This window comes from Argopecten irradians, unplaced genomic scaffold (genome assembly GCF_041381155.1).
Source record: "Argopecten irradians isolate NY unplaced genomic scaffold, Ai_NY scaffold_0169, whole genome shotgun sequence".
In the NCBI taxonomy this organism is placed as follows: Eukaryota; Metazoa; Mollusca; class Bivalvia; order Pectinida; family Pectinidae; genus Argopecten; species Argopecten irradians.
The window spans coordinates 1-70,383 of record NW_027187636.1 but is presented as its reverse complement, the minus strand read 5'-3'; the positions used below and the strand labels follow the sequence as shown (position 1 = coordinate 70,383).

The 70,383-nt window shown below is 37.8% G+C and overlaps 1 pseudogene; it reads right to left on the bottom strand.

Moving 5' to 3' along the window:
• Positions 1-26,596: 26,596 nt before the first annotated feature.
• Positions 26,597-47,194, bottom strand: LOC138311974 (uncharacterized; annotated as a pseudogene).
• Between the last annotated feature and the right edge of the window lie 23,189 nt (positions 47,195-70,383).

The window sequence follows — 70,383 nt, the reverse complement described above, 5'->3', positions numbered from 1 at the left end:
CCAAAATTAAATATCTACAGTTATGTGTAAAATCGACATCATGAGTTTTCTTCACGAAGCTTAAGATTACGAACGTCACTGTTCAGCTTATCAGCTGTCTTGTCTTGTTCTATTTCAAATCCTGGGTCTTAAATTATGTCAAACTAAAAACACACAAGAAAAAATCTTGATGATAATAATTCATAAAGTAATTTTTTGGAATAAAGTGAAATATAAAACACAATGTAGGCTTACCCTGAAATAATATTATTTTTCCATCAATTCTACTAGATGAAAGATATTTATGATTTGTATTTTTTAATGATAGTCACCGTTGAAAGGTAATAAATAGTTTCTTAAAATGAAATGAAAAAACGTAGTTTATTTTATTAATTTATTCCGTTTACATCTGAGAAATCATGATTTTTTTTATTTAGGATTGAGTATATAAAGTCACTGTTTAATATTTTTCAAAATATTACTGGAGAAGTGCAACTATTTAACAGCCATTTAAAAAAAAATCATGAAGAGAAAGATATACCTTTCATGTGGATACTAATACAGTGTTTATTAATAAACATTATTTACACGTATATATATTTACCAATTAAATGACTTTGTGTTGATTTTGATAATATTAACAATAATGAATAAACTTATACCTAAATGCTCACATAGCCAAATACTTTCAACTGACCCGTCTTGTCATTAGTGCAGCATGATCTTATACATTATTAGAACTGCAAAATTTAATAAAAATATGGTGTCTTTAAGGTATGTCCAAAAATTGAATCAATTGCATTGACCGTTTACTCAAAGTCACGGGATTCCAAATAAGCTATTTTGTTTTGTAACAAATTCCCTGTCAATATTATAGCTAAGAGGACTGATATTAAACCTGTGTTATGTGTGTATTTTTATGTGAATCCAAATTTGGTCCTTATATGTGACCTTGTATGGATTTTAGAAAAAAAACTAGTACAATGTACTTTTATATTTAAGACCTTTTTAAACAGTATATTGACCATTGTCCTTTGGATCTTATACTCAGATGATAGCATTAATAGATCGAGAAATACCAGGTAGCAAGTGACCAATGCGTTCTATTGAACCCTTGTATTTTTTTCATCACAATTAATCTTTGTAATGTATACATAAAAATAACAAAGGTATAGAAACATCCAAGGGGTTTAACGAAAGACTTACAAGGGCATGAATATAAGGACAGATGGCAGAAAAGGTCAGTCTATATATGTCTGGTGAAGTACTGTATTTCAAGTGTAAAACAACCGACGGGAAAGCTTAGTTCAGTACATGTATTAGGAAAAGGCCGACTGTTGCTGATGGAGATATTTTGTTATGAAATTTAATTTCAAAGATACGCCATAGAAAATATACAGCATGACAGTTAACTTAAGAATCCTGATGTAATGTTTGCCATAATTTGCAGCATTTAACACTTCCTTTGGGATAAGATCATTGGAGAATACCGGTATGTGCATGGACTTTGAGGAAGCTGTTCTGTCCTTTATCTTATTTAACAAAATACCATATAGTTTTGAAATTGGGACAATTACATGTCTGATAATAGTTGCAATAAATCCAATCTTTCAGATACATGTACAGTACTTAATTAAAACTCTGTTATACGATATTATGTTTTTTCTTAGGCAAGACCTTTTTATGCATCACTAGAAGTCCTATGAATCGAATTTCTCACAAGCTGGCATGTAAAGTCCAGTTACTAGGTGTCCAAAGTGAGCATCAAAAGCCGGCCGCTGGGTCTCAGCGAGTGTGTATTGATTACATATTCAGCTCCAGTCAAACCAATCCAATAGATGGTAAATTGAAAAATAGATATGCCCCTATTTCAAAGAAGGTTTAAACTAGTAACGTAATAACCTTATTTTAAGAAGGCAAACAATATGCAAATCGGCGCGATTAGACAAAAGTGACAGTTCAACTGTATTTTTATGTTCAAAAATAAGACTGTTCAAGCCAGTTCAATCCTTTTTAAAGCTCGCCTATTCGAAGAGCTAATGTTTGTCACCCCGGCGTTGGCGTCCCATTTCACGTTTTGAGCAAGTTTCTGTTTCGTCAATTGTTTAAGCTTAAGTCATCATAAATGTTTATGATTTTATTTTCCTAATGTGTATGGATGCTGAACGTGATAATACAACCAATTTGGGGCCCTTTAGGGTTTCTTTGAGTCTGTCAACCGTCACTGCGTCAATTGCGGTGGGTGACCATACTGCGTCTGCTCGCTCCTGTCCTGCCTGGACTCGGGAGAGGGAGATATTACGGGTCAAATTACCCGAGTGTCTCCTTCCCTGAAGCTAGGAGGAAAGTCGAGTGTTCAGACTTGAATGTGGCAACCTATGCCACGAGATCACCCGCGCAAAGACGCCTGTTGACAGTGTCACCGTCAAACATGCGTCGGTCCAGGCCTTGGTTGACAAGCCTAACTGGGCCAATGATGTCCCAGATATGGCTGATGCTAAGGCCTGCAAAGTAATCATGGGGGACCCGAACAGGTTCAAGTCAGGTCCATCTAAACCACAACAAAAACCACCTGCTGGGCCACCTAGAGCTAAAACGCCAATCCCACCGGCGTCTCCAGAGGGGCACTTACACAACACCAAATTCAAACACAGAACATAGAAAACAAGTTACTGCCGCTCGTCATCAGACCCCTGCTTTAGCTTCACCGTCTATTGACGTTAAAAAACACTCCCTAAATAAAGCCAAGCGACCAGCTAATACACACCACCGCAGGAGCAACGCCAGACCAAAACCACCAAGGTAAAGCTGGCGAGGCTCCTTGCACTAAACAACCCAACCCAGTCAAGGGATCAGATGACCCTATCCTTGGACGGAACATCTATGATGTTGCTATCGGACGACAGCGAGTTTGGTGACAAACACTATTTATCGCCACCAAACAACCTACTTCAAGTAGTCCTGTCGGTCCGACAAACACTATCCTCAGGGACCAACATAGAGACAAACACTATCATACAATGGAACATACGCGGATTTAAAGCGAACATAGAAGAATTAAAACATCTTATACAAACAAAAAAAACCATCCATATTCTGCCTTCAAGAAATAATGCTGAAAGACACCATCAACCTCAGGACAATTTACACTATATACAAAAACTCCAACAACAGGTGGCCGCCGCGCATCAGTGGTGTGGCGGTGGCGGTGGCTAAAACCGCCCCTCACAGACACATTCAGCTAAAATACCCGAAAAAATAAACAGTCTGTTCTATATATTTACCTCCCAATACTCCATTTAGTTTGTGATTGAACTGAGTAACATCGTATCACAACTACCAGTGCCATATATTATAATGGGTGACTTTAACAGTCATAATAGCATCTGGGGCTCCCCACCCCTGGCACTGACGATAGAGGAAGACGTATCGAAGAGTTGATTGATAAAAACAGCTTATGTCTTTATAACACCAATGCCCCAACATATTTTACACCCTGCCTCTGGCTCGCTTACCCCACATTGATCTATCGTGTTATGCCATCCATCAATTCTTCTGGATTATGATTGGAGGGTCAACGATGATACTTTGTGGGAAGCGATCACTTTCCAATTATATTTAAAAAAATATAGGGTTTTTCAAAACTATGAGGAGCCTATTCCTTTTGGAATTTACATAAGCGCGGATTGGGCTCTGTTAAAAGAGCGTTAGCGCCGAACAGTGAGCTCAAACAAAATCACAAAAGTTTATAAGATAATAATGACAATCTGTAGTTATACAATAAAAGTTACGAACAACAATCTATAGCGTAAACCTATATTGTTATAAGGAGACCAGAGATTAAAGATACAACCAGAGAATAATAATGTACATGGGGAAAAATTAGTATATATAGCTTGGCATGAGAAGTTTAGGATGAAGGCTGCTGAAGATTATGATTACAAGTTTGATAAGAAATTATTGAACACTTTTATAAACTTTACAACTGATAATTAAAATGTAAAAAAGGTATAAGTCAGATTAACCAAACAAGTTATAATTACTTTATAATTTAAAGTTTGAAATATAATTATATTAACTTGATGTACAATACTGTTTAGAAACATTGTTTGTAAATATTCCTAATTAGGCCATGGGCTAGGAGGGTCCCACATGCACCCCCCCCCCCAAACCTCCGAACCAATATTTTTCTGAACCCTTATGACCCACTGATCACAAATCCAAATGTTAACATTGCATAAGTTGGGATGAACTTCCGGTTATGACGTCATCAAGATGGCCGCCATCTCGAATTTCACTAAAAATTGAAAAATAGTCATAACATTAACATTTTTTCAAACCGAAGTAGACAAATGAGGTACCAAAATGACCACAATAGAACAACAAATACATATCAGGAACAAAAAATCCAATATATGTAGTGATTTCTACGCAGGAAATGAAAAAATCGGATTTAAAAGCTCAAAAATGGTGATTTTTCAGCAAATTTTTCATATTTTGTTTGACGTAGCAAAAATGTTTCCCAACAGCAATCTATTATTTCTAAGAAGTTTTTTTGACCATATGTCAATCAGTTTTAAGCAACAAAAACAACATTTGGATTTGTGATTAATTACATGATTTGATGGTCATTTTGGAGATTTCCTTTAGATATGTAAATGAGATAACCCTAAGGACTGTAGAGGCATGCGCAGAACTACGCGTGGGTTCGGACCCTGAAGTGTCTATAATGCAGGTAATCCCTTACGTGAAGGGTATTATATACTTAATGACATTAGGACGTAAAAATTAACTTGAATACAAAGGCTGGTGTCACTCGGTAGCCGGAGGTAAACCTTTAAAGAGAGTATAGGTAAATAATAAATCTCTCAGAACGGAAATACGAAATGTATGTACAAAGCAATGTTTGTTCATTAATCTTGTTTGATAGAAAAATTGACAGCGTCTGTCTAATCAGCTGATATCTTTTACTCAAATATTACAACAGGAAGGTAGAATTCAAAGGACCGTCTTTCTAAACAATTGTTTATTCATATACATGTTTTCTCAATAACTTATTTACAAAAATATTGCACTATAAAGACGAAAACTAGAATAGTTAAATTTGACCAAATTGTTTCCTAATATAAATAGGGAATTAAAGATTCAAATTCAAATTTTAAAAATAAAATAAAACTCAAATTTCTCTTATGATACATATATGATGGTGATGTTTCTCTCCTTAAACGTCCACTTTAAGGCTGTGAGAGTATAATCTGAAGGATGAATTTTTACTGAGCGGTAGGCACTTTTTAAATCCACTTTTGCTAAGAAATCACCTGGTTTAATGATAGAAATAGCACTTTTTAAATCCATATAAGAACAATCTGTATCCGAGGTATAAGAATTTAAGCATGCATGTATACGCCGACTAGCATCATGAATTAAACGAACATCCCGTTAGCTTTAGGGACAGCTCCAAGCGAACTAATTATTGTCGGTTTTGTATCTGTTATTACGTAATTTTTTAGCGATAACTCTGTGAGTATCTGATCTTCAACTTTTTCATTATATAAAGCAGCTGAGGCATAATTGTCTCTTACGACTTCTTGGTATGGACCAAATTTTGGAGTAAGCTTAAATCTTACATCATGTATACCAACTAAAAGTTCCTCCCTATCCTCACAGTCATTGGGGAGAAGTTCTTCCCACGCCCCATGTTTTAAACAGTTTGTACAGTCTACTGCTGAGCTGGCCCGTTTTTTGGAGTCCCTATGACAGTGGGGTAAGATTTGGAAGTGTCTTGGGAGTGGTTAACGGCCGAATGAACACTTGAAAGGCAAATGGCACAATTATGTGCCATCCTACATGTAGGTGGCGTACACATGTTACTGTTGAAGCTACGACAGATTTCTTTCCCGTTAGGCAGGAAGGGACCCTTCATACGTCGATACCGGTGCACTGTTGTGATATGGGGTTTGAATGCCAGCCTCTTGAAATGCCCTAGACGTGGCATTAGAGGATTTATGAACTAGGTTGAATTCCCGTAGATCTTGTCGGTATGTCCCCCACTCAAAATGCTCCCTGGCTTGTTGTTCTCGTTATTCCCTTATCATAAAGGAGCACGGAAAACCAAACATACTTAGACGCGAGCCGGAAAATGTCAGCTGTATACTTGAAGTATGGCGCAGAATTGGGAGGGCGTTAGAATTGTACCTGCTGCCCCTATTGCATGATCGTAAAAGGCGACTAAATTTAGGATCTTATCTTTTCTCTTCTTCCTAACTGACTTTATCTTTCCTAATGCCGCCCTTGGCATCGCCTCACTTTTGGCCTTGAGTTGAGCGTTCGCCCCTGTGAGGAAGGCTCTGGGTTCTGTCCCCTGGCCGAGACACACCAAAGTCTTTAAAAGTGGTAGTTTCTGCTCCTGCTTAGCGCTCAGCATACAGGGAGTGGGACGACTGGTTCGCCCGTTGTCAGTATGTGACTGGGTGGGGGTGTGTGGTGCTTGGTGTCTTCGGCAGCATGCTTCAGTGATATAGCACTATAAAAAGGGCAACAGTTCCATTATACAAGACACGACATGAATATACCGCAGTCTCCCAAAACACGCACCTCGCTCAACATACACGCGGACAAGTGTGGACAAGGACCATATACTGACACATCCAACATGTTGTTGCTTGGTCTTCTTGCCAAACAATTTTCACCCTCTCCAGATTTAAGAACTGCTATATTGTGCATGTCATCTCCAAGATTTCATAGATTTGTGATTTTGATCAGTATCATCCTTAGAATTGGTGTATTTCATCAATGTTTCATATATAGGATAGGGAGTATGGGTTCTTTTTAACTCATGGGAGGCCGTCCTTACATGACCAAAGCTGTTAATAGGACGTTAATAAATCAAACAAACAAACAAAAGCTTCAGTGATATAGCACTATAAAAAGGGCAACAGTTCCACTATACAAGAAGACACAACATGAATATACCGCAGTCTCCCATAACATTCACCTCGCACAACATACACGCAAGACACTGCATACATGGAAGACCGTCCTTACATGACAATAGCTGTTAATAGGACCTTAATTAATCAAACAAAATCCACGTATTCCACTTCCTCGTGTCATCATGTACCACTTCCATTTCCCGAAATGGCAAAAAATGACTTAAAAAAAAAAATTAAATCAAAGGGCCATAACTCTGCTAAATAAGGTCCCTTGCCAAAAGCGATCGAACTTGGCCGAGGCCTTTAGACATTAAACTTAGTTACTAAGTTTGTAGAAATATTTATTACAGTTGTTGTACGGAAGTGGCAGAAAAATGACTTTGTGATCAAACTTGGCTAAGGCCTTAAGGCATTTAACTTTGTTACCGAGTTTTAACAATATTCCCGGTAGTTAATTAACATTTGTTAGTTATTAATGAAGTTTTCCTTGAACACATATTTGCTTTGGATATTCTGTGTTGGGTCTCCATGAAAACTGGGTGCACTGGTCTCTTGCGGATGCACACCACTTTTGGGGGTGTGATGTGCGTCCGCGTGATATCAGTGTAGCTGAAGGCTTTCACAGTAGCTCCAATTTGAGCCAACCTGTTTGCCGTGGGTTGCATCTCGTATCCGGGGGAAGAAGGTCCTGGTGGTTGAATAGGTTTTGCTCTTTTTTCTTCCTTTTTTTACTAATTTTACTTTTTTTTTACCCACCCCTCCTGCCCCCGGGGGACTAGAGCCAAAATTTATACAAATTCTCTTCCCCTTCCCCAAAGGATGTTGATGGCCAAATTTGGTTACATTCCATTCAGAACTCTATGACAAGTAGCGATTTAAAGGATTTACCTCTATTACCCCTATTGGGCCCCGCCCCTCCTGCCCCCGGGGGACCAGAGCCAAAATTTATACAAGTTCTGTTCCCCTTCCCCCAAGGATGTTTGTGGCCAAATTTGGTTACAATTCATGTAGAGCTCTAGGACAAGTAGAGATTTAAAGGATTTACCTCTATTTCCCCTATTGGGCCCCGCCCCTTCTGCCCCCGGGGGGTCAGAGCCAAAATTTATACAAGGTCTGTTCCCCCTCCCCCAAGGATGTTTGTGGCCAAATTTGGTTACATTCCATTCAGAACTCTATGACTAGTAGCGATTTAAAGGATTTACCTCTATTACCCCTATTGGGCCCCGCCCCTCCTGCCCCCGGGGGACCAGAGCCAAAATTTATACAAGTTCTGTTCCCCTTCCCCCAAGGATGTTTGTGGCTAATTTTGGTTACAATCCATGCAGAACTCTAGGACGAGTAGCGATTTAAAGGATTTACCTCTATTTCCCCTATTGGGCCCCGCCCCTCCTGCCCCTGGGGGACCAGAGCCAAAATTTATACAAGTTCTGTTTCCCCTCCCCCAAGGATGTTTGTGGTCAAATTTGGTTACAATTCATGTAGAACTCTATGACTAGTAGCGATTTAAAGGATTTACCTCTATTTCCCCTATTGGGCCCCGCCCCTCCTGCCCCCGGGGGACCAGGGCCAAAATTTATACAAGTTCTGTTTCCCCTCCCCCAAGGATGTTTGTGGTCAAATTTGGTTACAATCCTCAAATTTGGTTACAATCCATGCAGAACTCTAGGACAAGTAGCGATTTATAGGATTTACCTCTATTACCCCTATTGGGCCCCGCCCCTTCTGCCCCCGGGGGGTCAGAGCCAAAATTTATACAAGGTCTGTTCCCCCTCCCCCAAGGATGTTTGTGGCCAAATTTGGTTACATTCCATTCAGAACTCTATGACTAGTAGCGATTTAAAGGATTTACCTCTATTACCCCTATTGGGCCCCGCCCCTCCTGCCCCCGGGGGACCAGAGCCAAAATTTATACAAGTTCTGTTCCCCTTCCCCCAAGGATGTTTGTAGCTAATTTTGGTTACAATCCATGCAGAACTCTAGGACGAGTAGCGATTTAAAGGATTTACCTCTATTTCCCCTATTGGGCCCCGCCCCTCCTGCCCCTGGGGGACCAGAGCCAAAATTTATACAAGTTCTGTTTCCCCTCCCCCAAGGATGTTTGTGGTCAAATTTGGTTACAATTCATGTAGAACTCTATGACTAGTAGCGATTTAAAGGATTTACCTCTATTTCCCCTATTGGGCCCCGCCCCTCCTGCCCCCGGGGGACCAGGGCCAAAATTTATACAAGTTCTGTTCCCCCTCCCCCAAGGATGTTTGTGGCCAAATTTGGTTACAATCCATGCAGAACTCTATGACTAGTAGCGATTTAAAGGAAATGTTGACGGACGGACGGACGGACGGACGGACGGACGGACGACGGACGCCGCGCCATGACATAAGCTCACCGGCCCTTCGGGCCAGGTGAGCTAAAAACCCATCCATATTCTGCCTTCAAGAAATAATATACTGAAAGACACCATCAATCTCAGACAATTTACACTATACACCAAAACTCCAACAACAGGCGGCCGGGCATCAGGTGGTGTGGCGGTGGCGGTGCATAAAAACGTCCCCCACAGACACATCCAGCTCAATACCACCCTACAAGCTGTTGCCGTAAGTGCAACTCTTCACCGAAAAATAACAATCTGTTCTATATATTTACCTCCAAATACTCCATTTAGTTGTGATGAACTGAGTAACATCGTATCACAACTACCAGTGCCATATATTATCATGGGTGACTTTAACGGTCATAATAGCCTCTGGGGCTCCCCAGGTACTGATGATAGAGGTAGACGTATCGAAGAGTTTATTGATAAAAACAGCTTATGTCTTTATAACACCAATGCCCCAACATATTTACACCCTGCCTCTGGCTCGCTTACCCACATTGATCTATCGTTGTGCCATCCATCAATTCTTCTGGATATGATTGGATGGTCAACGATGAATCTTTGTTACAATCTGTGTTTTAATCTTTACTCTCGGCTCCGAACTGGACACACATATTTTACACATTCCTATCTATTGAGAGGGGAGGATCCTCCCACATGCCATGCATGTGATTCTCTTCTCACAGTGGAGCATATTTTAGTGCACTGTATTGATTTTAAGCACATACGAGATAAGCACTACGTTGTCTCCGACATTGTACACCTTTGTTTCATGCCCGTTGTAGACAATAATCGTATTTTGAATTATCTCAAAGAAATCGGGTATTTTAGTATAAATCTTGAACAGTTTTTCTTATCATATCAACTCAACATTCATCGGTATCAGACTCAACATTCCATCGTTTTCATCAACTTTTTGTGCATGAGTTCTTCCTACGGTGTGTTTTAGGCCGTAAACTTTTTTATCCCATGCAAACCTTTTTTATATCTAAATTTAAAGTTTTACAATCTGTGATTTTTAATCTTTACTTGCCTATTCTTTACCACGTCTCACCTTTTAATCCTGATATTAATGCCTGACTTGTAGTTGCGCGTCTCCTTAAATGACCATTAGTTGTCGATTGGGACCGTCTAAAAACAACAAACAAACCAAATTTATAACAAAATGCTTTGTGGGAGCGATCACTTTCCAATTATACTTAAAAACATAGGGTCACCAAAACTTGAGGAGCCTATTCCTCGTTGGAATCTACATAAGGCGGACTGGGTTCAATTTAAACATTTGTGCGCAGAGGAGCTCATCGAGGATAATTTTTTGAACCTCGATGACCCCATTAAAATTTTCACAGAAGCGCTCACTTCTATTGCTACAAAAACCATACCAAAATCCGTGCCAAAACCTACAAAGTTTCGTCTCTCAAATGATTCATTTATGAATAGATCTGGTAGAAATTCCGCTCTGAGGCGGTACTTGGCTTCGCCAACCGTCTCAAACTATAACAATTTTTAAAATTTGGAGAGCAAAAGCTCGAAGGTCTATCAAATCCGACAAGAAAAGTACTTGGAAAGAGTACGTCTCAAAAATTAATTCCAATACATCTTCGAAGAAGGTTTGGGAAATGATTGGTAAAATCAGTGGGAAAAGAAAAGCATCACCATCCTCCCACCTCATTAACAAAAAATAAAATATTTTCTTCAAAATCCGAAATAGCTGACGCCTTTGCCAAAAATTTTTGCTAAAAAATTCATCCGTCAAAAATCATTCCAAAAAATTTCAAAAAAATTAAAAAGGAAAAGGAAAAGAGACGTCTTAATTTTAAATCCTCCAATAGTGAAAGTTACAATAGGCCTTTCGAGATACCAGAATTGCTCGAGTCCCTTGAGAAATCAAAGGACTCGGCAGCTGGACCAGACGAAATTCCATATATGTTTTTAAAACAATTACCAGACTCTTCACTAAAATGTCTTTTAACTATATTTAATCAAGTTTACTCTTCTGGCAAAATTCCCTAGTCTTGGAAGGAATCTACTATTATACCCCTTCCGAAGCCCGGGAAAGATGCTACTGATGCCAATAACTATCGTCCTATTTCATTGACGAGTTGTATTTGTAAAAACTCTAGAACGTATGATAAATACTAGATTAGTTTGGTTCCTGGAATCAAACAATATTTAAGTTCTTGCAAAGCGGCTTTAGAAACCGCAGGGGAACGGTAGACCACTTAGTTAGACTAGAAACATTTATACGAGAAGCATTTGCCAAGAAAGAACATCTTGTGGCCGTATTCTTTGACCTTGAAAAGGCATACGACACAACTTGGCAATATGGAATCATGAACGATCTCCATGATATCGGTATACGAGGTAATTTGCCAAAGTTTATTTCAAATTTTATATCTGACAGGCATTTCAAAGTTCGAACGGGTTCAACTTATTCAGAAACAGAAACACAGGAGATGGGTGTCCCTCAGGGTGGTATCCTGTCTGTCACACTTTTTGGATTAAAAATTAACAGCATAACCAAATGTCTTGGTCAATCTACAGAAGGGTCTCTATTTGTGGATGATTTCTTGATCTGTTACAGATCAAAAAACATGCACACTATAGAACGACAACTACAACAATGTTTAGGCAAATTACAAAATTGGGCTGACGAAAATGGCTTTAGATTTTCAAGATCAAAAAACTGTCTGCATGCATTTCTGTCAAAAACGAAAACCACACAACGATCCAGACCTCACACTCAATGGAATTAAAAATTCCAGTAGTTGAACAAACTAAATTTCTTGGATTAATATTCGATTCGAAACTGTCCTTTGTTCCACACAATAAAACACCTGAAGGATAAGTGCTCGAAGGCGCTGAACATTCTACGTGTTCTGTCCCATTCTGATTGGGGTGCAGACCGTGAAATGCTTCTGCGTATCTACCGGGCACTTATTAGATCAAAGCTTGACTACGGCTCGATTGTCTATGGATCGGCTCGCAGCTCCTATCTACAGATGCTTGACCCTATCCAGAATCAGGGACTGCGTCTGGCACTTGGAGCTTTTCGAACAACACCTGTGAAGAGTCTCCATGTGGAAGCTAATGAGCCATCTCTAGACGATCGACGAAAGAAATTATCCTTACAGTATGCTGCCCAACTGAAATCCAATCCCAAAAACCCCGCATTCGATCTTGTATTTAATCCACAACACCAGGACATATTCAGACAAAATCAAAAGCTCATACCAACATTTGGCATCAGAATTTCAAAGTTTTTGCAGGAACTAAATATAAATTTCGACGCCATTGACGAGTACACCATATCGGATGTACCACCATGGCTCATTCAAACACCTGATATCAATTGATCTTTGCATGGGAGGGCAAAGTCCAGTGCATTACCCGAAGAACATAAATCCTCCTTTCGGGAGTGCATCAGAGCTTTCCCTGATCATGTTAAGATCTACACTGACGGCTCAAAAGATGGTGATAAAGTTGCGGCAGCATGCTGTACATCTAATCACTGTTCCTCTATCCGACTTCCAGATGTTGCATCCATTTTCTCTGCGGAAGCTTGTGCTATCGGTCTGGCTCTTGACAGCATCGAAGAACACCGCATTGAAAAGGCAATCATCTGTTCAGACTCTCTTTCGGTTCTTCAGGCTTTGAAATCAAGATGCCCTAGAAATACTCTAATTCAAAATCTTTTAATCCGAACATTTCGATTATCTTCTAAAACTCAAATTACTTATCTCTGGATTCCCAGTCATGTGGGTATAAAGGGGAATGAACAGGCTGATAAAGCAGCTAAGACTGCTCTTCGCCTAGCACAAACAGATTTGAAACTACCATACACCGACATCAAACCTTCAATTCAGTCAGCCATCAAACACCATTGGCAACAAAGGTGGTCTACCGAAACAAACAATAAACTGTTTAAAATTCAACATACACTTAATCCTAAACTGTCCTGTCGGAGAGACCGCAGAGAGGAAGTTGTTCTCTCTCGGCTCCGAACTGGACACACATATTTTACACATTCCTATCTATTGAGAGGGGAGGATCCTCCCACATGCCATGCATGTGATTCTCTTCTCACAGTGGAGCATATTTTAGTGCACTGTATTGATTTTAAGCACATACGAGATAAGCACTACGATATCTCCGACATGTACACTTTGTTTCATGCCGTGAGACATGATCGTATTTTTTATTATCTCAAAGAAATCGGTATTTTAGATAAAATATGAACGTTTTTCTTATCATATCATCGTATCAACTCAACATTTCATCGTATCAACTCAACATTTCATCGTATCAACTCAACATTTCATCGTTTCATCAACTTTTTGCATGAGTTTTCTGGTGTGTTTTAGCCGAAACTTTTATCCCATGCAAACCTTTTTTATCAAATAAACGTTTACAATCTGTGTTTTAATCTTTACTTGCCTTTTCTTACCCTGACCTTTTATCCTGATATTAATGCCTGACTTGTAGTTTGGCCCTAAATGACCTTAGTTGTCGATGGGCCGTAAAACTCAAACAAACAAACAAACATATTCTGTGTTGGTACGACCATAATTCCCAACTGATCTTCTGACACTATCCGATACATATGGGTACAAAGTTGTTGCTCAACAAACTGTTTGAGAACATCATTTCTGATAGCATCTTTAACATCAGCGGTCAACAAAAATGGCTCTGTACGGCACGAGTGTTATTGTTTGCTAGTATATAGCAACCTGTATCCGCCCAAATTTTTTCTTACTGGTTTTCGTCTTTAAACAAAGCAGTGAAGGATTTTGTTGTCTTTACTTGCTGGTATTCTTCGCAATAAAACAGTGTTTTTATGACGCAGCCGCATAAATGTTGATGGTTCTGATGCCTGCATGTTTTCAGTAAGCAGGTAATTTATGTGTCTGCTGCTTACATGACCATAGCTGTTAATAGGACGTTAATAAATCAAACAAACAAACAAACAAGCATTACCCAAAGAACACAAATCCTTCTTTCGGGATTGCATTAGGGCTTTCCCTGACCATGTTCAGATCTACACTGACGGCTCAAAAGATGGTGATAATGTATGCAGCAGCATGCTGTACATCTAATCACTGCTCCTCTATCCGACTCCCGGATGTTGCCTCCATTTTCTCTGCGGAAGCAGGAAGCATGTGCTATCGGTCTGGCGCTTGACCATATCGAAAAACACCGCATTGAAAAGGCAATCATCTGTTCCGGCTCTCTTTCAATTCTTCAGGATTTGAAATCAAGACGCCCTAGAAACAAATTAATCCGAAATCTTTTGACCGGAACTTTTCGATTGTCTTCTATAACTTAAATTACTTATCTCTGGATTCCCAGTCATGTGGGTATAAAGGGGAATGAAAACGCCTATAAAGCAGGTAAGACTGTTCTTCGCCTACCACAAACAGATATGAAACTATCTTACACCGACATCAAACCTTACCTTAAGTCAGCCATTAAACACCTTTGGCAACAAAGGTGGTCTACCGAAAGAAACAATTAACTGTTCAAAATACAAGCTACACTTAATCCTATTCTGTCCAGTTGGAGAGACCGCAGAGAGGAAGTTGTTCTCGCTCGGCTCGGAATTGGATACACATATTTTACACATTCCTATCTATTGAGAGGATTCTCCTATCACAGTGGAGCATGTTTTATTGCATTGTTTTGATTTTAAACACATACGAGATAAGTACTATGATATCTCCGACCTGTACATTTTATTCCATGCCGTGAGACATAATCGTATTTTCAATTATCTCAAAGATGTCGGCATTTCTATCAAAATTTGAACGTTTTCTCATCTCATCTTACATTCATATTAACGCAACACTCATCGTTTCGTCAACATTGTGCATGATTTTTCTCATGTGTTTTAGCCAAAAAAACTATTTTATCCTATGTAACCCCTTTTTTTTTTTATTAAATCAACATTTACACATTGCCTATTTCTTATCCTGATCTTCTAGATACAGTCCTTGTTTATATTCCAATACTAATGCCTGCCTTGTAGTTGTCGATGGGCCATAAAACACAAACAAACAAACAAACAAACCTAACAGATATTTTAAGCACTGCACATTTTTTGTTTGTGGACATGCTCTTAACAAAAGAAGCACTGAAGAGCTTTGCAATGTCTGCACACTTCAGAAACATGACCACTCTCTCCACAGTATGGACATTTAGAATGTCTTGACGAACTTGGGTGTGTTTTTGGCCTTCGCAAGATTCCAGAGGAGAGATGTCTTTCCAGATTTTTGAGGAATACCGAAGTCCTATATCTAGTGAGATGGATTCCGTCTCCAGTGTATACACCATTCACTTGATAATTTTCGTCATCCACGCAAACTACCTTCATTTGGTATGAATTCCATCTGATATTCCCTATACATCGCTTCTATAAAGTTATTTGTTAGAATATCATCACAAAATGTCCTAGGTGTGATGGCAATATACACAATATGGATGTGATTGTTCACGGATTTGATGCAGTTTGTTAGACGATCCAAGTCATTTGGGATGTGCCTATGCCCTCTACCACTGGACACATCATTACCACCTACGAGCAGAATGATTCTGGTGTAATCCAGCAGCCTGTTGGACCTCAGTCTTTCTTGTATTGTAGAGATGGTACCACCTCGACAGGTCCTGACATCTGTGTTTTCATGTAGTCCATTTCTTTGGATGTGCTTTAAGAGGGAAGCTCCTATCAGAAGTTTACGAGTAGAGGTTACAGGAGGTTGTTGCTGTTTTGCTTCTGATCTCTTGCTTTTAGACTCTGTTGTCTGTCTGTTTGTGAACTTCACTGATGATCCAATCTGTTTTGATGAGGACACATTTTTAAAATTATCATAAATTCTTTGTTCTCGCTGATTAATTAGTGTTGATGTTTCTGCAGCCCTTGACACGATTTCAGCGTAAGTATTTGCAATAGCATACTCTACATGTATAGACACAATTTGTTCCGTTTGTGTACTGCAGTCAATCATTTCTACTGGGTTTTGTATGGGACAGCTCGTACTACGATTTTTTCTGCGTCTCTGACGCACACAAATGCCTGGGAACTGCTAAAATAAAATTATGGAGAGACTTTCGCACTCAACGTGAAAGGGATTTTGAATGGAAATTACAGGTCAATTAGTTGAAGTGGAAGCAATAATTGTCCTGGGTTTTTTCAAAAGCATAATTTACAGTTATTCAGCACAAGATATATCTTCTGGTTCAACAGAAAGTTTTATAACATCTGAAACTCGATTTTTCTATAAGGGACTCGCATACTTTAAACCTAGGAGTCCCTGCATGGTCACTCAAAGTTAAAAGGATGATCCCTTATTAATATTACCAATAGTTTTGTTGGAAATTGAGTATATAACAGATTTGAAAAATAGTTTTTTTTCTCATTTATAGCTGTAATCCTCCCATCCCCACAAGTCCTGAAATAGCTGCACCATTTAAGTATTTCAACAATATCTTTATTCGCCATCAATCATAAAGGATGCTTAAAGCTAAATTGAGATATCTAATCAATAAATAAATAATAAAGATCAATAATGTTTTCATTAATTTGATCGCTCAGCAAACAGGGAGTGGGACGACTAGTTCGCCCGTTGTCAGTATAATGTGACCGGGTGAGGTGTGTTGCTTGGTCTCTCTTCGGCGGCATGCTTCAGTGATATAGCACTATAAAAAGGGCAACAGTTCCACTATACAAGAAGACACAACATGAACATACCGCAGTCTCCCAAAACACGCATCTCGTACATCATACATGCAACAGACCGCATACATGGGAGGCCGTCCTTACATGACCATAGCTGTTAAAGGGACAATTCAGTCTAAGAGAACATTAAAATTTGTACATATATCGGGGAAAAAAACCCAGTTCTAATGGAAATTATATCAGTCGGTTTTACTATGATATGCCTGAAAAGCCCATGGTGGTGACTTGTGTGTGACATTTTCAAACTTGCGCGCTATCCGCCATTACACACCGAGGTCGAACTTCTTGTATGCCGAACCCTGTCCCTTGCTCGTGGAGTAATGCAACTTTTGTCCAGAACTGCTCAAATCGCTCTGACAGTAGTGTGTTTACCTTGTTAGGTGAATTGTCTTGCCTAAAAAATCATTTTATCACCTCATCGGTGGTTATGCAGTTCATTTGTTTAACGTGCGTGACTTTGGCTCGGTATGGGTACAGCGTCCATATTGTACCTGCTAAATCGTATTGATCAACGATTTGATATCTCGGCGATATTTATTAAAATACTTAACAATGTCATTGAATTGGTCAATGTTTTACGTTAAATGTTTCATAAGAAATGTAGAACAATACATTTATGCTATATTTTGCTTCTTGGTTATGTAAAAGAATTAGCCTGAGTGAATTGTCTCTTTAATAGGACGTTAATTAATCAAACAAACAAACAAAAGTGTCATTGGTGTACTTTTTACCCTTCACCTCGCTTCTTCTTTCCAATTTCAATATCTCAATAGGGGACATTTTGAACATCAAATTTTCAGAAGATCATAGAATGAAAATCGTGATAAAAGTTCCATTGTATGATAGGGTTTACGTTGTAGATAACCACTAGACACGTTTCAGAGCTTAACAATGTATTATGACGTCATAATGCATATGTAACGGTAAAATGTCCTTTACCGTTACAACTACTGAGGATATAACAGATAACAAATTAACAATTAAAAAATAAACACGCTGAAAATTTATTTCTCGTCAACAACTTTTGAAATGAACAATTAGTAACATGGTATTTCATTGTTGAATATCAAACGATGAATAAAATATTTCATATTTCAAAGTCTGAAGTAGTGGAAAAAAAACAACTTTTTTTTTACGACAAAGGAATAACTATGCTGTTAAATTGCACATTTCTAGTACAGAAGAAATGTTTAGTTCCAAATCCAGTAGCAAATATGAAAGTCTTTTTTAAATTATTACAAATAATTTTATCAGAAAATGGTAGTTTAACTACCGTAACTGTAAGGACATGAATGTAACGTGGAAGACCGTCCGTAACGGTAAGGACAATTTCATTTATAAAGATTGTGTCTTGCACATACACATTCATGTATATACGTGTACAATGCAAATTGCACTCTTAAAAAGCCAAGATAATTTCGACAAATCTGTTTTTTAACATCGTATGGATAATTGTGAACTAAATCAGGCATTTTATATCGTATTGTGTAATTACACAATAACTTAGCAGACATTCTATATATATTGATCATGAGTTATCATAGAGCAAAGAAGTAATTCTAAATGTAAACATGAACGTTATATATACAATGTAAAACAATACATTTTTTTTTCAAATTCAAACTCATTTTTCGGAGATTTCTGCCCAAATATCTGGGCGGATTTGAAGATGACGCTTAGTAACATGAGTTGGTTCAGGTATTAATGTTACGACCTGAGAATACTTGTACCAAAGTACATCATCAATAAGAGACCAGAAGTACTTATTAGCACCAACTTTGTGTAGTACCTTAACTTCTATTTCTTCTTGGTCTACGTCCAAAATAACTCCCGGAAACGGAACACCATCATACTCAGCTACGCACCATTGACCAATCATATCTGGATCGACAGTGCCTTCGTGTACCGGATTTAACTTGCTAACCGTTTTGGTCTGTGGCAATGTGCCGTCACAACTGGTAAACGGTTACCAGGGTTGGACACTGGCAAACAGGAATTTGGCCTAGTAGTGGATTGGGATGTTTGTAACGTTCTCGCGGAGTCAGAAACTGGGAAGTTGCTCATGGAGTTGGACAAAGACAATCTGCTAGGTACCACGGATTGTAAATCTACATCTTTTCGGTTAAAACAAGAACATATTGTTGGTCTTGTACAAAAACAAGACAGCGGCCTAACTGAAATTACTGTAGAACCGATCGTGCTCAAAACTTGATGAAGTTTCATTGTGTCTGGCACAGACTTGAGAGTTTGCGGCAACTCTGATGAAAGTTTGTTTGTTTGTTTGTTTGTTTGTTTGATTAATTAACTTCCTATTAACAGCTATGGTCATGTAAGGACGGCCTCCCATGTATGCAGTGCTTGTGTGTATGTTGTGCGAGGTGAGTGTACTGGGAGACTGCGGTATGTTCGTGTTGTGTCTTCTTGTATAGTGGAACTGTTGCCCTTTTTATAGTGCTATATCACTGAAACATGCAGCCGAAGACACCAAGCAACACACCCCACCCGGTCACATTATACTGACAACGGGCGAACCAGTCGACCCACTCCCGTTATGCTGAGCGCTAAGCAGGAGCAGAAACTACCAGTTTTATAGACTTTGGTGTGTCTCGGCCAGGGGACAGAACCCAGAGCCTTCCTCACAGGGGCGAACGCTCAACTCAAGGCCAAAAGTGAGGGCCAACTCTGATGAAAGATTCTCTTTATTCACGTCATTGATAAGATATATTTGCACCGCGATATTCGAATTCTGAAGTTCCCTGAACTTATCATTCGCATCGCAAATATCACGACCAAACGAAACGGCCTTGTCTGCCGTTCGTTTGATTAGACCGCCAATTCCGTCCGGGGCACCTTTACTGTGTACAGCCTCGGTTCAGGTCGCATGCTGGAAACCATATTTATGTATCAAGTGGTTAAAGAGGTAAAAATTCTTACGAGATCTATATTGAGTTGTTGGTCCATCGGACACGAAATGCACAACATTTATACTATCGTCGGCGTTTCTTACGCCGTCCAATATTGGGTGAATGTGTGCCCAAATGGCTAGCGGGTCGTGTCTTGTATTGGGCGACAATGTACAGAAAGATGATGGTTTATTGTTTTTGGTGTAAATTACACCAGTGTGAAGCGACATTTGGTTTCTGGAAGCACAAAAATGCATTACCTGGACCTCATCTCCCATTTTACAAGCATAATTTTCAGAGAAATCTATATGCACAATGCATTCGTTTCGTTTAAGTTTTTAAGTTTTTTTATTTCGTTGAACTGGTGACTGATATTAAATTCATGTCTACATATTCTTGATGCTAGGGCTGCATTTGCTTCATCTAAAAGATTTCTCGGTGTGTATTGGACCTTCTCTTTGACGGTGACCTGTACCTTAAATCTATTTATCTGTCCATTCGCTTTCACGTTCTCCCTCTCTTCCACTCTGTTTTGCCAACAATACACCCACACTTGCCTCCCTTCATCAAACTCCTCTATATGCCTTAATGTTTTTTAACGACATTTCACACACTCTCTGTACATGCATTCCTTTTTTACATCTTCGCAGCAAATCTTTCGACATAATTCAGAAACTGACTTACTTAGCAATACCTTGTGCTCTACCAATCTGTCGATCTTGAATTTAATATTTGAATGTAGCTTACATGTACACGTGTCCCTTTTGCTACATGTTGGATCTGAAATCCAAAATGGTTTAAGCCTACAGAATGTCACTTACGAAACACGTCTCTTGCCAGGTACTGATACATACTTAATGTGAAGACCTTTGAGCGTATCATTCAAAATTCGCCTTTGCTTTTTAACGCCATTTCTCGTTATGGTATCTTTTTTTGCCGGGCATGAGTCGAGAATTGATATCAAGTTCTAAAAATGTATGCACGCTGTAGAAATCAAAATATTGATTTAGGACATTTTACCGTTACGGATATTTTGCATATTTCAAAGTACATCTCTGTTTTAAAACTGAATATTTCAGTGTAGCCTTTTTCAAGTTGCATAATTTGTTGAAATAAAATGTTCTTAATATGTTATTATCATTTTTTAATGGATATTCCACAAAATTTGGAAAAAAAGACATCTGGACAAAAAAATCCCCCTATTGAGATATTGACCCAATTTTTTTTTAATACGAATTGTTACGCCTGGGCATTCTGTCAAGCCCGCTTTCTCCATCAGACTCGGTTTTGTTTTGTCAAATGCTGACTATTGAGCATATATAGCATTTATCTGTTCTGGGACAGGGAGTAAACTCTTTCCTCGAAAACACACAAACAAGTTTCTGCTCCTGCTTAGCGTTCAGCATGCACGTTTCGAACAACACCTGTGAAGATTCTCCATGTGCAAGCTAATGAGCCATTTATAGACGATCGACCAAAGAAATGATCCTTACAGATCACCGTTTACTTTAGGGGCATATCACCATTTGCTTTGGGGTGTCGTTGTTGCTGTACTTACTTCATTGTGAGATACACACTCAACACTTTGTTGGTTCCACTTCCTTTTATTATGATAACTAATATGTATATACAGTATCCTTACACGTATTGTTCCCTGGGAACATCTGCCTTCAGTCTTTCTCTCTCTTACTTAGTATTGTTATTCCTTTAGTTTAAACTCTGGACACTCTAATTCTCTGTCCAATTCTGACCACAACTTTACACCCTGTATTGACGTCCTCGTCGACTGATCAAGTTTGGGTTGTTCTCTGGGAATGGTTGTGGATTGAAGTTTGGGTTTCCTCCTTGTGGTGAGTTGATGGGTGGTGGTGGAAATGGTGGTGGGACCAGTGGTGGTCTCACTGCTGAAGTATGAGCACCATAATGAAGAAAACAGTCATGGGCCTTGTGACCAAACTGCTGACACAGCTGACACTGATTAGATACACTGGACAAATTTTCAACTTGCTTTGACAGTTGTTCAACTTGTTTTGAGAGTACATCAACTGTAACAGTCTGCGCTGTTTTGGGTTCCAATCGCTGTGTTAGTGTAAGTGGAATATTGTCCCCACGAAAGTTGTATGCCTCCCCCATACGTGCACTTTGGAAGGCTTGTTCAATGGTTTTTGGTCTACTTACGCGTACAAAGAACTGCAACTGGTCAGGTAGCCCGTCAATGAACTGTGTCATCATGGGCGATTTTTCGAGTCTGTGGCCCTTCTTGAGGATCAGGCCATCAAAGTCTTCCAATAACATGCCTGGCTGTAGGGCTAGAGTGTTGAAAGACCTGGTTTCAATGTATAGAGAAGCATTGTTGTTGGGATTGTTTATATATGACGCAAGAAACATTTTTTTCTGGCGGTGCATAAAAACGTTCCTCACAGACACATTCAGCTAGATACCACCTTGCAAGCTGTTGCTATAAGCGCAACTCTTCACCGAAAAATAACAGTCTGTTCTATATATTTACCTCCAAATACTCCATTTAGTTGTGATGAACTGAGTAACATCGTATCACAACTACCAATGCCATATATTATCATGGGTGACTTTAACGGCCATAATAGCCTCTGGGGCTCCCCAGGCACTGACGATAGAGGTAGACGTATCGAAGATTTTATTAATAAAAACAGCTTATGTCTTTATAACACCAATGCCCCAACATATTTGCACCCTGCCTCTGGCTCGCTTACCCACATTGATCTATCGTTGTGCCATCCATCAATTCTTCTGGATTATGATTGGAGGGTCAACGATGATCTTTGTGGAAGCGATCACTTTCCAATTATATTAAAAAACATAGGGTCACCAAAACTTGAGGAGCCGATTCCTCGTTGGAATTTACATAAGGCGGACTGGGTTCAATTTAAAAATTTGTGCGCAGAGGAGCTCATTGAGGATAAATTTTTGAACCTCGATGACCCCATTAAAATTTTCACAGAAGCGCTCACTTCTATCGCTACAAAAACCATACCAAAATCCGTGCCAAAACCAACAAAGTTTCGTCTCTCAAATGATTCATTTATCAATAGATCTGGTAGAAATTCCGCTCTGAGGCGGTACTTGGCTTCGCCAACGTCTCAAACTATAACAATTTTAAAATTTGGAGAGCAAAAGCTCGAAGGTCTATCAAATCCGACAAGAAAAGTACTTGGAAAGAGTACGTCTCAAAAATTAATTCCAATACATCTTCGAAGAAAGTTTGGGAAATGATTGGTAAAATCAGTGGGAAAAGAAAAGCAACACCATCCTCCCACCTCATTAACAACAATAAAATATTTTCTTCAAAATCCGAAATAGCTGACGCCTTTGCCAAAAATTTTGCTAAAAATTCATCCATCAAAAAATCATTCCAAAAAATTTCAAAAATTTAAAAAGGAAAGGGAAAAGAGACGTCTTAATTTTAAATCCTCCAATAGTGAAAGTTACAATAGGCCTTTCGAGATACCAGAATTGCTCGAGTCCCTTGAGAAATCAAAGCACTCGGCAGCTGGACCAGACGAAATTCCATATATGTTTTTAAAACAATTACCAGACTCTTCACTAAAATGTCTTTTAACTATATTTAATCAAGTTTACTCTTCTGGCAAAATCCCGAGTCTTGGAAGGAATCTACTATTATACCCCTTCCGAAGCCCGTGAAAGATGCTACTGATGCCAATAACTATCGTCCTATTTCATTGCCGAGTTGTATTTGTAAAACTCTAGAACGTATGATAAATACCAGATTAGTTTGGTTCCTGGAATCAAACAATATTTTAAGTCCTTTGCAAAGCGGCTTTAGAAACCGCAGGGGAACGGTAGACCACTTAGTTAGACTAGAAACATTTATACGAGAAGCATTTGCCAAGAAAGAACATCTGGTTGCCGTATTCTTTGACCCTTGAAATGGCATACGACACAACTTGGCAATATGGGAATCATTAACGATCTCCATGATATCGGTATAACGTGGTAATTTGCCAAAGTTTATATCAAATTATTATATCTGACCCGGCATTTCAAAGTTCGAACTGGTTCAACTTATTCAGAAACAGAAACACAGGAGATGGGCGTCCCCTCATGGTGGTAATCTTGTCCGTCCACACTTTTTGGACTAAAAATTAACAGCATAACCAAATGTCTTGGCCAATTCTAACGGAAGTGTCTCTATTTGTGGATGATTTTCTTGATCTGTAACAGATCAAAAAAACATGCACACTATAGAACGGCAACTACAACAATGTTTAGGCAAATTACAAAATTGGGCTGACGAAAATGGCTTTAGATTTTCAAGATCAAAAAATGTCTGTATGCACTTCTGTCAAAAACGAAAACCACACAATGATCCTGACCTCACACTCAATGGAATTAAAAATTCCAGTAGTTGAACAAACTAAATTTCTTGGACTAATATTTGATTCGAAACATGTCCTTTGTTCCACATATCAAACATCCTGAAGGATAAGTGCTCGAAGGCGCTTAACATTCTACGAGTTCTTTCCCATTCTGATTGGGGATGCAGACCGTGAAATGCTTCTACGTATCTATCGGGCACTTAAAGATCAAAACTTGACTACGGCTCTATTGTCTATGGAATCGGCTCTATTGTCTATGGATCGGCTCGCAGCTCCTATCTACAGATGCTTGACCCTATACAGAATCAGGGACTGCGTCTCGCACTTGGAGCTTTTTCGAACAACACCTGTGAAGAGTCCTCCATGTGGAAGCTAATGAGCCATCTCTAGACGATCGACGAAAGAAATTATCCTTACAGTATGCTGCTCAACTGAAATCCAACCCCAAAAAATCCTGCATTTAACCTTGTATTCAATCCACAACATCAAGAAATATTTACACAAAATCAAAAGCTCATACCAACTTTTGCATCAGAATTTCAAAATTTTTGCTGGAACTTAATATACCATTCGACACCATTGACGAGTACACCGTATCGGATGTACCACCATGGCTCATTCAAACACCTGATATCAATTTATCTCTACATGAGAGGGCAAAATCCAGTGCATTACCCGAAGAACACAAATCCTCCTTTCGGGAGTGCATTAGGGCTTTCCTTGACCATGTTCAGATCTACACTGACGGATCAAAAGATGGTGATAATGTTGCGGCAGCATGCTGTACATCTAATCACTGCTCCTCTATCCGACTCCCGGATATTGCCTCCATTTTCTCTGCGGAAGCATGTGCTATCGGTCTGGCGCTTGACCATATAGAGAACACCGCATTGAAAAGGCAATCATCTGTTCAGACTCTCTTTCGGTTCTTCAGGCTTTGAAATCAAGATGCCCTAGAAATACTCTAATCCAAAATCTTTTAATCCGAACATTTCGATTATCTTCTAAAACTCAAATTACTTATCTCTGGATTCCCAGTCATGTGGGTATAAAGGGGAATGAACAGGCTGATAAAGCAGCTAAGACTGCTCTTCGCCTAGCACAAACAGATTTGAAACTACCATACACCGACATCAAACCTTCAATTCAGTCAGCCATCAAACACCATTGGCAACAAAGGTGGTCTACAGAAACAAACAATAAACTGTTTAAAATTCAACCTACACTTAATCCTAAACTGTCCAGTCGGAGAGACTGCAGAGAGGAAGTTGTTCTCTCTCGGCTCCGAACTGGACACACATATTTTACACATTGCTATCTATTGAGAGGGGAAGATCCTCCTACATGCCATGCATGTGATTCTCCTCTCACAGTGGAGCATATTTTATTGCATTGTATTGATTTTAAACACATTCGAGATAAATACTACGATGTCTCCGACATGTACACTTTGTTTCATGCCGTGAGACATAATCGTATTTGTAATTATCTCAAAGAGATCGGTATTTTAAGCAAAATATGAACGTTTTCTCATCATACATCGTATCAACTCAACATTGTGCATGAGTTTTCTCATGTGTTTTAGCCAAATTTATTTTATCCCATACAAACCTTTTTTTATCAAATTAACGTTTACAATCTGTGTTTTAGTCCTTACTTGCTTTTTCTTACCCTGAACTTTTATCCTGATATTAATGCATGACTTGTAGTTTGGCCCTAAATGACCTTAGTTGTCGATGGGCCGTAAAACTCAACAAACAAACAAACAAAAATGGTGACAAGGTCTAACACATACTGTTCCTTGGTATTGTGTTCTATGCTGCTGAACATTACTTGAGTTGCTGGCTGAAATGGTGTCTTTCCTCCACCTGAATATAAATGGGTTGTTGCAAGTCGCGTCAACCATTAGTTTAACTTTGTTCGGCTGATTTCCTCTCAGGGTGTTGATTTTTTGTACACGCTTCCGTAGTTCACTCATGTCAGTCTTGTTAATTTCCTCAATTTTGTCACACACTTTGTTAGCACTTTTCTGCATTCCTCCTCTGAGGGGGGGGGGGAGGGATATTGGCACTCATCAGGGTAAGTCTCATTGCAGCGTTACCAATTCTACTCTGTGTAAGTCCGACTTGTACTGCAGAGTTTCATTTTCACGGTGTCTCGCCCTTTCTTCCCTGGTTACCTTCATGCCTTCATATAGAGAATACTCACCTGACACATAGGTGGCAACTTAGTACATCTTAGTCCTAATTCTCCATCCCAAGCCCCGACACTCTCCACCTCTGTTGTAAAGTTAAAATCTAAATTTCCCCTTGCATGAAGGCTTGTGACTGTAATGTTGGTTGTACGGCATCATTCCACATATCTCTCATTTTCCCAATGTTAACAGTTGCTATTGGTCTCCAGTTCTCACTCTCACTGTAAAAGAGGAAATAAGAGAGGCAATTAATAGAATAGTAAACATTGAACATGATATTATATGAAAGTCTAATAAGTCTCAATTTTATGTAAATCTTATGTTTTTCTTATGTTTCATGTAGCTTATGACTTACCTCGAGGATGCCTGTTTGGCGACCGGTAAAGGACGAAGCATTCTGTGAGAATCGGTGAGATTAACAGGTGAGGAAATTGGGGCAATCCATAACCTGGTCATGTAGATCCTTTGTGTAAATCGCACTGTTGGGACTTGGATAGAGTCAGAATTAGTCCAACGGTCAGTTGTCTCCCCCCTTTTTGATGTATGTTTGTCTTCCTTTCTTAAACCGTCCCAGCGTTTTTCTTTGAATTTACCATTATCTCGGTTCCAAAATAATCTTTTCCTTTTGATTGTAATGAGTCTGTTGAATGTTTCAGAGGCTGATCATTGCTCTTTATATACACAGCAATATCCAATCAGAGAGCTTGTATCAGTAATCCTATTCATTAGAGTCGGGGCTGGACACTTGACAGGCAGACACCTATCCCCTATGGTTTTGAAGCACCCAATCAGTTACAATATAAAACTATCTGTCTTTCATCTCTGCTGCTCTAATGTAAACATTATGTAATCCTATCGTTTGGTGTCATACTAGTTTGGAAAGAGATGATTCTTTATTGTACTGTCTGTTTCTTGACTTTTCTCTCTCTATTTTTACACTTTATTCCTGATTTTTTTGCACAAAGTCCAAAAAACATAGGTACTTATATAATCTAAATTTCCCTTGCATGAAGGCTTGTGACCGGTAAGTGTGGGTGTACTGGCATCATCCCACATATCTCACATTTCCGCATGTTTAACAGTTTCTATTGGTCTCCCAGTTCCGTCACTCTCACTGTAAAAGAGAAATAGAGAGGCAATTAATAGAATAGTAAACATTGAATAATGAAAGAAGATGAATGATCTAATAAAGAGTCCAATTTATGTAAATCTTATGTTTCATGTAGTCGAAATGACATACCCTCGAGGATGCAATGATTGGTCGGACCTGGTAAAGGACGGAAGCATTCCTGTGAGGAATCGGATGGGAAGGATATAACATGAAGGAAATTGGGGCAATTCCATAACCTGTCATGTAAAACCTTTGGTACAATCGAGCACTGTTTGGGACTTGGTAAGAGTCATGAGACCGAATAGTCCAACCTGTCAGTTTGTCTCTACCCTTTTTAGTTGTATGGTTTGTCTTCCTATCTTTAAACCGACCAGCTTTAGTCTTTGAATTTACCCATTAACAACGGTCCAAAATATAATCATAATTCCCTTTGCTAGTATGAGTCTGTATGACTCATTTTCCGAGTCTGAATCCTTGCTCTTTATATACACCGGCAATATCCATCTCAGGAGTCTTGTAATCGAGTAATGCCAATTCTTAAGACGGTCGGGGCTGAGAAACTTGATAACGGCAGAACTCCCTAATCCCCTATGGTTAATAAAGCTCACCAAATCAGCTATCCCACAATAATCAATCTCAGTCTTATCATCTCTGCTGCTCCTAAATGTCAACCTATGAGTAACTCCTGGAACGTATATGGTGACCAACTGTTTGGAAAGAGAGTGATGACTTATATTGATACCTGGTCTGATATCTCTTCTCTCTGTTCTTTTGACTTTTCACTCTCTATTTATACACATTATAAACTGAATATTTTGCCCCCCTTCCAGAAAATAAGGGGTAATAGGAGTGATTATGGTGTGAGTTATCTTCCCCCTGATCTTACAACTTTATTTCAGTGGTTAGCCATCACTCTTTTCTGTGAGTAAACACACACTACAAAAAGAAACAAAACCAACACCCAAACGTCTAGTTTATAAGAATTTATTTTGAGATTAATTAAGTTTACGATTTCAACAATAGATACAATTCTCAAAAATTATTCTTGCACGGAATCTCCCCTCTCCGAACATGGGTAGGATACGTTTTGAAGTAGCAGACCACATCGCATGTAGTGAGCGACAGACACCACACTTTTTGAAATCAGACATTATATGGGCATGAATCGCTTACCAAAAAATGGTAAAATGTGAAAATTCTAGATGACACTGCTTAACTTAGGATGACCCCCACCCGCAGAAATCGTATCACCAAAAATTAGAATCCTGGTAAATACCCCTGTATGGGCACAAGATTATCATAGAGGGGGTGAATGTATCGGAGGCCTGCTGATAGTGGGTATTATCAGGGTGAAAAAGTTTCACAATGATAAAATTGTATGTATCTGAGTGTGCAATACATTAGTATATGTAAAAAAAGTAAAGACAATTTAAAATACTATCAAAGTCAGTATTACTGACAGGGTCGAAGTTAATAAATGAAAGTAGATTTCATGGAAAATATTAGGACATTATTTGGTGCTGACTTCAACATACGAATAGGCACCCCCCCCCCCCAGTCCCACTCCCCCCCACTTAAAAGATTAGGCAAGATTGGTATATATATAGTTAAAAAAAACTTTATTCAACAGAAATGTGAGTAAGTATCATCCTGACAAAGATTAGTGATGGAAGACCCCCCATGCAAAAGCATTCATTGTACCTGGACAATTGGCAACCGTTACCATTGATCGATCTATGGAAAAAATACATTTGGGTTATCTGCGGTCTCAATAGATAATAGCGAAAACGCCTAGCTAATCAGGCTGAGAACTGTTGGGGCGGCGGACACGATGCACAACACACACACAGCGAGGGGGGGAGTGCGCGTATGGTATTTGTTGGATGTATGTGTCGCGCGACTCTGAAGTGCACGAAGTCTACGAGAATGTGGTGTATTGATGCTTTCATATAGTTGTGGGATAACCCTTGAAGAGATGTCGAGGCAATGTCTTATATGGAAAACTATACTCAGATGAGAGACGGAGTGGTGAGAGTGAGAGCAAGAGCGAGAGCGTGCGTGCGAGTAGACACACATTACACACACACACACACTGCTCCCCCAAAACGGATGGGTAGGCGTTGGACACATCGAGCATCGAATCCTAATTTAGGGAGACGGGGTTTGCAAGGCCGGGATGTTGATGGGGTAGGATGGTGAGCCCTGTGCTGTATTCATATTTATTATAAAGGTAGAATGTAATGTATGGGTAGTAGTGAGTGCGTGAGCCGATAGAGCGAGAGACGAGAGACACAAGACACTCTATGTGGGGGTAGTATCATGTATTTATTGTGTAGGTGGGGCATATCTAGTGTTATTCACTGAAGGTGAGAGAGAAACGAATGTTTGAACAACGAAAGTAGTGAGTGTGATTATGGTGGTGTTGTAAAAGTCACCACGCTCTATCATAGACGGAGAAGAAGGTGTTAAATTTAAATAATGGAGTTTGTTAGGATTTATTAGTGGAGAGATGTTTGTATGATGATGGTTTTTTTTTCTAGTATGGACCTTGGTTATTAATAATGAGGTGGAAAATAAAGGCGGATTGGGATTGGTAATTGGATGTATTCGGTGAAACTCTCTACATCTTCGCCAGATAAACGATAACACGTCTTTCTTTGGGTCTATCTTTATTCCTAGCAAGGACCCAGATTAAGGATATACTAAGAAACGAAACGGACATAATTTAAAACGGTTTCCTGCTTGTTTATACCAAAGGGACACTTTCGTTTAGTTTCAAGAAGTTGGGGTTCTGAGAAAAAATAGTCAACCGTATATTGATCTAAATGGTGTTTTACAACATATTCATATCATCACTTCCACTTTGATTGAAATGAAACTTACTTCCAATAACGGTCATAACACAACACACAACACCTTACCCCTTAAAACAACACCTGTAGAATTTCGTGTTTGCATAGCAGTTTGAGGGGTTCCTTGGGTAAAAACATATTTCTTCAGTCGCACATTGCAGTTCTCTATCATTTCTTTTTTGGTTGATTTTCGAAGTCGTAAACGATACCTTTGCCAGTATCATATTAGTTACACCTCATGTAAGTTTCAAGTGAAGTTAGAGTTTTGACTCCCAGTTGCCCCTGGCTTTGGTAACAATGGCACCACATCACATGAGGAGTTCGTGTCTCAAAAATCTTTATCCTATTGATCTACCTTTTACACAATACTGCATGTCCTGTAAAAAATGACAAAAACAATTGAATGTGAAATAACAAACCTTATGAACAGAAATAATATGGATTCCCATGTAACTTGACATGTTATAGACATTCAAAATTGAAGCAATTAGGAAGCGAGAGGCGACATAAGTTTTCTGTTTCAAATAACGCAAACTAGAGTAGTAATAAAAGTAAAACCTAGTTCAAAGTATACTTAAAAATGTTTTTATGTTATCTGGAATCTATCATACTTTTTCCACGTACTAAATGTGTTGTATAATTATCAAAAAATGTGTAACCACCCCGACCCAACTGTTATCATGTCCTTTGTGATTCCCAAGCATCGCTATTCACCGTGGGTCACCTGATCATAAGCGTGAAATTAAATATCTTAAATTAAATTAACCAAGAGTAGATATAATTCGTAACTTACATGAATCAAAGCAGCCTCCGAGCAGTCAATAGGAACGATAAATAATCTAACAAACAAATCGTTCATTAAGAATAATGTGTTGAAAACCAATCGAAAGCCACATTCACTTAATCCATGACAAAATGTTAATGTTTTTGGGTGTATGTTATGTGCGAGTGTGCTGTGTTTGTGGGAAACAGCGTGTTAGAACTCATGTTGTATCTTCTTGTATAGTGGAACTAATGCCTAGTGCTACAACACACTGAAGCATGCCCGCCAAAGACACCAAGCAACAACATCCCACCGGCCGGTGTCACATTAAACAGACAACGGGCTGGCGGACCCAGTTACGTCCCCCTCCTTAGATGCAGGATCAGAAACTACCACGATTTAAATAGGTCGTTGGTGTGTCTCTGGTCATGTAGGACATAGACCATAAGCTATTTACTCTCAAGGTACGATTAATAAAATCAATACAAACCCGTACAGATAACCCAACTCATCCTCACTGTTCGAGGGGCGAACGCTCAAAACGCAATGCCAAAAGTGGAGCGGTGCTCAAGGAAGGCGATTACTGGATAAAGATAAAGTCATTATATGAAAGAATTAGGAAAAGATCAGATCCTAAAATTGGTACGCCCTTTTACGCTCAATTGCAATAAGGTCAAGCAGTTATACAAATCTAACCGCCCTTCTTCACGGCGTGCGCGTGCGACACACCACCGAGTGCGCCACCATCAACACACGAGACACAGAGCTATAGTGGCACATGTGGAGCGAACGTGCCACTCTAACCCCCATGACCATGAACGGGGTGAGGGAGGGGGAGGGGGGAGGGGAGCGTGGGAGCATGAGACGATATCTAACTACAACACACACCACTAGAGCTGCGCGAGCGCGCGAAACAAGCTATAGATACTTGTTTGTGGATAAAGTTTGTGATCTAATGAGCATAATCAACTGAAAACGAACGGGTGATGGACGAATTTTGGGGAGGGAGTGAGCACACAGAGAGTCATCTAGAGATGAGTGCGATATCTCTTAGGTAGTGTGGGGGGGAGAATTGGATGTGGTGTTGCGACACACACAAATGTCTGGTCAACTTTTTTGGCAGGGCTAATGAGAATTAAATGGGTGAGTAAGTCTCTTGATGGAATTTATGTGTGGTTGATGAGAGAAGAGAGAGATCACACACACACACACTCTATATCTATATGTCTGTTGTTTGTGTTAGGGGGAAAATATTTTTGTGTTGTGTGGATTTAGAAGTGTCTCTATGAGAGAGCGCGCGAGAGTACAGCAGCACTATCAAATGCTTTCAGTATATTTACCTGATGTAACAAGAAGACAATCTAAGGGGTCTATAAATTGTAAATTGCAGCAGACTACGTGTATGGAAGATGGAACGATTTATATGAAAGTATTTTTCTCAATTAGTATTTGCACCATTAATTTTAAGGGATAAGCCTAAACTGTAACGTTAAAAAGTGATACATTAATTGTTTAATAATCATTTAAGTGTTTTTGGGGTGCTAATTGGATGAAAATATGTATTATGTTAACCTCATGTTGACACCTGTGTTTGGATATTCATGTTAGACTAATATGAATTTTGTTAAATCACAATTAATCAAACTTCAATCTGATTAAAACACTGATCCTTATAACCATGTGCCGTCTCATCTAACGTAGTGAGTTCAATAAGGATCATGTATTTTAATTGAATCAAACGTTAGGGCAACATTAAACCATGTATAGTTAAAATTTACAAAATAAGAGTTGTAGTCATGAAGCGCTGAAATGACACATATATTCGAACAAACAAAACCCGCCCCCTGTTAGAGAGCCGGCATTGGGTGAGACAAACAATAATACAGAAAAAAAATCGTGCAGAATTTAGAAACGAAGAAATTTAGTTTGAAAAGTAATGAACAATCTGATAAACAAACTGCACAGGCTGGCCCATGCAGGCGCAGTTGAACCAATATATACAAAATAAGATTAGATTCATAGTCAAGAAAAGTAGAATTAAACAACACTGGAGATCCACGTAGCAGCTGCATTTGTGGGGTCGATACTACAAGCATAATATTTCAGTCAAGAAAAGTGAATGAATATATCTAAACAAACACTGCCTTTGCAGTCCGCATTGGGTCATATACAAACATAGATTTTCAGTCAAGAAAAGTAATGAACATCTTAAAACAAACGCATGCCCTTGAAGCCACATTGGGGCATATACTAAAAAAATAGTATGAACAGTTATTGACATCTTCAAACAAGCAATGCCAATGTCATGCAGCCGTTTTGGGTCATTCACAAAAAATGAAAGATTTTTAGTCAAGAAAATGTAGAACATATTGAAACAAACAATGCTCTTGTAATTTCTCTGGGTCATATACAAACTTTTTAAATAAGATATTGAGTAAAGAAAAGCAAAGAATATCTTAAAACAATGTCTTTTATATGCAGGGAGGCATATATACAAAGGCTTTTGAAAACCTGAGGTACTTACAATGTAAATTGGTTTTGAGCCAGTCTCCTGTTGTTTTAAACTGTCTCATTTCAGGTATTTGTAGCCCATCATAGGTAATTATAAAATCTACTGATGCTTTAGGAACTAAAAGAAATTAACTAAGCTCGACAGCTGACAAGTTGATTTTCTTTTCACTCACATAAGTCTAAGTTTACGTATACTTTTCATCAATCTCGCTACGCACCATTAAACAAGATGGCCCATGGGCCTTAACACGGTCAGCTGACTATTAGACACAATACAACATAGTCGTTTTAAAAGATTTAGCCTATTTGATCCCTGTGAACTTGCTTGAACACAAGGTTAGTACATTTGAACTAAACTTGATAGCCATCAGTTCCCAGCATGACCTAAGCCCCAAGGCCTACCTAGTTAAACAATTTAAATATCCCTCACGGAAAATCTGTAAAATCTTACTTGCTATCATGACATGGTCAAAAGTTCATTTTTCGGGTCAGATGACCTAACAAGTTTGGGCTATACTATATGTAGTCCAAAATATAGAAAATTAAAAAAATAATTTATATGGGTCTGAAAATATTCAGTGGTAACTTATTGTTCTTGTATCATTATGTAATTAGGTATTCATTATGCATGGACCATAAACAAATATATATTTTGAATATTATTTTTGTGTCAGTGAACAAATTACTCGAATAAACACACCAAATATTGTAAAATTACGAGTAATGGGGCTTGATGATTTGTCAGCGGTGGAGCCTCCTTTCCTCTTTACATAGTTAAAAAGTGTTATTTCACGAACGATCTGTAACTGTTTTTTAACTTGAAAATCAATCCAATACTACAAAGTAACACAGGTTTTTCTGATTTTTTTGCAAAGTGTTTCTTATCTACCTGCAAAGTAAAGAAAACTTAAATAATGCCCCAACAGGTAAATTTGTGTTTGGTTTCAGCTGATTATTTTCTTTATATAATTGCAGCGTAGCCACTGTAACTACCTGGTAATATGAAATTCAAAGATGGTTATCATAGAGATGTTGACCATCATGCGGATGCACTGTCAGTGGAAGTTGTACATATTTCAAGCGGATCTTTTTGATATCTGCCCTGCAGGTAGGGCGTTAGAATTGTACCTGCTGCCCCTATTGCATGATCGTATAAGGCGACTAAATTTAGGATCGTTTCTTTTCTCTTCTTCCTAACTGACTTTATCCTTCCTAATGCCTCCCTTGGCACCGCCTCACTTTTGGCCTTTAGTTGAGCGTTCTCCCCCTGTGAGGAAGGCTCTGGGTTCTGTCCCCTGGCCGAGACACACCCAAAGTCTATAAAAGTGGTAGTTTCTGCTCCTGCTTAGCGCTCAGCAAAAAGGGAGTGGGACGACTGGTTCGCCCGTTGTCAGTATAATGTGACCGGGTGGGGTGTGTTGCTTGGTGTCTTCGGCGGCATGCTCCATGATATAGCACTATAAAAAGGGCAACAGTTCCACTATACAAGAAGACACAACATGAATATACCGCAGTCTCCCAAAACACGCACCTCGCACAACATACACGCAACACACCGCATACATGGGAGGCCGTCCTTACATGACCATAGCTGTTAATAGGACGTTAATTAATCAAACAAACAAACAAACAAACAATCTTTTTGATATGGTACAATCTTTGTAACACAAGCATTTGCCAGCGTTAGTTATCTTCTTGTGCTGTAAATAGGGCATCTTCTATGGAGTCAATTGAATCCAAGTGTTCTGTTATACTCGAACTTTTTAACACTGTTGGGTATGTAGAAGAACTTTTGTCCACTATCTTAATGCAAACAATTTCGCATTTGTGTGATTTATGGAGGGACGCCAATCTTTGGCGCATGCCACAGTTCAGTCATTTTACTGTTGCAATATCAGTGGTGGCAATTTTTTTTAATGATACCTAGCTGTGTATTGAAGAACAACTTACTGAAAGGAGTATAGCATTTACAGTTTGTGATTCAGTGAGACTTTGTGAGTTGTAGTCTTTTTATATGACCGATATATGTTATTAGTTCAAAGGCAGTGTCATATGATGAAGTGAGAGTTTTCAGTTATCAAATTCGTGGATAGCGAGATTGGTCATTCTATATTTACTTGCCAGCACCTATTTTTGTTATGTCTTGTTCCCATAATGTTAATTTTATGGATCCAGAGTCGTCACCAATGATTGCATCACATTTCACTAATGTCTTGTTTAATTTGGTGGTTTGTTTTGATTGTCCTTTATCTTCAACCTGTGAGGAAGGCTCTGGGTTCTGTCCCCTGGCCGAGGCACACCAAAGTCTATAAAAGTGGTAGTTTCTGCTCCTGCTTAGCGTTCAGCATACAGGGAGTGGTACGACTGGTTCGCCCGTTGTCAGTATAATGTGACCGGGTGGGGTGTGTTGCTTGGTGTCTTCGGCGGCATGCTTCAGTGATATAGCACTATAAAAAGGGCAACAGTTCCACTATACAAGAAGACACAACACGAACATACCGCAGTCTCCCAGTACACTCACCTCGCACAACATACACGCAACACACCGCATATATGGGAGGGCCGTCCTTACATGACCATAGCTGTTAATAGGACGTTAATAAATCAAACAAACTTGATTCAACAATTGCAGCCCCGCTCTACTTGCATTATACTCCATCTTTCTTTAGCTCAACTTCCTTTTTCCTGGGGGTTTTTCATACACATTAGTCTCCACAATCAAACTTACTTCAGCTTTGATATCTCCATTGGCGGGGGGATCTGAATGACTATGTCCTTGTTTTAGCTTTAAAATCCTACTACTACTACTACTCCAAATACCAAATGGGGAAATTTTCTTTAAAATGTTGCTTCTCACATTAGAGATGTTGTAGCATTTCATTGTGTCAACAACATCAATGGTCTTGGCCCAAAATGTCATCTTCATGGATTTGGTTTTGTCAGCATCTACGGCTGTTCTCAAGTCTTTTTGCCCGTATCTTGTGTTTGCTGTTATTCTTGTTGATGTTAAATGTATGACTTTAACTTTGATTGTTGCCTGCAATAAATGTTGCCTGCAATAAATAAATACAAGTTCAATGTAGTAATATCATTTTTTACATGACTCGAAGTCATCACTGTTTTATTTACTTACTATTACTAAATAAATAGCTAATAATAAAATGATAAACACAGCGAGATGTGACATATTCTGCCAGATAATCGTTCAGTTGTTTAATTCTAGAAAAAAATGTGTCTGTGTTGTAAACTACTCCATATATATGTTAATTAACTTCATTGTATATCAATTCATCAAATCATTTTGTTACAAATCCAACTTGCCTTTTTTATGTTTTCAATGCGAATTTAGGCCCTACGCTGTGTGTTTGCTATATTAGATCTTAGATCACATTGATGCTTGCACTAAAGCGCTACACATCATTTTTAAACATTTGAAATAGCCATGACTAAAATTCAGAACCGGGATTTCCGGATAATCTTTCGACTTTTTTTATATAGAAAGACACAGACAACCTTTTGAGAATTTTAAGATCAAACAGACAATTTAAAATGGGGCCACTATAAAGGAAATGGGGTGTTTCAGCGGCCTTGAAATATTAGTAGAATCAGTATTGATATTTAAAAAACTAATTTATACTGCATTTTGTTATTAACATATGTCTTTTATTATTAAAATAAACAAGAGGCCCACATTACGGCAAGATACTAAATTTCAAAGAAAAACAATTTAAATGAATTTGATTTAAAAGAAATAATTTCAGGCCAAAAATTTTAAGCTATCATTGGTTCCCTTGATCCAAGGATACTAATTTGAAGAACCTATAGGTATTTCAAGTATTGGGCCCCTAGGGGTGTCAGAGGCACCATTTATACAAAATCTCTTTCCATTCCCCAAAGGATGTTTCTGACCAAATGCGGTTTAAGGTAAAGTGTACCACTAAAAAAAGTAAATAAAGAAAATAATAAATGGTATAAATATTTGCCTAAGAGTACCATCTGAACAAACAAGCAATAAAAAACATACCTCACCATGCTGTTTTGAAAGTTATGAATTTAAAAACAAATTGGAAAACTGAGATTTAAAAAAAAAAATTCTGTTAAAAATGGTAGGATTTTCTGAATATTTCTATGCATTGCTAAATTATTCCTTTGCTGACCTAAGAGAAATTTTACTATTCCAGTATGCAATTTAGATATGTGCAAAATAATCCTGGTTTAATCTATAAAAAAGAAATTTTCAAAACAAAATAAGGTGGGGATAACTCACAAATGTTTCGTTGTTGTTTAAAGAAACTGGAAAGAAAAACTCTTTCGAGTTGGCCGGGTTCCACAGTCTTGGAAAATCGAGCCAGGGCCTCGGGCAGGCGTGGATTAACCACGGCTCTACCTGCATGATGTCCTTGAGTGCGTCTCCCCCTATTTATGGGGTGCCCCTCAAGCTCTGACGTGCTACCACCACTTTTTCCCAGCTCTGGCAAATTTCTAAATCGATTTGATAGCGATAAGAGTCAGATTATTCAGTTGGTGTGCTTAGGTCCTATAAAGAAAAGTACAGAGATCAATGATGCTCCGCCGCTGACAACTGGCATTTTTTTCGCTATCAAAAACAGGAGCAGACAAATAAGTATTTTCTTCAGTTACAATGGTTACTTACTTTAAACCAGTATCACCATTGAAAAGGTTGAGCTTCTTATTTTATTTCAAGAAAAAAAAGTATTGAAAAAATTTAATTGCATCCCGAAAGTCTGTAAAAGTGGTAAGTTTTCTGCTCCTGCTTAGCGTTAAGCATACAGGGAGTGGGGACGAATGGTTCGCCGGTTGTCAGTATAATGTGAACGGGTGGGGTGTGTTGCTTGATGTCTTCGGCGGCATGCTTCAGTGATATAGCACGATAAAAAGGGCAACAGTTCCACTATATACGAAGACACAACATGAATATACCGCAGCCTTCCAAAACATGCACCTCAAACAACACACCGCATACATGGGAGGACGTTCTCACTGTTAATAGGACGTTAATTAATCAAACAAACAAACAAACCTATGACCAGCTTTGGTCATATAATGACGGCTTCCAATGTATGCAGTGTGTAGCGGTGTGTGAAGTGCAATATTTGTTTGTTTGACACCAAGCAACACACTCCGTCCGGTCACATATTTTAATATCATATCTATATTGGTCCTGATCAACCCCCTCTGGGCAGAGGGGCGGGGCCAGAAGGGGCAAATAGGCTAAAACTTCAAAAATCTTCTTTAATACTGGAAATGGAAGAATCAAATACTCGTCATAGATGGACAGGTCTTAAGGCGTTTTATGAAAATTGTGAATTATATGACCCTGAAGTCTCACGTTTCCCCCTTGGGAGGGGGTTAAGGTCACTGTAGTTTATATAGGGAAACCACATCTTTTAGCATTATTTAGTCATTATGATAGGAAATTAGTCAATTGTAGTCAGAATTATTCCTATACGATTGCCATTGAATCTTATTACCAATTTTTTCCTTGACTGATCCCAGGGGCCTTAGGGGCGGGGCCAAAACGAGTTAAAATAGGCTAAAACTTCAAAAATCTTCTTCTGAAATTCTGGAACTGGTAGAGTCTGCTGGATGGAAAGGTCTTAAAGTCCTTTACCAAAATTGTGAATAATATGACCCTGGGGTCTAATGTTTTTTCCCTATGGGGAGGGGGTCAAGTTTACTTTAGTTTGTATAGGAACATGAGGCCCAGAGGGCCTGTATCGCTCACACCTGGTTTGTAATGCCAAGTAATGTTCTGAATACAGGTTCATTGTTTTCTTTTCTGAAAGAATTTAAATATTTACCTATAAATCCCCAATTGGGTTTGTTTGTTTGTTTGTTTGTTTAATTAACGTCCTATTAATAGCTATGGTCATGTAAGGACGGCCTCCCATGTGCGAGGTGCGTGTTTCGGGAGACTGCGGTATATTCATGTTGTGTCTTCTTGTATAGTGGAACTGTTGCCCTTTATAGTGCTATATCACTGAAGCATGCCGCCGAAGACACCAAGCAACACACCCCACCCGGTCACATTATACTGACAACGGGCGAACAAGTCGTCCCACTCCCTGTACGTTGAGCGCTAAACAGGAGCAGAAAAACTACCACTTTTATAGACTTTGCGTGTCTCGGCCAGGGGACAGAACCCGGAGCCTTCCTCACAGGGGCTAACGCTTAAACTCAAGGTCAAAAAGTGAGGCGGTGCCAAGGGAGGCATTAGGAAGGATAAAGTCAGTTAGGAAGAAGAGAAAAGATAAGATCCTAAATTTAGTCGCCTTTTACAATCATGCAATAGGGGCAGCAGGTACAATTCTAACGCCCTACCTGCAGGGCCCGACCCCTCCTGCCCCCAGGGGGTCAGAGCTAAAATTTATACAAGTTCTGTTCCCCTTCCCCTTAGGATATTTGTGGCCATATTTGGTTACAATCCATGCAGAACTCTAGGACAAATAGCGATTTACCACTATTTCCCCTATTGGGGCCCTGCCCCCGGGGGGGTCAGAGCCAAAATTTATACAAGTCCCCTTCCCCTTCCCCCAAGGATGTTTGTGGCCAAATTTGGTCAAAATCCAAGCACAACTCAAGGACAAGTAGCGATTTATCTCAAATTTATACAAGTTCTGTTCCTCTTCCCCAAGGATGTTTGTGGCCAAATTCGGTTACAACCCATGCAGAACTCTAGGACAAGTAGCGATTGATAGGATTTACCTATATTTCCCCTATTGGACCCCGCCCCTCCTGCCCCCGTGGGGTCAGAGCAAAAATGTATACAAGTTCTGTTCCCCTTCCCCCTAGGATGTTTGTGGCCAAGTTTGGTTACATTCCATGCAGAACTCTATGACTAGTAGCGATTTAAAGGAAATTTATCTGTGTTTCTTTTCATTGATAAAGAATACTGGTACTGTGTTTTAATAGTGATATAGTGATGACCTGTTACACTTTACTCAACCGTTAACATATGTCAACGTCACATGCAAGGAATAGAAAAGTACACTAAGATTGCAGGTACTAATGAAGATAGTATAGGTCAATAACACTAGAAACAAATACAGAAACTTAAACTTTTTCTCCAAGCAGAGTGAAATTAAATGCAAGCTTTTCAATGCATTCATTGCTGATTTTGCCACATCTTCGATACTCCAAGGGTTCTGATCATGATCACTTACAATCTTTAAACACCTGGAATATCTTGTAGAAAAAATTGAGGCAACTCAGCAGAAAACATCTGAACCAATCACAAGCCTGCAAAGATTTTCTTTGAAGACTAAAGAGAGAGCGACGCCTAACATCAAAGTCACACATACTGTTTAATGGCTCTTTTGATGTATATCACATGACTTAACTACCTTTCTGTTGCCTCCAATTTTACTATGAGATAGTCCAGGGGTGTAGAGGTCGTATATACGTAAGTGATCGAAACCCATAGAGTATCGAGGATGATTTGCATATTTCTCATTTTCACTAAAAACGAAATCAGAAGTTTCTTTGTCCAATAACATACCATTCTCCAGATTTATGTACTTGTGTTGAATTTCTGATGCGATGTCATCAAGAAACTTTCTCTTGTCGTCCGATGACACTGCCTCAAAAAGAACTTGTTTTCTCTTTGGTTCTGCTCCAACATCATAAATGCCCAAATGGTGCATGCATGCGCCAACAATAAAGGCATCCAAACAGTCATTGAGAAACGCAGCGTGAGCTCTGGAATGCAACAACGAACAGTGTAATATATCAATAATTGTACATCAAGTATAATACATATGTTTGGTTTTGGTTTGATTAGTTTAACGTCATATTAACAGCCAGGGTCATTTAAGGACGTGCCAAGTTTGTTGGTGGAGGAAAGCCGGAGTACCCGGAGAAAAACCCCAGACCAGCGGTCAGTACCTGGCAACTGCCCCACATGGGATTCGAACTCGCGACCCAGAGGTGGAGGGCATGTGGTGATATGTCAGTACATCTTAACCACTCGGCCACCGCGGCCCCTTAATACATATGTATAACATATATTTATATGTGTATTTCTAACAAAAATTATAATCATCACCACGTATCATTTTGAAATATAAAATGTTATATTGCTATTACTTGCAAATCAATATTGATATCAAAATTAGTTAAATGTAATAAACAAAAATCTAAATAACTTATAAATCATTAAACAAAATGAAACAGTGATTACAGGACAAACATTTCAATCAATTGATTGATATATATATATATATATTTTGTCATCAACAAAAATGATTTACCTGTAGCTATCTATCACTCTATCTGGACCTTGAACGTCTACTCTGTGCACAATATTTCTCAGCTGTGAAAGAGTACCTCTGTCAATTGTTGATGAAGTTCTATATAACTGCTGGTAGATGATCTGTAATGGAAATCAAATTTTCTGAAAAGTAACAATGATAATAACCATTTCTCAAATATAAATGTCACTAATTAATAACTGTTACATGTACATAAATATATCAATTTCTGATAATTGTTCTATTTACATTGTGAATAATTAAATTTGAGGCTAATGGTGTCCCATATATAGTATAAATGTATTTTCATTTGTATCAATACATAAGTATCAATGATCAATTTTCTAATCACATGAAGATGGATCTAACACTCATAATTACTATCACTTACACATAATTATTTTCCTTTGCAAAAAAAGTGTGTCATGAAATGTTAATAAATAAATCATATTCTAGAGCTGTCATCTTTAATAAATTAATATGGAAATTAAAATAACCAAGTCTTCCAATGACAAGGTACATTTTCTGTTTTATAAGGTTTGTATTTTGTATAAATATATATAAACAAATCTATAATGTAAAAGTAGATAAAAAACTCAAGATTTTCCTAATTATCTCGCCTGTTTGTCTAAAGACTGCTTTGTTTATAACACATACAAATCGTAAAATACACATGCTTGACCAACCAAATATCAGACCTTTTGAATTCTTAAAACTGATAAAATGCAAGAAATTTAATTATTATTTTCCTCTCTAAGGACAAGGTCATTGATTCCAACAAACTTTTATTGGTTGCCCTTAAGCTCAGCAACAAGCCCAACATCAGAACTAGTGACGTCACAGACAAACACATGCACCACAAAAGTTTATGTTGGGCAACTGAGCTGAGATGTGTTAGTATCAAATATACAAACTGTATTTAAACCCCAATTTCATTTTAATATATATATATCAATCTGTAATCATCTACAAACTCATTGATTAATTTCTTGACAATGATCATAAGATTTGTATAAAATTGGGGTTTAAACACCTATTTTACTGCCACAATCATCTAGATCATGCTGATCATGTAGCAATGAACTTGATAATGAGAAAACACGCCGGCCAACATCCTAATCTTAATCTCGGAGAAATCAGTTGATGTAAAATGTATTGTTTTATGTCCTTGTAAATGAAATTGTACATATTATATTTTAGCTTCGGTATGTATATGTGTTGTAGGCCCTAATAAATAAAAAGGATTTTTTAAATCAAAATAACTGAACATTAAGCTCTTCATGACAGATTTTCATTCACTAATCTATACAAAATTCAAGCAAAGATGAGGCTTACAATAACAGCATTTAGATACTGATTCTGAGTTGTATAATGATTATCTAGATCTGTAGAATGTTCAGTTGGGTATATCAAAACTATTGGTACAAACAGCCTGTACATGCAGTGTACATGCATATGTATGTTAAACTAAAGCCAACAATACATATATTCCATGCATATTAAACTCATTTTTCATGTAGTCACAGTCACATTACATAACAGGAAATTTATGAAATTGAACAAGAGGCCCAGAGGGCCTGTATCGCTCACCTGGTTTGTAATGCCAAGTAATGTTCTGAATACAGGTTCATTGTTTCTTTTCTGAAGGAATTTTTAATATTAACCTCTAAATCCCCTATTGGGCCCCACCCCTCCTGCCCCCAGGGGGTCAGAGCCAAAATTTATACAAGTTCTGTTACCCTTCACCCAAGGATGTTTATGGCCAAATTTGGTCACAATCCAAGTAAAACTCTAGGACAAGTAGTGATTTATAGGATTTACCTCTATTTCCCCTATTGGGCCCCGCCCCTCCTGCCCCCGGGGGATCAGAGCCAAAATTTATTCAAGTTCCGTCCCCTTCCCCCAAGGATGTTTGTGGCCAAAATTTGGTTACAATCCATGCAAAACTCTAGGACAATTAGCAATTTATAGAATTTATCTCTATTTCCCTATTGGGCCCCACCCCTCCAGCCCCCGGGGGGCAAGAGCCAAAATTTATACAAGTTCTGTTCCCCTTCCCTTAAGGATGTTTGTGGCCAAATTTGGTTACAATCCATGTAGAACTCTATGACTAGTAGCGATTTAAAGGATTTACCTCTATTTCCCCTATTGGGCCCCACCCCTCCTGCCCCTGGGGGGTCAGAGCCAAAATGTATACAAGTTCTGTTCCCCTTCCAAAATTGATCTTTGTGGCCAAATTTGGTTACAATCCATGCAGAACTCTATGACTAGTAGCGGTTTAAAGGATTTACCTCTATTTCCCCTATTGGGCCCCGCCCCTCCTGCCCCAGGGGGGTCAGAGCCAAAATTTATACAAGTTCTGTTCGCCCTCCCCAATGGATGTTTGTGGCCCAATTTGGTTACAATTCATGGAGAACTCCAGGACAAGTAGCGATTTATAGGATTTACCACTATTTCCCCTATTGGGCCCCGCCCCTCCTGCCCCAGGGGGGTCAGAGCCAAATTTATACAAGTTCTGTTCGCCCTCCCCAAGATGATTGTGGCCAAATTTGGTTACAATCCATGCAGAACTCTATGACTAGTAGCGATTTAAAGGAAATGTTGACGGACGGAACGGACGACGGACGCCGCGCCATGACATAAGCTCATTGGCCCTTCGGGCCAGGTGAGCTAAAAATGGTTTAAATTAATGGTGTTGGTATCAGAAACACATTAATCAAGATGTAAACTTATTCCATATAATATGCATATAACAATGATATTTTATGAAGAATTTGGAGAGTTTTAAAATACCTCAGGTTATTTCATAGTTAAGATTAATTCTCTGGTGACAATAGGGAGAGTTAAAATGTCATAATTAAATATACTTGGAATACTTGTATAAAGATTAGGCTCATGAACAATTTCTACTGGGTAAATGTCTACCTTGAACTGAAAACATAACGGAACTTTGAACTGCAACTTCCAACAAGGTTTTAATTTGTTACCAGACACAGGTTCATCATTCTATGTAGTCCTTCTGGCCTATGTATAACACCTGCTAGCTGCTCAGATTCTGTAGCTCCATTCAGCATTGCTAATTGTGCTGAATACGCTCTCTCATTTGTTAGCACGTCACCCCCAAATACTTTCTGTCTAATGACATGGTCTTCAGCTGTACTTGGGATGTAATTACGGTGAATGTGCTCCAAAATACTGATGATGTCCTCACTCTTATTTTCATTTTTTTTCCCAGTAACTCCAATATTGCAAAATCAGATTTCTTTGACATTTCCTGGAGGTGAGGATGCTCTATATGTTTGGCTAAGTGAGATTCATACTTCTTGAAACAAGCCAGGTACTTCACTAAAACCTTCATGATATGAAATGTGAAGTTATTCTCCAATGACTTGCATTCTTCAAGACTGGGAATGAAAATGCTGTTTTCTACTTTTGTTATAGGCACCGTAGGAATATCATTCCCTAATACATTGCTCAGAACTCGCTTCTGCAGTCCCACCAACATAAACCAGTGGAAACTTTTTCTTTGCTTTTCCTTGCTCATATGAGATGGATGTTTACTAATGTCGAAATTATCACCGACAATATCTGATGTCAACATTGTGTCCTCACCTGTTTTCTCTTCATAGGCTTTCTTTTCTGTAATAACCAGTTGTTCTATGTGGCTTTGCTGTCTCTTCATCAGATCCGCTTTCTTCTTAGCGGTTGCAGATGCAGACACGCATAATCCAAGCTTGCTCAGTAGATTGATGCACTGTAATTTATTAGAGAAGTAAATTGTACAATTATTACAATTAAGTGATATTTTTAATTAATATACAAAACCTTGCTTGCTAAGGTTTTTGAAACAAATATCAAGAATTACATGTACTGTATTTAATACTATGTGGCTACAACAATATATCATATCAGCTGAATATTTCTTTCATAAATATCTTATTCTTAATGCACTGATGTATCATTATCAGTGAATGTATTCATTTACATTGATCTAAATGGGCTTTTAATTATTTACCTCATCAGTAGCTCCACCATTATCTAAAATCTGTGATATCACATGGTGAAAAGCAGACATATGCATATTTCTGTCCTTTAAAATAATGGCCACTACCACCGCCACTGCCACTGGACTACTCTGTTCGAACAAACTTGATACCATGTTGTGTGTAGCACTGGTGCTTTTATGGTCAACTCTTCATTTAATGCATCGATACTGAAAGTTGCCAGGTCATCGAATGTCCTTCGCAGATATGAAGGTTGGCTTGTCGATGAAAGGAAAACTAAATCTTTTTTCAAATCCTTTGACACCTGCAATATAATTTGGGTATTATGTAATTTGATATGCTTTGATAGTGAAAGTATGTCTGATGAAAGGATAAGATTAAATGAAATAAAACATATGCTTTTGTACTGCACAACATACAGTCAGAGATTTAGATAGCATATTATCAGATACATTGTACTTGTATCTTACTATATAATATAAACTGAAAAGAAAAAAAAAGATATATAGAACATTTTTCACACTTTGTTCCTTTTTCTTATTTCTATGTAGTACACATTTCCTAAAATATATTCTAGTATTTACAATGCTTACCAGCTCGTGATCATGATCAGTAACACCAAGGCCTGTAGTGGGGAGTGAAAACAGCTGTTTACTAGTACTAGTTTTCATTTTTCGTCTGGATGGTGTACTGGGATGTTCTTTTTCTTGGTCACATTTATATTGCTGCTGTGTATCTATTTGAACTGGCATAGATGAACATGTAGCTAGGACGTCTGTTTGGACACGCCTGTCAGGCGTGTTTGTCAGCGATTTCTTCAGTTTTCGTGGCGTTGGAGAATGTATAATATAACGTTTCTTAGATGATGGCGTTCCAACTAAGGGCTTACCAGAAGACACTGCAGACTTGTGCAAGTCTCTTAACTTTGTGACGAGAGAATGCCGTTCATCTTTCAAAGTTTGAAGTTTTGTAGCGATGTCTTTTTCGATTCTCGCGAGTTTGTTCAATTTATTCCAACATAAACCACATACGTACTTTCCCTTTGCGTCATTTTGATGAGGTACGTAATCTATAATCTCTAGTAATTGATCGAACACTCCGAAAGTTTCTCCAAATATCGTTCGCCTCTGTTTTTTAGGCAATATACCATTACACAATCTGCAAGGCAGCTCTGTTATGGGCGCCGCCATTTTTGTTTATTACGAAACCAAGCCTGAGTGTAAGGTGCAATTTAATTGGATGCCCTGGGATTCCAGGGCGCGATGTTTTGAACACGGCTATATCGGCCAAGGGTTCGTGGAGTGTAACGTAATCAGAAGCGTTGGCTAGCGAAGATGGTTATAATGCAATTGAGTCACATAAACATTACTAGAGATCAATGTAACTGATCCTCAACAAACGGAGGAAATCTTTGGAGTAACGAGAGGAAACCCTCACCCTGGTGTTTAAAAAGATTTGTTTCTTGTGAATGATGTTCAATCAGAGGAAAACTTCTGAAATCACATCACTGAAGTTACAATTAGCATGGAACATGCCTTTAATTTGATGGTTTATAACTCAAATGAAATATTAAACAATAAAAAAAAAAACTCATAAATCAGCATGCATATTTACTCATACTGGATGTTATCAAGGGTGAATTCATGTCAAATTTTTTAACTCCGGTAACTGATCTGGAAACTCTGAATAAAGGAATGGCAAAGCTTATACTGATTGTATTCTTTTGTTTAACTTCATGTACCAATATTTATCGTGTCATTAGTGTAAAACTATCTATAACATCATACGTGCAACAATAGCCCTGTCATAGGTGTAATGAGATAAAATATCTTTTGTCATAAATATTATAGCAATCTCCTTGAATAGCAATAATGACAGTAAAATAATGATAAAGTATCCGTTAAAAAGTAAGCTTCAATAATTTCTATTTTTATTTGTATATCTTGAAATAAACATCTGAAAATATACATACGTTTCAAGTTCATCCCAAAACCCAACAATCAGTTTGTTTTCTTCCAATTCAGTATCAATGTACCCCCCCCCCCCCCCATCATCATGGAGCATAGAACCTGGTCTCCTGATGGTTGAAGAAGCAAAGAAATAAATTTGTTCATGCATTTAATAGCCAATGACAGATTTTCATCAATGCCAATTTGATGCCGTAGGAACGGGTTTTGTAACTGTTTCTATGGTAACAAAATTGGCTTGTGAGAGGTTACAATATAAGGATATGGTCAGGATGTATATACACATTTTTAAAACGTTATTGTGACAAATTAGACAAATCTATTCATTTTTCTATAGAACAAGCCATTAACTGCCCTAGGAAAGCTTCTTGCCGACAGAAGTGACCCACGTGTACAGCCAGTACACCCTGACACATCAGTGAGCCAGTTGATACTTATGGCGATATATTTGATTTTTGTTTGTTTGTTTTGTACAATAGCAATTTGTTTGTTTGATTTATTAACGTCCTATTAACAGCTATGGTCATGTAAGGACGGCCTCCCATGTATGCGGTGTGTTTCGTGTATGTTGTGCGAAGTGAGTGTACTGGGAGACTGCGGTATGTTCATGTTGTGTCTTCTTGTATAGTGGAACTGTGGGCAATGTTTAATTTTGTGATCCATTCATAATACTTCATAAGAATATCAAAAATATAACTCTTATAATGGTAATTAGTATTAATCTAATAGGTAAACAAAATATTTCATATGCTCATTCTTTCCCCAAACGTCTTGTACTATCATTTTTTGTTTGTTTGTTTGTTTGTTTGAGTTTTACGGCCCATCGACAACTAAGGTCATTTAGGGCCAAACTACAAGTCAGGCATTAATATCAGGATAAAAGAGCAGGGTAAGAAAAGGCAAGTAAGGATTAAAACACAGATTGTAAACGTTTATTTGATAAAAAAAAAGGGTTTGCATGGGATAAAATAGTTTTGGCTAAAACACACGAGAAACTCAATTAAAAAGGAAATGTCCTCAAAAGATCTGTATTTGACAATAATTTAATTATTGATTGATATTAATCAAGATCAGAAACATTTTTGTACTACTCAGTTGAAATCGAAATACGAAAATAAATCAAAACTACAGTGATTTTTGAGGATTAAACTTATGATTTCATTCAAATTGTTCATGATCCATCTGTCTGTCCTTCAGTTCATTAACAATTCTTGTTACAGCTATTTCTCAGAAAGTAAAGAAAGGATATTTATCAGATTTCATGTATAGGTTTTGTGTAAGAACCTGGTTGTGTATATTACATTTTGGGGCCAGACCATCAACAAGAGTGCCAACAGGCAGCCATCTTGGATTCTGATATGTGAAGTTTATTATGACTGTTTCTCATAAGTTTGTTCCGCTGTTTCTGAGAAAGGGCTATCTAAAATTGTACATATAAGCTCATATTTTTTCTTAATGATTATTAATGAAATTTGTGTATTATACCAGGGCTCCGTTCACCAATCTTGGATAAGACCGTGTATCCTGGAGGAAAGATTTTCTTACCATTAGATCATCCCTTCTGTCAGGACACCTCTTCCCCTACGCGGAACTTGGAGGAAGATACAGTCACGGCTCGGACCAGACATAATGAGATGACAACAGCAACGTTGTGCGACCGATATGAGCACGAGACCAGAAATGATGGGTATTTCAATTTGTGATTCTAGTTAAAAACATTTATATTGTCTTTATAGCGTAGCAAATTTATTTGGTTATGATAGAGTTTTTAAGCATAAAGGAAATGTAAGCTGATATCAGATAGCATGAAACTCAAATTGTGTCACAGTTTATGAACATTTGCAATATGAGTTAAAAACAAATCTTGCTTTTAAATTTACATACATTTTAAGTTTGACTCTTGCATTGATTTCCTCCATTCTTCAATTAATGGTTTATGTTCTATTGGGTTTAGCTATTATTTATCTATTACGCTATGGTCATGTAAGGACGGCCTCCTATGTATGCGGTGTGTTGCGTGTTTGTTGCGCGAAGTGCATGTTTTGGGAGACTGCGGTATATTCATGTTGTGTCTTCTTGTATAGTGGAACTGTTGCCCTTTTTATAGTGCTATATCACTAAAGCATGCCGCCGAAAACACCAAGCAACACACCCCACCCGGTCACATTATACTGACAACGGGCGAACCAGTCGTCCCACTCCCTTTTTGCTGAGCGCTAAGAAGGAGCAGAAACTACCACTTTTACAGACTTTGGTGTGTCTCGGCCAGGGGACAGAACCCAGAGCCTTCCTCACAGGGGCGAACGCTCAACTCAAGGCCAAAAGTGAGGCGGTGCCAAGGGAGGCATTAGGAAAGATAAAGTCAGTTAGGAAGAATAGAAAAGATAAGATCCTAAATTTAGTCGCCTTTTACGATCATGCAATAGGGGCAGCAGGTACAATTCTAACGCCCTACCTGCAGGGCAGGTATTTTAATCAGATTGTTTGAAGTCTAGCATGTACTATTCTTGAAATCCAAGAATACCAAGTATGGAATCTGGATGATGCAAACAGATCTGATGACGGGGATGACGACGATATTCCGTATGTAAACTCAAGAACGAAGAAAAATGAAAACTCATATTAACTTTCCTTACATGCCAAAAGCAATGATGTTCCAAAGGCAATTGTTGACATAATTGTTAAAGGCCTCAGCTATGAGAAAGATGAGCGACCAGATGTTAGCCTCTTAATACTATACTCCATTATAGGGCCATCAAGGTATTAATTAAAACAAGGTAATAGTCATTCAGATCCCCCGCCAATGGAGAGCTAAATCAATTAATGCATTAATTTTATATGCTAGTAAGAGTATAGGGAAAGTATTTTAAAACCCAACTGCAATTAAAGAATATATACGAAACATATTTATGATTTTTTTAACAAAGTGAAACCAACTTGGAAATTATTTGCTTCTTTGAAAAATACCAGAATTGATCTTAGCTTTAACAAAGTTCAGCAGCTAACAGTGCGATTTTTTATTTTTTTAAACAGCGACGAGTTACATAGGAATTAAGTGAATGTTCATAGTAATTGAGTTTGATATATCTGAGTTTTACTGCATGTATATTAAATAAAAAGTAAAGCACAATACAAAATTAGAAGCCCTACATAAAATGTGTCTATGAAGTTTCATGGAAATATCTCTGCTGGTGTTCTCCGTTGTGCTCCGGAAACGATTCTTACACAAAAATCTGCCATTTTCAGCAATGTTTCCATGGTTACAGAAAAAAGTACAAAAAGTGAAAACCTTAAAATAGTAAAAGGCACTACTAAACCATACGACCAATGTGTCTATGAAGTTTCGTGGAAATATCTCTTCTGGTTTTAGAGTTATGCTGCGGAAACGAACCTGGTACAAAAATATGATATTTTCAGCAATGTTTCCATGGTTACGGAAAAAATGCAAAAAATGAAAACCTAAAAATAGCAAAAGGCACTACTAGACCATAAGACCAATGTGTGTATGAAGTTTCGTGGAAATATCTTTACTGGTTTTAGAGTTATGCTCCGGAAACCATTCGTACTGACGGACGGACGGAACCCTTTTGTATATCCCCCGCCAACTTCGTTGGGCGGGGGATAATAAAGTTGTGTACATTTATTAGAAGAATATAAGCTAAAAGTGATGACATGTACATTAAAATAATGTGGAGTGTCATATATCAATAATGTTGTCAAGAGAAATTTTAATCATACAGGTCGATCTGTGACACCTAAATTGAGATGATGATCAGTCTGGCTGTGTCACAGGTAAGGTATACCTATTTTCTTTAACTCACGGGGGTGCATTATAGGTCCACTATCAATACAATTGATAGCATGCTGTGACCGCCTCTGTACCTGTATAACATGATAAGTTTATAGTAAATGTCTACGTGACCCCATGTGTGATCTTGCTTCAAATAATAATAATACATTTCTAGCTATTTTTTTTATCAAATTGCACTTACATTTTCAATTGAGAATGATTGTTATAATATTTGTTTTTTCTCAAAATGAAGATATGTATACACATTGACTTTGTATTTTGTTTGTATTTCATTTATCTTTTTTCATGAGAGGGGGAGGGTTTATTTATAATTAAGTTTATACTTCATATACACTTGTGCATTTTTTTTCTACATGTATATATGTGTATTTCAAACATGCTTCGAGACAATACCCTTTGGGCTCCCTTATACCCAACCCCAACCTAAATTTATCTTCAGTATATATACATGTATAAAGCTAGCTAATTGTATGTGTATTTAGCCGCTCTGACACTAATTCTGCCCTCTGGCATGAAATGTTTTTCCTTGAATTTAACAAATATCGTGGCTCAGGTATACATACTAGTCAGATTGAGTATAGAAAAGGATGTGATACCTGAATGAACGTTAATTAATAAAACAAAGTATACACTATTAAAGTCCCAATATCCTTTTTCATCATGATTTAGAAGAAAATTATTTCAAGGTGCCTCATGGGTAAATTTGGACGTGTACAATTAACGCCATCTGAGATTTGTCCATTCGCCCAACCTTCATATACTTCATATCGATCGAACTGTTTCACTCAAGAACAATATATTTATGTTATAAATACCTATCAAACTAGAATCTTTTGTTATGCTGTACAGACAAATATAGGGGCGACCATTAAATTCAATCAAGTTGCAAAAGAAACATATCCGATATGGGGCAAGATTACCTCGGAGGAGATCTACTTTGTCTTCAAAAGGATTTGATTCATAAAAACCTGCCAGAAAAGTGGACTTAAGGTCAGCGATAGGACGATGCTGAAAATCGTCGCCGCTGCAGGTTGGACAGCTGCAAAATCTCCACAAAATACACGCAACAGAATAGCATTACATGGGAGGCCGTCCTTACATGACCATAGCTTTTAATAGGGATCGTTAATTAATCTAACTAAACTAACAAACAAATAACTTAAAACGATTTGAGTTTTGCCTAGGAATTGATCGCGATAAATAAAAATTTCGGTGACGCAATATTCACGGATGAGTCGACCATTCAGCTACATAACATAACAGACCGATTAACGGAATTGCTACTCCCCAGTGTAGACCGAAACAATCTCTTAAGATACATCTATGGGGAGGAATTAGCCGTCGAGGTAAGGCATCACTTATGTTTGATGGGATCATGGAGAAGACCTTCTACACGGATGGAGATCCTTTATAATACCTTTCTTCCGTTCATACAAAGGAAGTTCGCTGATAGCCATATATTTGTTCAGGACAACGACTCTAAGCACACATCATTACATGCCCGCCAATTGATGACGGATAAAATCATCAACGGATGGAAATGGCCAGCTGGTAAGAACATTTTTGGTTTTTTGTATATTGTGTGTAGAGTGTGCGTGATGGAGTGTGTAGAGTGTGCGTGATGGGGAGTGTATGTGTGGGGGGGGGGGGGGTTGCTGGTTGGTGTTAGTGTGGACTAAAATATAATGAACGTATTTATCAATTTGAATAAATGCACGACTCGACATATTAAAAGGGGGATATTATAACTTTCATACATCATTTGATAAAAGGTGATTAATTAATTATCTAATAACAATTGTCATAGAGACTACATTTTCTACATAAATAAATAAAAACATATTAATCTTTTTCAGAGAGTTTTGCTTTGAACCCAATAGAGATGGTGTGGAACATGTTGAAACGAGACGTTCCGGAACGCCAGCCAACAACCAAGGAGGAGCTCATCTCATTCCTTTCTTCTGGCGAGATCGACTCACTCAAGAAGTGTGAAACACATTTATAGACCATGTTTTTAAAGTTGTGCCGGTGGTGCGAGCTGTAATTGGGCGAGCATATGGAAACATTAACAAAAACTCTTCAGAGAACCGTCAAGAGGAAGAAGTATGAAGGGTGACAACGAAATTGTTATTTCTCGAGCATTTTTTAGGATTCTAATGATATTGATGGCGTTTTATTGATGCTGTGAAACAGCAATCATAGGTACGCTAAGTAAGCCTATAGCACATTAAAACAATAAGAATCAACGATGAAAATTAAATGCTGTTTTGTTACTTTCACACCCTAATTGATGGTAAAAATAATAAAAACACACATGTACAATACTTGTTACAGCGATAATCGACAATTACGCAATCAGTGATGTTTTCCGATGTTTTACTTAGAACTATTTAATTTTGATCTTGGTTCAGATCTTGTGTATTCCCGAAATTCACACACACACCTTCTTTATTTATTCTTCCGCAGTATATTTTCTTAGTTCATCTAAAAATTATGATTAATTAAATTTGTTTTCATGATTTATAAAACGATAAGATTTAAATGTGTTTGCAAAAGTCTTATTTGGTTGAAGTTGCGAACTATCTGTTGAAATTACTACGCTCACTTCCATCTAGAGATGTGAAATCTCGAGTTGCCTACCTTTAAACGTCATTAATATTAGGCCTTTCATTGCACTAATTTATTATGTATTGCTACCTTTTAATTATTTAACTAAGATCAAATCAAACAAATACATATAGAAATTTTACATCAATCTCTAGTCAACATTAATTCCATTTTTTTCTTTTTTCCTGAAAACATGTACAGCCCTTACACTGCTATATTACAGTATTAAACCGAACTATATCTGATGAAATTACTAAGATATCTTCCATCTTTAAGCTCGAGTTGCCTCCCTTTAAACCTCATTACTGTATTACCGTAGTGCACTGCATAGCACTTGCTATTCGACTTGTTAAAGCCTTATAAAACAAACATACACAACATGTTTGCAACAGTGTTTCATACCATCAAAGGATTTTTGTAATAGGTAACCAAATAATGACTTTTTATTTGACAAAAACTTGTTTGTTTGTTTGATTAATTAACGTCCTATTAACAGCTATGGTCACGTAAGGACGGCCTCCCATGTATGCGGTGCGTTGCGTGTATGTTGTGCGGGATGCGTTTTTTGGGAGAGCCCTGTAGGTAGGGCGTTAAAATTGTACCTGCTGCCCCTATTGCATGATCGTAAAAGGCGACTAAATTTAGGATCTTATCTTTTCTCTTCTTCCTAACTGACTTTATCTTCCCTAATGCCTCCCTTGGCACCGCCTCACTTTTGGCCTCGAGTTGAGCGTTCGCCCCTGTGAGGAAGGCTCTGGGTTCTGTCCCCTGGCCGAGACACACCAAAGTCTATAAAAGTGGTAGTTTCTGCTCCTGCTTAGCGCTCAGCATACAAGGAGTGGGGCGACTGGTTCGCCCGTTGTCAGTATCATGTGACCGGGTGGGGTGTGTTGATAGGTGTCTTTGGCGGCATGCTTCAGTGATATAGCACTATAAAAAGGGCAACAGTTCCTCTATACAAGAAGACACAACATGAATATACCGCAGTCTCCCAATACATGCACCTCGCACAACATACACGCAACACACCACATACATGGGAGGCCGTCCTTACATGACCATAGCTGTTAATAGGACGTTAGTTAATCAAACAAACAAACGGGAGACTGCGGTATATTCATGTTGTGTCTTCTTGTATAGTGGGAACTGTTGCCCTTTTTATAGCGCTATATCACTGACGCATGCCGCCTAAGACACCAAGCAACACACCCCACCCAGTCACATTACACTGACAACGGGCGAACCAGTCGTCCTACTCTTTTTTTGCTGAGCGCTAAGCAGGAGCAGAAACTACCATTTAACTACAGTTAAACTTGTATTGTAAACAATTTTCTTTCACTTATTTTAAATATTAAGAGAAATATTTTGCAACAAATTGTATGTGCTTCAAATTTATTTCATCAACATCAGGAATGATCCAGAACCTTAAACCCGGAGAAGGGAGGATGTCAAAATTTGAAAATACAACAAACTTTTTTTCTACATATTGAACATCATCAATTTCTGGCCAAATAAATGTAACTGCACCTTTCTTTTTCCTAGCCAAAAACTTGACTTTGTAAACATCACTATCCTCAATACTTAACACTTCACCAGGGTACCAGTCATCTTCATAGGAAATGGCCACCCATGTACCTGTTTCAACAGTTTTTTCTTTGTCAAGATTTAATAGGCCAACAAGAGTCTCTTTCATATGATCAACAGTTCTATTCATTGAATAATCATATGCAGATACTTGTATATCTAAAAAATGCTAACAAAATAGCAGTTGATATCTTTGATATCTGAGTCTTTCTTTTTTTGTTTTGATTGTTTTACTAGTATTAATAAGACTATCTAAATCATTTCTAGATCTTACAACCCCACCCATTCCTCGAACACTGCGCTCAATTTTATTCTTTTTCTTGTTGGATTTTTTGTTTTGCTTTCATTTTTTTCTGTTTTGTTTCCTTGAGCATGTTTTTCCTGTCCTCTATCACCTGTTTTTCAACGGTGTTGACAAGGTGACAACGATGATTGACATGTTGACAACGGTGTTGAAGGTGAAAACGGTGATTGTGACAACGGTGTTGAAGGTGACAATGAAGATGATGGCAGTGATTGTGACAACGGTGTTGAAGGTGACAATGAAGATGACGATCAGTGTGGAGTGGCCCCCCAGCAAACACTCACAATAAAGTAAGCTATCAATGACAGTGATCTTTAAAAGTCTCATAGAAAGCATGGTCACATTTCAAGTTAAAATGATATTTTTCGGCTCAATTTATTATTATTCCACATTCTTGTTCCTGTTTTATTATCATAACTAATATAGATTGGTTGTTTATTGGTGATTTTATTTTGAATTAATTTCCAATAGGAACTTGTTTTTACTTAATCAGAAATTTTATTTAATATTTAATTTTCTATCCAGGCTTCATGACTTTGTGGAGGTGGCGTTTCCAGTCACGAACGGAAAGAAGTCTGTTTTGTTTTATGGACAGGTAAGTGAAAAACATACATTTTATTATGGAATAATACAGGTCCAACATATATGCATAATACCTTAAGCTACCATAATATGAGAGTTGCCTTTAGTCTAATTATTTTATAAATGAATGAGAACACAATCTAACACTAAAATAATTATTTTTCATGGAGTACAAATCATTGTCAAACTTGTCAGTTATATTTATATATATATCTATATAATTAAGGTATTTTCGTATGCAAACTAACCATGTTCAAAATACATATATAACTGTGACTTTAGTGCAATCAAACATTTTTGAAAAAAAATATCCTATATTTCTAAATATCCGATATTTATTTCAGATTGTACAGTTGGACCCGATCGAGGTCAAATTCCTCCGTCAGATTGGAAAGACGGACACTTATGTATGGCCATTTGCAGAGGACATTTCTGAAGTCGAGGTACATGAAATAACGAAAGTTCTGCATTGTCCTTCAAAAGACTCCAGGGGAAGATTGGTGTTTAATTCATAAATGAAGCAATATTGTCAATCTTTATTGAATCTATGAAATTGTTTGTCATTTTCGATGAGCTAGATAACAACTGGGTAAAAAAGTCATTGTGCACATTTAATTTCTCAGATACTTTTTAACGCTAGGTATTAGTCTATGACACTTAATAAGATGATTACTTATTGCACAATGAAAATAAAACATATTTCATTATACATAAAGAATATGAAATGGCATTTATTTTACTAAAAGGTTCAGTTGTCGTGTTTCTATTTATAAAGGGTTCAGTTGTCGTGTATTTAGATCATTAGTACAGTTGTGTATATATGTCAATGGTTCAGTTGTGATTTAATAAATTATTAATGTGTGGTTTATTTATTTTATTAAAGTTATATGTGTTGTATTATTTATGGTCAATTATTAGGATATGCTTTAATATGTTATCCATCACAAAAACCTTCAAACATTTTGAGAATTCAGTACTTTCAATAATACTACTATTATATAAATAAGAGCAGAAAATGGTTTTTGATAGATCTTTTTCACAAAAGTGACAGGAATCATTATATTTACATCTATAGTGAATTGAAATGAGAACATACGACAGTTACGACACATATAACTTGGTTATGGTTTGTTAAAGTCTATAAAAATTGTAGTTTCTGCTCCTGCTTAGCGCTTCAGCATACAGACGGAGTGGGAACGACTGGTTCAGGCTCCACAGGGCCTGTTTACTATTGATGATATATATAAGATAGGGTCACGTCTATTTACATACATTACACCCAAAGGGACAGAAGCTGCGCCAATTTCAAAACGAATATTAACAACACTACTTTTGTTATTATCTTCGTCGAAACTGTTGCCTACTGTCTTCATTATATGTTCTAGTTTTTTGTATTCCACGAGTAGTTTTCGTGTTCGTTCTAAGATCTTAACCGCATTTTAAAGCAATTTTGACGAGAGGTTACAAATATCCCGCCCTGTCCAGCTTCCATTAGACCGGAAGTTGCGAAATATCGTTCGGAGGTTTCTAGACTGTATCCATTTCTGAAGTTACTATGAATGCCGATGCTCATGGAAAAAGACTAGTTCCGCAGCGAATATATATTTGGCGCAATATCTTGAAAAGCAATGTATGATATTGTATCTTGGTAAGTTTTCGATGTTTTAAGCGTTGAATTAATTGATACAAATTGTCAGAATTCTTTATGACATGAAAGGGACCTTATAGTCCCGTGTACGTTTAGTACCAATGATATTGCGCAACTTCCCGACTTTTGTTTGTTTGTTTGTTTGATTAATTAACGTCCTATTAACAGCTATGGTCATGTAAGGACGGCCTCCCATGCATGCAGCGTGTTGCGTGTATGTTGTGCAAGGTGCGTGTTTTGGGAGACTGCGGTATATTCATGTTGTGTCTTCTTGTATAGTGGAACTGTTGCCCTTGTTATAGTAATATATCACTGAAGCATGCCGCCGAAGACACTAAGCAACACACCCCACCCGGTCGTTAACAATTGACGTAGCAAGGTGTAAAAATGCATTTAGATTTTCAGATGATATAAATGTCCTCCGAACCCCTTATGGGATGTTGTCAGATCCTCTATTGAACGGATCTTTATTTTAATCAGATTGGTTCAAAAGTATATAGCTCATTGAACAGGATTCAATAAAGATTGACAAAACTGGATCATATAGGAAATGAATACCAATCTTCCCCTGGAGTCTTTTGAAGGACAATGGAAAACTGTTGTAATTCCATCTTAGTTGATTTCGGAAATATCTTCTGCTAATTGCCATACATACACATCTGTCTTTCCAACCTGACGGAGAAACTCAACTTCGATCGGGTTAAACTGTACAATCTGAAAGAAATATTTGATATTTTCTAGATATTGTTTGCTTGCACTTAAGTTGCAGTTATATATATATTATGACCATTGCTTAGTGAGAAAGAAAATATCTGAATTATTTATATAAAAAGAGGCCCAGTGGGCCTGTATCGCTCACCCGGTTTGTAATGCCTTGTAATGTTCTGAATACAGGTTCATTGTTTCTTTTCTGAAGGAATTTGAATATTTACCTCCGACTCCCCTATTGGGCCCCACTCTTTCTGCTCCATGGTCAAAGCCAAAATTTATACAAATTCTGTTAACCCCCAAGGATGCTTCTGGGCAAAATTTAGTTAAAATCCAAGCAGAACTATATGGATAGGATTTACCGCTATTTCCCATAATGGGCCCTGCCCCTCCTGCCCCAGTGTGTCAAAGCCAAAATTTATATAAACTCTATTTTCCTTCCCTCAAGGATGTTTGTAGTAAAATTTGGTTTCAATCCATGCAGAACTCCAGGACAAGTAGCGATTTATAGGATTAACCTCTATTTCCCATATTGGGCCCCGCCCCTTGTTTGTTTGTTTGATTAATTAACGTCCTATTAACAGCTATGGTCATGTAAGGACGGCATCCTATGTATGCGGTGTGTTGCGTGTATGTTGTGCGAGGTGCGTGTTTTGGGAGACTGCGGTATATTCATGTTATGCCTTCTTGTATAGTGGAACTATTGCCCTTTTTATAGTGCTATATCACTGAAGCATGCCGCCGAAGACACCAAGCAACACACCCCACCCGGTCACATTATACTGACAACGGGCGAACCAGTCGTCCCACTCCCCGTTTGCTGAGCGCTAAGCAGGAGCAGAAACTACCACTTTTATAGACTTTGGTGTGTCTTGGCCAGGGGACAGAACCCAGAGCCTTCCTCACAGGGGCGAACGCTCGCTCCTCCTGCCCCCGGGGGACCAGAGCCAAAATTTATACAAGTTCTGTTCCCCTCCCAAGGATGTTTGTGGCCAAATTTGGTTACATTCCATGCAGAACTCTAGGACAAGTACCGATTTAAAGGATTTACCTCCAATTTCGCCCCCAGTCAAGATTTTGGCAGTGCCAATTTGTTTGGCCATTTTCAAAGGTCATCTTGACGTGACCCCTAATGGGATGTTCTCAGATCCTCTTATCCAACGTAGTGATAATACGGATCTGTATTTTAATCAGATTGTTTGAAGTCTTGTACCATTCTTGAAATCCAAGAATACCAAGTATGGAATCTGGATGATGCAAACAGATCTGATGACGGGGATGACGACGATATTCCGTATGTAAACTCAAGAACGAAGAAAAATGAAAACCCATATGAACGCTCAATGTTATAAATACCTATCAAACTGGAACTTTTTTATGCTGTCAGACAAATATAGGGGCGACCAATTGAATTCAATCAAGTTGCAAAAGAACATATCCGATATGGGCAAGATAACCTCGGAGGAGATCTACTATGTCTTCAAAGGATTTGATCAAAAACCTGCCAGAAAGTGGACTTAAGGTCAGCGATAGGACGATGCTGAAAATCGTCGCAGCTGCAGGTTGGACAGCTGCAAAATCTCCACAACATACACGCAACAGAAAGCATACATGGGAGGCCGTCCTTACATGACCATAGCTGTTAATAGGACGTTAATTAATCTAACTAACTAACAAACAAATAACTTAAAACGATTTGAGTTTTGCCTAGAATTGATCGTGATAAATGAAAATTTCGGTGACGCAATATTCACGGATGAGTCGACCATTCAGCTACATGACAACATAACAGACCAATTAACGGAATTGCTACTCCCCAGTGTAGACCGAAACAATCTCTTAAGATACAACTATGGGGAGGAATTAGCTGTTGAGGTAAGACACCACTTATATTTGAAGGGATCATGGAGAAGACCTTCTACGTGTTGGAAATCCTTTATAATACCCTTCATCCGTTCATACAGAGGAAGTTCGCCGATATCCACATATTTGTTCAGGACAACGACTCTAAGCACACATCATTACATGCCCGCCAATTGATGACGGATAAAATCATCAACTGATGAAAATGACCAGCTGGTAAGAACATTTTAGTGTTTTTTGTTTTGTTTTTTTTTGTATATTGTGTTTAGAGTGTGCGTGATGGAGAGTGTATGTGTGTTGGGGGAGGGGGTTGTTGGTTGGTGTTAGTTTGGACTAAAATATATTGAACGTATTGATCAATTTGAATAAATGCACGACTCGACGCATTAAATGGGGGATATTATAACTTTCATACATCATTTGATAAAACGTGATTAATTATTAATGTAATAACAATTGTCATAGAGACTACATTTTCTACATAAATGAATAAAACATTATTCTTTTTTCCGAGAGTTGTGCTTTGAACCCAATAGAGATGGTGTGGAACACGTTGAAAAGAGAGACGTTCCGGAACGCAAGCCAACAACCAAGGAGGAGCTCATCTCATTCCTACATGTCTTCTGGCGAGATCGACTCACTCAAGAAGTGTGCAACACATTTATAGACCATGTTTTTAAAGTTGTGCCGGTGGTGCGAGCTGTAATTGGGCGAGCATATAGAAACATTCAAAAAAACTCTTCAGAGAACCGTCAAGAGGAAGAAGTATAAAGGTTGACAACGAAATTGTTATTCTCGAGCATTTTTTGGGATTCTATTGATGGCGTGTTTTAATGATGCTGTGAAACAGCAATCATAGGTACGCTAAGTAAGCCTGAGCACATTAAAACAATAAGAATCCGCAATGAAAATTAAATACTGTTTTATTATTACTTTCATACCCTAATTGATGGTAAAAATAATAAAACACACATGTACAATACTTGTCACAGCGATAATCGACAATTACGCAATCAGTGATGTTTTCCGATGTTTACTAGAACTATTTAATTTTGATCTTAGTTCAGATATTATGTATTCCCGAAATTCACACACACGCCTTCTTTATCTATTCCTCCGCAGTAGATTTTCTTAGTTCATCTAAAAATTGAAGCTATAAATGATGATTTTTTGTTTGTTTGATGAATTAACGTCCTATTAACAGCTATGGTCATGTAAGGACGGCCTCCTATGTATGTTGTGCGAGGTGCGAGGTGCGTGTTTCGGGAGACTGCGGTATATTCATTTTGTGTCTTATTGTATAGTGGAACTGTTGCCCTTTTTATAGTGCTATATTACTGAAGCATGCCGCCGAAGACACCAAACAACACACCCCACCTGGTCACATTATACTGACAACGGGCGAACCAGTCGTCCCACTCCCTGTATGCTGAGCGCTAAGCAGGACCAGAAACTACCACTTATATAGACTTTGGTGTGTCTCGGCCAGGGGGGAACCCAGAGCGTTCCTCACAGGGGCGAACGCTCAACTCAAGGCCAAAAGTGAGGCAGTGCCAAGGGTGGCATTAGGAAATATAAGTCAGTTAGGAAGAAAGGAAAAGATAAGATCCTAAATTTAGTCGCCTTTTACGATCATTAAATAGGGGCAGCAGGTACAATTCTAACGCCCTACCTGCGGGGCCATATAAATGATGATTAATTATATTTGTTTTCATGATTTATAAAAAGATAAGATTTAAATGTGTTTGCAAAAGTCTTTTATTTGGTTGACGTTGCGAACTATCTGTTGAAATTACTACGCTCACTTCCATCTAGAGATTTGAAATCTTGAGTTGCCTACCTTTAAACGTCATTACTATTAGGCCTTTCTTTGCAGGAATTATTTAACTAAGATCAAATCAAACAAATAGATATAGAAATTTTACACATCAATCTCTAGTAAACATTAATTCCATTTTTTTTTCTGAAAACATGGTACAGCCCTAACACTGCTATATAACAGTAGTAAACCGAACTATATCTGATGAAATTACCAAGATATCTTCCATCTTTAAGCTCGAGTTTGCCTCCCTTTAAACCTCATTACTGTATTACCGTAGTGAAAGTGCACTGCATAGCACTTGCTGTTCGACTTGTTAAAGCCTTATTAAACAAACAAACACAACATATTTGCAACAGTGTTTCATACCATCAAAGGATTGTTGTAATAGGTAAAACAAATAATAACTTTTTATTTGACAAAAGTTTGTTTGATTAATCAACGTCCTATTAACAGATATGGTCATGTAAGGACGGCCTCCCATGTATGCGGTGCCTTGCGTGTATGTTGTGCGGGATGCGTTTTTTGGGGGACTGCGGTATATTCATGTTGTGTCTTCTTGTACAGTGGGAACTGTTGCCCTTTTTATATAGTGCTATATCACTGAAGCATGCCACCGAAGACACCAAGCAACACACCCCACCCGGTCACATTATACTGACAACGGGCGAACCAGTCCGTCCCGTTTCCTGTATGCTGAGCGCCAAGCAGGAGCAGAAACTACCACTTTTATAGACTTTGGTGTGTCTCGGCCAGGGGACAGAACCTAGAGCCTGCCTTACAGGGGCAAACGCCTCATATCGAGGCCAAAAGTTGAGGCGGGGTGCCAAGGGAGGCATTAGGAAAGATAAAGTCAAGTTAGGAAGAAGAGAAGAAGATAAATATCCTAAATTTAGGTCGCTCTTTTACGATCACGCAAATAGGACAGCCAAGTACAGATTCAAATTGCCCTACCTGGCAGGCAGATTGACAAAAGTATCTGGCTGATGTATTGATAAGTCAAAAGTCGGCAAGGATACACATATGCAAGCACCCATGTTTAGTCTTTCTAAGCCCGGAAATCGCATATTTCTGTTGTTGTTTAAATTGATATTATTTAACTTAGTTGCTTTTATTTTAAAGAGACATGATGAACAAATTTTTATTTTTTTTTGTAATTGCAGTAAAATTAATGTATGTATATAGATTACTTACATGTATTCAACGTTAACGAAAAAGGCATTCAGATTTTTAGTTGAATTTTTACCAGATTTATTGATTGTAGTATATACGATGAAAACAATTTGGTCAAGGCTGTTTAATTCGTGGTCAGCAGATTTACAATAGACACAGATGTTCGAAATTGCATTTACAAAAATGTATTTTGCATCAAGTAATGCAAAGCATGATTTGAAAATTATGAGGTCTTACGTCTTACCCAGGAAGTTACCAAGCTTATTATGTTCTGCAATAAGAAACTTCAGTAAAATTTACGGCTTTATAATTTTTGAGGCCAGTGTGTATGAAGAGATTATCTCCTGTTGTAAGTTTCTGGCTTCCAGTTTATAATATCGAGTAGGATATACAATATTCCCTTTTGGAGTGTAGAATGAGCCAAATTTTCTATGATTGCAAGGTAAGTGAAAAAAAAGACATTCTGTCGAGTAAAAAAGAAATACTATTTCAAATTTGACATTTAAAGATGATATTGTATATAAACAAAAAAAATAGATTTGACATGGTGTATTTTAATGGTAAGCATTTTTATCCTCGTTTACGTCTAGGCCAAATCCAGGTAAAATTACATACTTTACAACTCTAAATAAATCGCCTGAACTCCAGTCGTGTGTTTATTTATAATTACGGAAGTTGTAGTCTAACAGAGACCGCAAAGCGCAAGTCATCAAGAGTAGGTAATATTAATGCTATACATGTGTGGCACACGAAGATCATGATAAACTACATTACTAAGAAAACTGCTCTGATTCATTAGCTGTAATGTAAAATATGTCCTATCAATGTGATGATTATTTTAATGATATATATACAAGAAGTTACTAGAAGAACCTTTCTGTAATTAAAATGACGGCAGGTTTTACATAGCCTTCATAAATGTACTTAGCTTTGCAGTCAATCTATAACTAATTTGACCAGGCTCCGATTTCTCAAACCAAAATTGCTGACTTTAAGTCAAAACTTAAGTTTTTCTCCTTTTGTAACTTATATTAAAACTTAAAACTAAAGTCAATTTTGGACTTTTTGGCATGTGGGAGGATGCTCCCTTCTCAATAGAAAGGAATGTATAAAATATGGAGGTAGGTGTAGTAATTGTATTATTCATCCCAAGTATCTCTCCTGCTAAGTATCTCTCCTGCTGTTTATAAAACAAACTGTTGAAAACAGTTGATCAAAATTGTTTTTCAAATGAATCTTTATGAATTCTTCATTCTAGAGAGAAAGGCCCGACTGTCCCCAAAAGACATGTCAGATGTAATGATGGTGAAAACTAAAACTGCCGCTGTCAAGGAGTTCAATCCTGATGCTGCAATAAAATCGGTTCTTGGTAAGAATCAAGTCTTAAGCTTTTTATCTACCAAATTCAACACATAAGAGAAAAGACAATCATTTACTGCCAAAAATGGCATTTTCCTGGTCAGGAGAAAAAAACCAGTTCAGCACACTTTGTAATTTTTTCAATTATATTGCCATTTTTGGGAAAATTGAAGCAGTTGGAATTTTTACAATGTTATTTTTGTTAGACTAAAACTCCTCTTGGTGGACAGAGGAGGCCATACTTCTGTAGAAAGCTAAAACCCAGTAAAGTGAATGAAGAACCTGGACAGGGATAGTGCCAGTGGATGTTTTGTTTTGTTTGATTAATTAACGTCCTATTAACAGCTATGGTCATGCAAGGACGGCCCCCATGCATGCGGTGCGTTGCGTGTATGTTGTGCGAGGTGCGTGTTTCGGGAGACTGCGTATATTCATGTTGTGTCTTCTTGTATAGTGGAACTTTTGCCCTTTTTATAGTGCTATATCACTGAAGCATGCCGCCGAAGACATCAAGCAACACACCCCACCCGGTCACATTATACTGACAACGGGCGAACCAGTCGTCCCACTCCCTTTTTGCTGAGCGCTAAGCAGGAGCAGAAACTACCACTTTTACAGACTTTGGTGTGTTTTTTGTATGATTCAATGGATGACGCAGAACAGGAGCATGCGGAAGTGGACTCGGAATCCGTGATGAGGAGTTTGATGAGAATAACCTTAATCTCCAAACTAACATGTGTGGTCATTGAAATTGAGAAAGAAAGAGAAAATGTGTAGAAGAATTTGAAATTTATGTAATAATCAATAAACATATGAGTAAAATAACATTGAAAAACAGAGTTTGGTATTATTTTGACCATCCCATTCCATGAATGGAAAAGTTGTGGTCTATGGAAAATATGCTGGGTCTATGCAATTTGAAATATCCATAGACATATTGTCTATGGAGTCTATGGATTTGTTTGTTTTATATAATTAGAACGTCCTATTAACAAGCTATGGTCATGTAAGGACGGCCTCCAATGTATGCGATGTGTTGCGTGTATGTTTTTTGTGCGAGGTGCGTGTTTTTAGGAGACTGGGTTTATTCATTGTATTGTGTCTTCTTGTATAGTGGAACTGTTGACCTTTTGTCTATGGAACTTCATGAAATACTTTCGCAGACTGTGATTATCGTGTATAGATAACCCAAATAATCATACTTTAAAAATTGCAAGCCAACTGACAAGATTATTATTTCGTTTGTACAAACATTCATCGATGTAGCGCGCCGACATTTGCAAGCGGCTAGGCCTGTCGTATCAGTTATCACTTATCAATTAATGACAACAAGCACTGTTATTATCATCCATAGCCACAAACTTCTAGGCGACATAGCTGTTTTAATGCACACCCAGTGTACGACTTTCATTCGTCATCACATTATTTTTAATGAGTACTGTGCCCTAATGTGTGTAGCTTCAAAATGAACCATATTTTTCTTCCACTTTATTTGTTAAAAATTCTATAATAAATTTCTAATATCTTTATACTTGGCCCGAGTATTCGACTACCACATTTCTATCCAATCTGAATTTACGACATTGTTTACATCTAAAACAGTTGTGATCACTAATCATTCCAACAAACAGTTAATCATCATCAGTGAGTCAATATCACACATATTAAGGTACCTTTATTTGCTTTAGAAAAGCACGCAACCGCAAAATGGTTTAATCCTCGCAATCATGATTAAAATACAGATCCTCATTATCACGGATCAGAACAACATCCCATTACGGGTACGTCAATAGAAATGGCCATCAAATTGGAGCACTGCCACAATCTTGACTTGGGACGAAATATTTTTGATAAAAATGTCCGTAATTATTTTTCGTGCACGGCGTGGTCATCTCGCCCAAATTGCACAACAAAGCAAAATATTATGTATACTGGGACGAAATGGCGTTTTATCATTGACGTAGCATTAGCTACCAAAAAGCTTAGTTGGCTACGCTGAGGCTTAACAAATTCGTAGAAAAGATTTTATATATAATTAAGTCCAGCGGAATCGTGAAAAAAATTGAGCACATTTTGATAAAAGCATGAAACTTGGCACAACTATACTTAAGCATATAGAAATAAAATAAGGACCCGCCCACCTCAGATTTTTTCTAAATATAGAAATAGCGGCCATTTTCCAAGATGGCCGCCAATTTATAAGAAAAATCACTATATCTCCTATATATGACTATTTTTTGTTGGACTTTTACATATTTTCTGGTATTTTTACTGAAGTGTTTCAGCAATTTGAATTAGATTATAAATTGATTCTTTTAAAGATTTTAAATTGATGCTCTTAATCGCCATAAGTTGACTTATGACATTATAAAAGGCATTTTCCAAGATGACCGCCGATTTATAATAAAAAGCACTATATCTCCTAATATATGACTATTTTTTGGTGGACTTTGACATATTTAGTGATATTTTTACTGAAGCATTTCAGCAATTTGAAATAGCAATTTGAAATAGATCATAAAATAATGCTTGTAATCCCAATAAGTTGACTTATGGCAATATAAAAGACATTTTCCAAGATAGTCGCCAATTTATACAGGAATAAGGAAACATCATTATATCTTATGTAATTGAGAACATGTGTGTTGTGCCTTGACACATTTGGTATTAAATTTTACTAATGGACATACGCATTTATTTAAGTACAAGGCAGTCTCTAATTGTGACATTTTCCAAGATGGCAACTAGTTTATAAAAAAATCTGAAACTGTTATGTATATGTGACGGCGACTGCGAAAATGGGTACAGATGCGGCAAGCCTCATTCTGAGAAAAAGCCGTCTAAAATCACGAGACATTTTGCTGTATTTTTCTGTGACTTGACCGAAGACTTTTTATTATTTTTTTTCACACAATATATTGACTAGTCTAGCAACACATAAGCTTGGACACCATGAAATGTACAATATAATTAAAGTCAATTTATTACTTTGTTTATCAACTGTAATAAACAACTGTTTGATCTCGTAAATTCTTTTATTCTTCGATCGGCAGATCCAGTTATCTTTGCTTCTTGTCGACAAACTTGATAACTGCTGTGAAGACATGATGTGTTAAATAAAATACGACACTAAATTAAATGTGTTACTTATTATATTGGCTTATGAGTTAATTGTTTTGTTTCAAAATAATAAATGTGCATTGTTAATATACTGGAATCCCAAAGATGACACAAGCTTACGCATATTTATAGAAGCACGGACCCGAACGCACCCGGTGTTTACGGGAGATCACTCTAGTTAGTTTCTTAGTGGCGTAATGACAACAACACGTACGTTTACATCTCTCTTAATTGTCATAGTGTGTAATCTGCAATGATGATTACTTGATCAATGGAAACCAAGCTCGGTAGGTGAGATACGATGTTATATTAATGAAGGAACGTTCAAACTGAGTAGTTAAAGTAGTATCACTTTATACTTCGCGATGTTGTGAAACGCGTATCATAAGTAAGCTTATACGTATTCGACAGTTTGAATTAATGTACCATGGTACGAAATCATGTTAGACTTGAATCATTAAAATGAGTCAACTATCTACTGCAACGAACAATAGTTGTTGTAGCATTCCAGCAGAAATTATTTTGAATCAGGATAAACGATTTATAGATGAAATAGAGACTGTTGATCAACTTTATTATTCAAGACTGTACACATCATCCGAGGGTAGCGCCGATGCTTTCAGAGAACTTTCGTCAGATTCCAGTGAAGACGAGTGTAATTACGAGTCCGATAAGTCATCAGATGATAATGATGTTGTATTTGTTTCAACAGATCCCACTGAATGTGACACTATTGAATATATAGCACAGGCAAAATTTCGTAATGACACATGTGGCTGTAAAGTGTATGGTGGAGAAGCATGTAGTGTAAACTAGATATTACTGTTAAGGCTTAATTAAGAGATGATGAACTAGATATTACTGTTAAGGCTGAGCTATTTGCTCATCGTAAATCTGGCAGTCATACCCAATCTAAGAAACACAAGATAAAGGAACGAGAGCGACCATATAAGGAGTTTTATTTCAATGGAATCCGTGTTTGTAGAACTACATTTTGTTTTATTCATAGCATCAGCAAGAACAAATTACAGGCAATTAGTAAGTCACTAGATACTGTTGGTTTGATGCCACGAAAACATGGAAATTCTGGAAAAGCTCCGCATAATGCTCTCTCTGTACAAGACAGACAGAATATCAAGACATTCTTTTCAAAATTTGCTAGAGACAATGCATTGCCTATTCCGGGAAGATTACCAAATAACAGGTCTGAAAAAGTGCTTCTTCTTCCCTCGGATACAACTGCCATGGACATTTTTGAAAAGTTTGATTCACTGGCCGGCAAAATGAATTATAGACGAGTGAGTCTACGCACCTTCCAAAGAGTATGGCATGATCTATGCCCATATATCACAGTCATGAAACAATGTACAGACTTGTGTAACTCTTGCCAAATTTTTTCATTGAAATTATCTGCTACTGGTTCAACAAATGATGATGAAAAGAAACAAGTCTTGGAGGAATACTGTACTCATATAAGTCAGGCAAAACAACAGAGAGATGTATACAGAAAGCAGTGCACAGAGAGTAAAGAAAAGTTCAAGTTATTGTCAGAAGCAGAGAAGACAACAGGTAATTAATAATAATGAAATACAAATTAATATTTACATTTTTTGCTGAGCAATAGATTCTTCAGATAGACATCTTTAAATAAAGCATATCAGAACTATTCAAAGTTTATATAGATTATTATTTTTAACAGGTTCCGAGCCTGCTATTACAGCTTTTCAGCCTAGCTTTCAGTAGACTAGAATGTTAAGATAAAGACCACTCGTGTATACATACCGGGTATATAATATTAACATGAAATGCCTTTCAATTTTTTTTACATAAAAAA